Genomic DNA, 60,745 nt, shown 5'->3' on the forward strand with positions numbered 1-60,745 from the left:
CTTTTCTTTCATGCACAGCATTCTCTGATAACTAATCTCACCCAAAAGTAATAAGTAATTAACAAAATTAAACAAATGGGAGGCAAGCTGCGTCCTTATTTGGACTTCTTTAAAAGAGGACAGCTGTCAGCATCCAGTACCCTGTCCAGTGTATCAGGAAAACAGAGCCAAGGAACATTGTGTGTGCATCTCTGAGACACAAGCAGTTTCTTACAAACAGCATGAAAACACGTTAACCAATGAAACTTGCGAAATCTCCAATGCCGCAATATATCATCAGCTCTCCCTTACATCTACATAAACTGGAAATACTTGGTGAGTGCAAATCCATAGGAGCCAAGAGCAACGACTCATATGTAGCTCTTATGCTTTTCTCGGCTGGGGGGTGTGGGTTGGGGGTCGGGGTGGTGGTTGTCTGTATAAACGTGTGCAGCTGAATATCAGCCGCTGGAGATGAAGCTTTTTATAGCCAGAGACGAACCTTCAACCTTCAGCTGCTGTGCTTTTAATGTGCTGTGCAAAGCTTTTATAATGTTGCTATGGTTACCTCTTGATTACGTTACCTTTCGCATATATTAAAACTGTCATTCACCCCGATGACTCAAATTAGATGTATAGATATATGATATTAAAGACTCTGTGTTTCTAAGCACAGGCTAGGAAAAGGGTCGTTATGTGGTACAAATCAAATCACAACATCCATTTTTTGATTATAATGCCATGTTTCTCCGCTCCACTGGCCGACTGATTAGTTCACCGCTGGGGAAGGTGCTCAAGGTTCACGCTTGGCTTTCAAGAGAAAAAAAAACTAAACAAAAGAAAGCAAATATACTCTTTAAACATGTCCTTAACTTTGGCCCTGACCTGCGTTTCTCACTGCGGCTCAAACCTGAACCTTTTGTGAACCACTGCTACTACTACTACTGCTTTAACTGTTAACTGTTAAACCTTGAGCTCATTTACAGACCTTTCCATATGCATGTCAAAAAACGAATAAAATTAAAATGACCTTAGAATAATTGTAGACATCTTTATACACATTTAAAGTGCTATGAAATGTACTGAAAGGCTGCCGAGGCCAAGACAGCTGCTATAGTGATGCATTTTCCAAGGCTTCTTTGGACCCTTGTGTAATAAAATCTATAGCAACTATTTGCCACGTGCTACAACAGAAAAAGAGGATGCATTATGAATTTTCTCATTTTCTGTGATATATGTATTTTAAATTAAACATTTTTCTAGTACATACTTCGGATGTACAAATGAGCTCTGAGAACCAAAATCTCAGGTTTCAGGCAGTCTTTTTACACCAACTCAAAGCAAAGTTTTTGTGCCGCACGGCTGCATAAAGAAGCACAAAGATGCAAATTCAGGCCAGACCAATACAACTTGGGAGGAGTTTAAAATTTCAGTTTTGGTGAATAACTGACTTCACACTGGGTTATGAAAGCCTTAGACTGTGGATTCTCCTGTTACCACCAACAGTCAGACGTGGAGGACTAAGTTGTCATCACATTTCAGGGTAGCTGTGTGATTTAACTGTAGGTTTCATATAGACTGAAGGGGAAAGGAGGAGAGGCCTTTCATAAAAATCCAATCCATCCTCTCTGACATGTCACTGACCTGGTTAACACACTTGTCACGTGCTGAGGAGTCAGAGAGAAGCTGAAATACTGCAAATTAATCTGGGATTAATTTTGCAGTAATCATTTTAACAGTAATATGCTGCTTATTTTAAAAAGTAACTGATTACTTGAATGGCAAAACTTAGGTGTTCATATTACTAGTGTCACTGAAAAGTAATCTGAATACTCTGCCAAACACTAATACAATCATTTCTGTCAAGAACACAGAAGCTCCGCCCACCTGCTGTTTAGTTTATTTGGATTTAATGATAATTAAATGATACATACAAAAATAAAACTGTGCAGGGGAGGTTAGATTGGCTGCTTACCTCAGCAGCACAGGAAATATGCTGTCAAACAATAAGAGTGATACTTAAAAATATTTTTTATTAATTAGACAGTATTAAAGATTTTTAAATGTTTTTTAAACAGTGATAATGCAAATATTGTTTGTAGTGATGTAGGAAAGTCCAATAAAATGGAAGATGGAAGTTCTTACAATGTCTCGTATAATATGAATGAATCTCATCATGTCTTGTTGCTTCACATGAAAATCCCATGAAAATGTACTATTGCAGGCCTTTGGTAAATCAGTGATGTAAATCAAACCTTCTGTTTGCAAAGTGGATAAAGCTGGCTTAAAGGGAGACTGTGGACTGCGTTTCAGACATAAGCTGAGAGGCTGCACCAAGGCCAGGTATAAGAAAAACAAATGGTGCCAGGCACAAAAAGCCCCGCCCCGGCAGAGATTTTAGCTGATTTGAATGTTGTCCATCTCACAAATATGCCACTCTGCAAACATTGAATCATCGAGATAACACAGAGGTCCCTCTGTGTGCCCATAATTTTCCACGGTTTAAAAAGTTGAACTAAAGTAACATTTTGAGTGTAAATGGAGTTTCTCATGTTACATTTAAGTAGCCTGCAATTCCAGAATCTGGATCAGATCAGTTTCATTTTTAAACCAAGTCAAAGCATGAAAGGATGCTTTCAATGACTGAACAAAAAAATTAAATTAAAAAAATGCAGGCGGCTGCATGTGCTCCCCCTCAGCCACCTTTAGGTGGCATGAATCCGCTGGAATTACAAGTTCTAGACCCCATAATTACAGGTTCAGTAGATCTTAATGGGGTGCATATTAGCTTCAGTGACTTTGTTCACCATATCAATTCAAAAGCAAAGAACCAGGAATAAGAAATGCTAAAATAATAATGAATATAAACCACTGAGAATACTGTTTACTTTCTGTGATTGGCATTGTTGCGGTAAGAACTAAGTCGTCTGAGAAGTTTTACAGATGCATCTATGGCATCAATTTGAACACGCCAGGTCACATCATTCTTGAGTTATCATGTACGTAAGATTTACAGAAAGCTTGACCTAGTAGATGCAGCTATGCTGTGAATTTGATCATTCTACCTCACATTATTCTCAAGTTATCACATTCACAAATTTTTCAAAAAAACTTGACCTCTGACCTCTGACATTGACCCAATAATGGCAAAAATCTAGGGCTCACTGGCCATCTTTCGTGCAAGTTCGGTAAGAATCGGACCACTAGTTTTGCTGTAAAATTGTTCACAAACAAACAGGCAACCCCCCCCCCCCCCCCCCCCCCCCCCCACACACACACACACACACACACACACACACACACACACACACACAGCTACAGCTCCAGTTTAACAACTTGTGGCTTAACTGAAAGAAGACACTGGTACCACAAAACTTTTAAGAATACATTTTTAAATGAGCTCAGTTATAATTTAGGACCATATACGGTGGTATTTGTTTGTAGTCTATTTGTGTCTCTTTGTGTGTTTTAATTGTGAATCCTCTAAAATATGAGTGATGAAACTCAAAGCATTTCCTGTTTGCCTTCTTGTCTGCAAGTGACAGTGTAAAAGCACACCATGAACATGAAATTAAAGGGGACTGGATGATATCTGATATTGATATTATGGTCTCATATTTGTGCCTTTAAACTTACTAGAAGCGCTTCGTACAGTACAGGCTTCAGTCTTCATCAGTGAGCTGCTGTTTTTCCTGTAAACAAACTGGAGATGCAGGTGTTCAAGCACCACGGGGCACTGCAGAAACTGCACATGCCTGGTACAAAATTTTAATTGTGTATTAGAATGTCTAATTATAGTAGAAAGGATTAACATCATTCATATATCTATAAAAACAAAACTCTTACTGTCTTCTGGCTGCTGCTTATGACATACAGATTTACAGCTCTTAAAAGCATTTCTTTTCCCTGAGCTTTTCACAGCTAAACCTTTAAGATTATTGATTTATTTACACGTGTAAAACGATTCAACAACAGTTCCCAGTCGGCTGCCTCAGAGTCTAAATGTCGATCGATATGATTGAAGAAGTTTTACTTGATAGGTTAATCTATAACCATATTTAATAGGTTTTTAAATGCTCTTAAATGCAGTAGAGTAAAAACAGTGTTTCCTTTGAACTGCAGTGGAGTAGAAGGATGGCGTATCATGAAAAGTAAAATATAAGTGCATCTTATTGGCCTCTGTGTGAACACCTGGTGATCTGTACTGCTGCTCACCTGTCAGGACAGCAAAGCTCCTCCCTGAAACACTCGAAACCTTTAAAGCTCTGCGGCTGTCGGAGACTCTGACCTTTGTGGTGAATGCTCAGCTCAGCCCAGCAGGTGCGGCAGCATTTGACAGCTAAGATGCTGGCATTTCCACTCCTGCAGCGAGTTAAATATTCTGCAGTGAGATACAAAAAGACCCCCACCACCGCTATCACCTGTGTTTACCTTAAGCTTTTCAATGAGATCATTGGGCTGTTATCGTGTGATGTGAACATATTTAGTCATCTTGATCTCCTACTGAGAGAAGACATTCCCACTGGTGCAGTGGAAAAAAACACTATTTTAGTAGGAGTTGTTTTTCAAAAATATGGTTTTTCAGACTGATCTCGAAGATAAAGGAAATGCAAATGCAATGAAATTTTATTTTATATAAGGAGCTCGATGTTGAACCACTGCACCTTTGCAGTGAAAGAAGCCGGCTGAGGTGGTCGGGCATCTCATTAGGAGCCTTCCTGGCTGCCTTCCGTTGGAGTTTTTCCAGGCATGTCCAACTGGGAGAAGACCCTGTGGTAGACCCAGCGCTCACTGAAGAGATTATATATCTTGTCTGGCCTCAGAATGAAAGGTCCTGAGACAAAGAACATCTGGATACCCTACTCAGCCTGCTGCCATCATGACCCGATGGGCAGGAGAAAATGGATGGCTTTAGTATACCAAGACATTCACTTAGGCTCAAGTTGTGGACAAATGCCTCATAAAAGACTTATTCCCGAATGCTTAACCACCATATGCAAGTAATGCAGCAACATAGGGGTCAGTTACTGGAGTCCAAGCACACAAACAAGAAGATAAGAGAGAACTGAGAGGAGCAGATGGAAAAGAGAAGGCAGAGCTGCCAAAAATGTCGGTTTCTTTAAAAAGAAAGACAGTGACGAGATGGCAGCATCAGTCAGTGGCAGCAGCAGAGAGCAAAGACAGATGTTAGCTCCAGCATCCATCTGGAGATGGCAAACATGATTTATCTGACTAATAATCAACCTGCACTTTCTTGGTTAGGAGACCTTTGCACAGACATGGAAAAATGTTCACGCGCGTGTGTGCTGTTACTGATATTGGCAGCTTTGAATTCTCTTTTCCATCTGTTATTTTGCACTGTTATTAATTATACTGTCATCTGTTGTGATGCTCTGACATCAGAGTTTGTGAACTACAGCCACACAGCAATGCCTCCTGTATTACACATCAGTTCAGTTAGTCGTCTTGTGTGCTGTGCATTTTAATGTGCCTGGTTGTTTTAAAGCTGCGTGCTCTCTTCTGAAATGATGTTTGATTGGGACTTGGAAATTAAGAAGCTTCTGGTGAGGACTGCACAGGACCACTGCTGGCTAACCTGACTTTAATCAGCACCTATCATCTGATTCATGCTAAGGCTGGCAGGTGTACTGGCAGGTGGACCGGAGTAAACCCAGTGCTGCGTTTAATGTTATTTGGGTAAGAAGTTCTTACATTGTGGCTCAAAGTTGTTTCCACTACAGTGACTGCTACCTGCTCCACTCTGTGTGTAGGGGAAAGTGTATGCACACACACTCGTGTGTTTGTTTTGCTGTTTTTGTGAGAACATTTGGCATAAATAAATTCCCATGTTTAACCTTCACAGTTAAAGTTCCAAACCCATCACCTAACCGAAAACCAGTTCTTACTTTAGTCCTAAAACGGGCGTTTAAAGGGTGTGAACAAATAACAGCCAAACAAAAAGTTCTTGCTTTGACAAAATTTCATCTCTTTGATGGTCTGAAAGTCAGACTGGTGTTCACAAAGACAAACAGACAGTCACTCATGTTGTTTAGATGAGCTGTTCTCAAAAAGACTGCAACCCATAATTTGCTCGTTCTGCACAGCCAATCACACTCTCAGTGAGCGCATCCTCATGTTTGTCCTCTTTTCAAAATAGTAACTCTATGATTGCCTGCATGTGATGCCTTTAGGACAGGCCTATCAATGGACACGTGCTGCAAACTAGCTTGGGTTAATGCTGTGTTGTGTTGCTTGGTTCATGGTACATCCTTGTGCCTATAAAAATAATACCAGTTATTTAATGCACAGAGTGCTGCAGAGTCATTAGAACAGGACTAAATTAAATCAAGAAAACACAGTAAGAACCATTCCTGTGTGTGAAATCAGTAAGTGAATGAAGAGTGACACCTTTTTATTTAATTATTTTACACATCCGTTTACATTCTGCCCACCTGCTTTCTAGTATATTGTAATTATGTACTTTGGTTATTTTTCTGTCTGGTTTAAGGGTAAGGTTATATTAGAATAGTGGCATGCTCTTAGATCTTAGCTTGTGTTGTGTTTTTTTTGTTGTTATTATTATTATTCTTTAGAAATTTAAAGCTGCAGATTCAAACTGTAAAGACTCTTTGTTATAATAGATAAATAATATTTTAACAGTAGTATATACATGTCATGATAAGATGAGGCAAAAACCTAAAAGGGCACCTTTATTATCTGAATACAGTCCAAAACAGAGAGTGCAGAAGTTAAGACAGGGAGTCAGGGAGCAGATAGAAACAGGAAACAGTACAATACAGGAACTGCCACAGACTTCCTGACAGAAGAGACGGGGCTGGATTTACACTGAGGACTAATTGGGGACTGACAAACAGAGGAACCAGAGGTGAAAGTAATTACACACAAGTAGGAACAATCAGGGCACTGCAGACAAACATGAAGGAGCAAATAAATTAATATGAGACGTGAAAAAAGCAACCTTCAAAGTAAAGCAGGAAATAAACATGAATATAGAAGGTACACGCAAGCAGGGAACAGGAGACACAAGAAGAGGAAAAAAACAAAATAGAAATGGATGTTCAGTTGAAAGAAAACTTAAACACTGACAGAAAAGTAATCCAAAGAGGACCCAAAACTCCACAAACAGGAACCAGAACTCCAGTAACGACACAAACCCTACAACCGCCACAATAAGAGAGCAGATAAGTTCATGTCAGTTGCATAAAGGAAATTAAAGCTGATGATCCCACATATACATGAAGGTGGCTGAAGGGCAGACTTTAAGCTTCTAGGTTTGTATATTTTTATGTGGAAAACAGGTGCACACAGAATTTTAATGATGTTTCCATATTCAGTACCAAAAGCATGAAGCAGAGTGATGCTGTGGGTGTGCAAAGACTTCTTGTTCTTGCCATCTGTATTTATTATTGTTTCTTACTGTACAAAGTTGAGGATATAACCTGCTATATGATGAGAAATTTTGCTGAGAAATTGAAATTCTGAATAATCACGCTGGCATCACTAATTAACTTAATGTTTATTAGTTCCTTTTCTGGATTGTGAGAAAGTATTTCGCAGACTTTACAGGCATTTAAAAAAGCTCACAGGGTTTGTTTAAACAGTGAACCACTTTATTGTCTGGACAAAAGCACAACTCACAATGAGAAAAGTACTTCCCAGTCACAGTAATTGTAAGCTGTGTGCCGCTCACTTTCAGGAAACCACAAATAACAGTCACACCTTCATGTTTGAGATAAGGCAGCTTTCACCTCCAGCAGCTCTGCAGGTTTGTTCAGCCACACAAAGGCACTTCTGCAACTAAAGCCACTTACTTTATTTATACAAAGATTGTTTGAATAAACATCTAGAGGGGCGATTTTAGGACTGTGATATGTTAACAGGGTCTGTTACAGTTACATGTAAAATTTAACTCTAAAATGGCTTGTTTCAGGCAGAGGAATAACCATAGATAGTATAATAAAACACTGATGTAGCTTCCCAGAAATGGCTTCAATGTGCCATATTTAGAGGTAAGGGAGGGATTATGGATTCTCACTTGTTTCAAGTCCTACTGACTACAGCATGATGGTGATTTTGTGGAATCAAGAAGGAGAACAGAGCAGAGTAAACACGCATCCAAACGTATCCGTGTTGTTTGTGGCATATGACGCATACTGTGAGATCCATCGGACCTGTTTGTCATCGTTTGGGATCTTTATCGTGTCTGTTGCTAAAGTTATTTCCTGTTTTACTTTCTGATCCTTGGTTCTCGTGTATCTCTGTCGGCCAGTCTCCCCATATACACGACAAATCGTTCGCTTTCCATTGCTGGATCGTCTTTGCAGTCTTAGTAGCTTTCCATCCATCTTCCATGTTTGTGTTCTTTGTATTTTCATTCCTTCCACTTGGCATTCCTTCCATTTTATTTTTCCTTTTGTATTTTGTTAGTTATTAGTTGGCCTCTTAGTGTATGACTTTGGACTGGGTTTTGGACTTTCTCCTTGGCTGCTTTGTTTGCCTTGCTGACTGATCTCCTGCTTCAGTGTGTCTATTCTGAAATACACCTGAAATACTGAACTAGTGAGGAGATAATTTCTGTGCTGTGCACCACACGAATGCACTGAACTTCACAGCCTGAGAGGCTACATATAAACTCATATTTCTCTGTGCTTATTTCTCCTGCTGCATTTGGAAACATAAGATAAAGATGCGTATTTTCACAAAGCTCGAGAGAGAAATCTTACTTACTGTTGAACACAAAGTTTTAGTTTTGGCAGATTTCATTAGTGATGGTCTAAAAGTGTTTTTCACAAAGATTGTTGGAATGATCTTTAATTATTTTTGATTTTGGTTTTCTGTGAGAAATGCCTTCAGTCATTCAAGTAGTTGAGACGAGCGGTTCTCGAGAAAGTTTCAGCCCACGATCTGCCCATTCTGCGCAGACGCACTCATTCAGTCAGTGTTTGCTAAAAGCTGTCCTCTCTTCAGCACAGCAACTTCATGACTGGCTGTCTGCGACACATTCAGGAGAACTCTGTAAATTGTTGCTGATAAAAATACCCTGGGTTAGACAGGCACAGACGCTGCATCAGTTAAATAAAATTGTAAATCTGTCCAGAATGAATCAATGAGCCAACAAAGAGGAAAAGATGTGTCACCAGTGACAGCGAGCACAAGAGACGAGTCCCCGATACATCTCTGATCATCCAGTCAAAGGCTGCTGACATCAAACAGCTTAAATATGGATCATATGTGATGTTAACCAGGGTGTGCTATTTTTTCCAGATATTCTGCTTTTACTGTCTGGGAATTGCAGAATTGTAGTGACAGCAGAAATCTGTTACTGCCACATCATCTAAAGACAGCAAAGACTGTTGGGGTCACAGGTTTGGAAACGCTCCTGTGTGGACGTGGTAAGAGTTCGAAAGACCTGTGTGAAGATTAATGAGGCTCAATGAAATATTACAAGTACAATGCAGTTATCAGGCAGATGTCAGAGTGTTCGAGATGAGAGTTGTAGATGGAGAACTTAATAAATTCATTTCTTTGACCCTCGTAAGAAGTGTGAACAGATGCTACAGCTGGACGGTGGAGTTTATTTTAAGATGACGCTGCTAATCGTATAATATTGAAAACAAATGTGGTCGGTTTTACCTTCACATATGACAAAGAGAAGACCTAAATTTGTTGTGAAATATGAGTGATGGTTTACACACAATGCTTTGCATGTTATTGAAGTGGGAAGCATATTTAGCTGTTTAACAATTCTTCAATCATCAGCTCACACGATCACACAAAGCTGCTCACTGAAGCTGAGACTAACAAATTTAGGCTTTTATCACCTATTTAAATGACTCCTCCACGTTGTTGCATAAAAAATCTAAAAGGTGTCACTAAAAATCACCTTTCCATCCAAATTTTAAACAAAGTTTCAGAAAAAAAAATTGTGCATTGATCCATTAATGTTAGGTAAATATTTACTTGTTCTAGGAGTGAAGATGTAGGTAAGTGCAGTTGTTCTTTTTTTGGCTTACTGTATGCATAACACAAATGTGTGCAGCATTGTTGTGTTGCACGTGTGTACAGTAGCCAAAGAAGAATTTGAAGTCACCAAACTTTTTGAGTGTTTTTTATATTAATCAGATTATGCTGGTGGTGCTTTTCCTGGTGACCACTGAAACTGGAGTTAGGCTCTCTTATTATTCATTTAAAATAACTGCTTGGAGATGTTATAAAGGTGTTCGTTTAATGGCAAAACACGTTTGATTAAATCACAATAGGAGAATAAAATGTCAAATAACAGAAACCTGCATAGAGACCACAACGGAAAAATGGACTTCAGGTTCGTTAGTGTGTAAAGTCGAGTGAGACAGTAATGAAGCTTTTCCTCCGTGATTTCAGTGATGTTTCACGTCTGTTTACATTATAATGAATGAAAATTAGAGCTTGTTGTGAAAAACAACTTTTTAATTGAAATAAAAATTAAAATTAGAAAAAGGAAGGTACAAAGTACCATCCATCCATCCATCGCCAGGTTGCAGGGGCAGCCTAAGCAGAGAAGCCTACGCTTCCTTTCTCCCCAGCCACCTCCTCCAGTTCATCCAGGGGAACAATGAGACATTCCCAGGCCAGCTGAGAGATGTAATCTCTCCAACATGTCTGCTTCTACCCTGGGGCCTCCTCCTAGTAGAACATGCTGTGTTCTGGTTCTGGGTCCCAGTGTTGTTGAGTTTTTGTTGAGGTTTTGTTGCCTTATTTTTCTGTCATCCCTGGTTTTGTTTTCATTTGAACATGTTTGACCATCTTATCAGTTTCTGTTGCTTAGTTTAGTGTCTCCTGTGCTGGTGCATGGGTCTTGGTTCTTCGTGTTTATGTTCACTCTTATGCTCGCCTTAAGTCTGCATTCTTGTCTGCGTGTTCAGTTATTTCCTTTTTTCGGGTTGGATAACTCTATCCCAGGTGGGGTTAGCTGTGCCCTTGGTGTGTCTGCCATAAAGGTAGCTGAAATTAGGCTTTGTCTGGCTTCTCACCGAGGACCAATTTGCCTTGGGAGACTGTACCAGGGGCCAAAATCCCCCAAACAACAGAGCTCCTGGGATCACTGGGACACACAAATCCCTCCACGATAAAGTGGCGATTCACAGAGGAGAGACAAAGTACCTGAAACTATATTGTGTACCAACAAAACCAGATAAACTGTAGATACACAGTAAATATATTTTCAAATTAGTTAAAGCATAAACTAACAGTGAAGCTAATAAAAACTGTTATTTGCCTTTGAAGGAAACCCAGATCTTTTCCTAAACATAACCCAGCAGTCTCCTTCTGCTTCAGCCTGAAAATATCAGCTGCCAACTGATTTTAATTAAAAATAAAAAGTTTTGGTTCCAGTGGGACACCAAACTCTTTTCATCCACCACGACCTCGTCTGTATGTGGACATTTCTTTGCTCTACACTTGAGTGATGGTCCTGGATCAGTATTAATATGATGCTGTCTGAGTATGTGGGCCAGATTAAGAGAAAAACAAACTAAATAATGAATCAAAACCATGCAGCGCTGCATTTAAAAAGTATAACGGGGATGTTGATGACTGATTTGAGTTGATTATAACCTCAAAATGATTTTGACAGTCTGATGCAGACTGAGCTTTTTATTTTTTTATTCTTATTAGTGAATTATTGAATTGACTGAAACAATTCAACCAGGGATCACATTACCATTAAATCCTCTCTGTGCTCGCCCTACATGATCAGCACATTGATTCGGGCTGCATCCTAACCCTCCTGCTCAGGTGCTTTGAACAAACCAGTTAAAATTCTTCTTTTTGAATTCTTCTTGGATCCATTCACCCATTTCTGTGACACAGAAAGTAAATGAATTTTACAGTATATTTGATATATATTCTTCAAGATTACGGGCTCATGCAGAATGATCTACAGTCAGGCCCCTGACACCCCATACACCCAGATAAAAAAACAAAACAAAACAACAACAACTTAAAAACAATTAAAATCACTTTATGAGCTTCATTTTTTTGTGTTTTCTCATGTATGAGCGGTCTATCCCTGGAGCCCCTTTCTAGATAATTTAAAGACACTAAATCATTGCAATCACAGAGCAGAAGAGGTCAGCATGAGGCAGAGGTCAAAGTCCAAAATCAAGGCAAGCAGCAGAAGCAAAAACATCCAGACAGCCAGTTTCTGTCCAGTTGTCTTCATCTCGGCTAATTTGGCTTTCTGATTTGGACTTGTACCCTGTGTTTGTTGTGTTGCTTCTGTTTGGAGCATTTTAATGCCGTTATCTGACAACTATCTGCTCTGTGGTCAGTTTGTGCTCAAGATTTGCTCTTAGCTCTAATTATCAGGGTGTGCGGAAGAATAAAGACAGTCATGCCAACTATTGACTGTATTCCCATGTGTGCTTCAATAAATTGCTGCACCGATTTCCCATTTTCCTGCCAAAGTATAAAGAAATGAGTGGTGGCTCAAGACTGTGGTGCAGTACTGTACACATCAATGAAATGTTCAATTAAACAAGTGATTGTACAAGTAACAAACAAAATGGATGAACGCATGAATGGATCTTTGAAATGTATAAGTGACACATTCCTGATTAAAGACACAGAACCGGCCTGACGCTCAGTCATACTGGTCAACTTGTTTCTCTGACTAAAAATCAGCCAAACAAAAATGAGAGCAGAAGACTAAATTATGTATAAGTATGAACCCAGCAGAGCGATTAATTAATCAGAAACTCTGGGAATGATCATCTGTAAGTGATACAGAAGGTTTACCCACTCATGAACTGTCATCTCATTGCTAAAAGTCTTTATTTATGTTTTCCTTTACAAAAAGAAAAAAGAGACTTTCACACCATACACTCATGCAGAAGAAAATGCACCAGAATGCTGGAAATGATTTTATTATAAAAAAAATTTTATCTTTATTCCCAGGAAATCAAATACAGAGCCGGTATTCACAAAGCTTCCACAAAGTGTTCCCAGTGACGAGTGCTCAAGTGTTCGCTTCATTATGATGGTTTCTGAGAATTTAGGACAGATCCTGGCAAAGAATGATGTTCGCAAAGCATCTGAGCTCTTTAAAAGAGCTCTTAACTGTTAGAAGTGGAGAGAAGCTAACGAGTTTCTTAATGACAGGATGAAATGGAGGAAAGGGACCAGGGTTATTATAGTTAACGAAAACGAACGAAATAACGAAAACTGAAATTGAAAAAACATTGTCGTTAACTGAAATAAATAAAAACTATAATTAAAAGGAAAAAACGATAACTAATTAAAACTGAATTGTGAGTTTACAAAACTAACTAAAACTAACTGAAATAATCGATAAACTTACTTTCATTTACTTGTTTTTTGGGGGGGTTTTTTAAGCCTTGTGGATTGATATGAAATCATTGTTTCCGCTCTCGGAGTTTAAGCTGGGAGCGCCACAGGACAACTGTGTGAGTGCGCATGTGCGTGCGCTCACCGCGCTGGTCCGCAAAGTAATGGCTGCGGTCTGCCGAGTCCCGTATGGAGGTTCTTTGAGTACAAACACCTGCACACGACCACAAGGTAATTAACACACACAATCCAGCTACACAAGCATAAATGCGGACATGAGGTCGGCAACTTCTGTAGGTTGTGTACAGAGGCCGCAAAGACCCTGCAGGTTTAATTAGCGAGCATCTAACCAAGCTAGCTCCAAAACAGAAGCAGCTTCAGGTGGTGAGAACATCAGGATGCAGCTGGATTTGAGCTTTGACTCCTTCAAAGAGTTTGTTTTTGTTTAACACCACATGTAGGCGTTATTAATCTGCTGCACTGATGCTGAAGTTTATTGTGGAGTTTATTGTAGAATTTATTGAGTTTGGGAGTTCATGTTTTTCTTTGTTTCTCCCTGGTTATGCTCATGTGTGTCCTTAATATTACACAAATTTAGCATGTCTTGTGAACAGTTGGTTGTTGACTATATTTCTTTAAACTGTATCTTTTGTCAAGTTTTCATTACACAATAGTCACTTTTGCGCCTTGAATCTTGCACCTGATTAGGTATGAAAATACTAAAACTAATACTGAAACTAACTGAAACTAAGCATGGAACCAAAAATAAAAACTAATAAAAACGAGCAAAACCACTCTGAAAACTAATTAAAACTAACTGAATTAGAGAAAAAAAAGTAAAAACTAACTAAAACTAAACTATAATGTAAAATCCAAAACTATTATAACCCTGAAAGGGACATTTAGTGCTAAGAAAAGACACATAATTGCCACTGCAGCAACATGCGAGAAAAGTTTCCACTTTGTGCAGGTTTTACAGTACTGCGTTTGTGTGCTTTCCATAGTATTTGGTTACACGGACTAGGGGATTGTGGATATGCAACCTGTGCAGATGTGTGCAGATGTGAGTCCTCCAGGGACGAAACACAGGCATGAAGCAACAGCAGCACAAACAAGAGTAGCGCACAGACACTGCGTCCTGGTGACAGTAAATGGCTACAACATGTAGATGACAACGCGAAACTGTACGTAGGTTCCGCGCAGGACCAGTGCACAGCAATGCCAGGGCCTTCACACATTCACAGTACTAAAGTGAAGTTTCTTTCCTGCAGTCTGTAGAGTGGTTGATGTTGACCTTATGAGCTACTCATGCCCTGTAACATTTGATGGCGTGCTTATGGTTGACTAATGTGTGCAAATTTGTCAACATAAAACCAGAGAGCGCAAAAGAAAAACACCTACCCCTAACTGTAGAAGTGAACCACAATTATGCATCGATGTGCGTGTCATCAGTTTGGTGAAGTATTTAAACACAGTACACCTCAAAGATGAAGGAGAAATGTGCTCCAAATGCTGAATAACAGCACGCTTATTAAACGCTGCAGGTTAGGTTTTGTTGAGATGTTTGTTGTTGCGCTTAATTGGATCTGTCAACTAACACAATATAACTAACAGCAAGGATGAAAGGGATCGTGAAAATCTGGGAAAATGTCACAGTGATGACTTGGATGTGCCTAACCACAGCAGAGTGATCACACAAACAATCACAGCTCTTTCACAGAGTCCTGCTGCGATGCAGTTTATTTGATTTCTCACATCGAACAGACTCGTGAAAAGCAGCGAGCTTCCCGGTGTTGTTGGTGTGATTTAAAAAGCTGACTGATTCCCCTGTTAATGATTAATGGATTAAGCTTTTATTAATTATTAACTCTCATCGTGGGAATGGACGATTATATTTCCAGTGTTTTGCAGGCTAAGGTAATGACTTCCATTTCATTTAGCGATATTCATTAGATTTGCTAATATTTATAACTATACCATATATAAACAGACTAAATTCAGTGATTAAATCCAAACATTTTACTGTGTACTCACATGGTTATCACTAAGGATGCTTTCTTTTCTATTCTTTCAGAGTGTTTGTGATTATGGATTCTGTTATTGAGAAAAGCTTCTGGTGACTCAGAAATCAGGTATCCTTTAGCATTTGTCCCATGATACGTGGCTCTCAACAGTGAGTCTACAAGCTGCCCCCTCATCTAATCACAGATGTCATTATATATAGTTCACTGTTATGTGTTGCCAGTTGCTATTTCCTTGTTATTTCTCATTAGTGAAGCTTTCCAGCTGTTTTCTGTTTCCTCCTTCCTTCGTATTCTTCATGCATACTTTGTGCATGACCTTTTCCTGTATTTTTGCCCTTTGTCAGCTCACTACCCTCCTGTGTATGACCTCAGCCTCATCATTAATGGCTTGGATTTTTTTCTTTCTTTTTTTTTAACTCTGCCTCCTTTTGTGCTGCGGTTGAGTCCTCCTCTCCTTCGGTGAATGAATAAAACATTGAAATAGAGCTCTAACTGCCAAATCCAGGTTCACATTTACACCAATTCTACCACAGCCGTTTACTCATGCGCTCCTTAAAAATTCAGTATCAGTTTATAATAAGCACCCACATTCACCTGTGAAAGGCACAATTTATATTAATCATGATTCTTAGTGCTCTCTCTGTATTAGGCTATAAAGTGGGAAATAAACTCAGAGGTGAAGCTCTTTCTGCAGAGCTCTGCTGTTCCTTCACTGACTCAGAATTAGGCTCGCAGCAGATTCAGAGTGGCATTAACCCCCATACCTGCTGCTGCTTGAGGGTGGCAGTGTGACTTTACAGAGACTGTCCACATAATGTTCATAAATGGTTTAGTTAGTTAGTAATTAGTTAGTAAACCATTTCATTGTGTAGTACTACAAAACTTTAGAGTTCAAATAACTATACGTGGTGGCAAAAATAATGGAATCACTACACTTGGAGGATGTTCAGTCATCTTTTGTACTAAATGAGGTATAAAGCTGAAAATCCCACCAAAAATTAAAGTTAAGAGGGTTCAAGTATTACCTTGATTTTTTTTTTTTTTTAGTAGTGTTGTCCTGTGAAAAATGCACTTGATTAAATGATCATCATCAAGTGTGAGCACCTTTATAAAAGCTGAAGTTTGGATAGTTTGCTGCTCTGTAGCATTCAGGTCTGTGTTTACACAATGCCACAATCTTCCCAGGAGTGGACATCACAGAACATTCACCTCAAGGTCAGACTGTGCAATGTTCAGAAAAACTGCAAACAAACAGAGAGCTACATCACAGCCTCTCTGAGCCTCAGTTAGCTTGTTAAATAATAGCGTGATTAGAAGAAACTGAACAAGTTTGTGTTGTTTGGAAGGGTTGCCAGGAGCAGCACCGCTTAGGTTTGCAACATTTCATCTGAACAAACCACAAGACTTCTGCAATAATGTCCTCTGGGCAGACAAGGCCAAAGTGGAGATGTGGAGTCATCCTGCAGAGCACCATGTTTAGTGAAAACCAAACACAACATATCGGCACAAACACCTCAAACCAGCTGTCAGCACAGTGGTGGAGGGCTGATGATTTGAGCTTATTTTGCAGCCACAGGACCTGGGCACCTTCAGTCACTGTCGACCACGAACTCCTCTGTATACCAAAGTATTCTAGAGTCAAATGTGAGGCCATCTGTCTGACAGCTAAAGCTTTCAGCGGGAAAATTATCCCAAGCACAGCAGCAAATGCACAACAGAAAGGCTGAAAAAGACAAGAATCAAGGTGCTGCAATGTTCCAGTCAAAGTCCAGACTTCAACCTGACTGAAATGCTGTGATGGGACCTTCACAGAGCTGTGCATAAACGAATGCATGAAAGTATCAATGAACTGAAGCAACGCTGATAAAGGCCTACAGAAAACCATTACTTTAAATTACTGCTGCTAAACGTGGTTCTAAAAGCAACTGAATCGTGGAGTGTATTTAGTTTCTCACATGACTGCACAGAGTCCTGTGAACACTCTTTTTAACAACTGTATTTTTGTTTCATAGCTGGACATATTACCTCTAACAAATTTAATTAAATAATTTTAACTAAAACCTTTCAATAGACTGGCGGCTCATCCAAGTTATACTCCACCTCTGGCCCACGACAGCTGGGATCAAGTAGAGGAAACTCCCTGGGTTTCTGTGAGGGCCTGAATTGTTTGAGGCATGGACGTCACTGATGAAGTCTATAGCAGTGGACAGGTCAGCTTTGCAGGATGGAAGGTGCTGGTGTTCTGTATGTAAATCCCATTTCATTCAGGCTGTTTCTTACAGTTTTGTCACTGACACTGACTCCTGCATTTACCCATTTGCTTTTTGCTTTGAGCTTTTTGACAGTGTCTGTCTACCTGTATGGTTTCCTGTCATAAACTTCCCATTTTCTTTGCACTAGCTCCTAATTTTTATTTGACACAGCTGACCGAACACCCGACATCTGTTGCCACACTGTGCTGGATCTCCTTTCTGAAGGAGCTGTATAATTCTCCCCATTGTTTCAACTGAAAGATCTCTCACTGGGGAAATGCTTCCTTTCAGTCGGCTCATGAAGCAAACACCCTCTGCAGATTATTGCTGAATATTTAGGTTTGTGCATGTATTTGTTTTAGAAATGCAAACATCACACAGTGATTACATTTTTTCTTCAACAATGAGTGACATCATTGTATTTTTTCCATTTTTTTGGAAACGGGTGAACTTCACTGAGATTTTCTGTCAACACATTATGGATATTCTGGCAAATCCAAACCAGTTTAGCCATATTAAAAGTGTTTATCTTTCTGGATGGATCATGATAATCTGATAACTGCATCTGATTTGGTAAACATCCTGACTGCTAGCGAGACAACAGGGACACATTTTGGAAAAAATGGTGTAACTAGAGGACATAACTGTATTTGAACCTGTTCTTTTCACAGTTGCTCTGATATTTAATGAAAGAACAGAATATCGGTTCAGTGTAGTATAAATCCATTTTATGCATAGTCTTTTAGCAGCATCATGCACCAGGCCCGACGTGCTGGTGTTTGTAATGTGTCCTTGTTTATCACCAAAGAGCAGAAAAACTCCTTCTTCTCCTCTTTGAAACACTTTACCTCGAGAACAGAAAAAAAGCCTCATTCTTCTTTTATTTGGTTCGGTTTGATTTACGACCCTGATCTCTGGGCTCTTTCTTTCCCCTGTTTCCATGGTGCCGAAATTTGGGAAATGTAATGTGAAACGTCCGTAATCGCGAGGAATTGGAGATATTGAAAAATGATTAATGTGACAAAATCAAGAAACTACTCAGGCCTCATAAAGAGATAAACAGTTGATTGGCTGTTTTTCTTTTCTTGTTTTGCACTTTGCATTTTTCCTCGCCCGACTTAAATTCAACTGAACAGACTAAAATCCCTTTTTATTGAGTCTGCAGCTGCTGCCCTGGCGTGACAATAAGCTTTCATTTGGTCTGTTTGATGAACTCTTGGATGAGCTCGGGGCGCGTCTGTGCTGTTCTCACTGTTGATGCTTTGTAAGCAAAAAAAGAACAAAACAATACTTGAGATGGTTTTCTGTAAAATGACTGCTTTCATTGTGACACAATATGACACTGAATAGTCTGTACTGCTGTGTAGTTACTGAAGAGTGAACTCAAAGCCTTTGTAGGTGGGCTACATCACCTCCATTAGTCTACAAACACAGTGTTGTGATATGTTTCAAGTATATTTCCTGACATATGTTTTAATAATTTAAAAATATGTCATGTTGTATGTTTTTGGACAACAGTTATTTAATTTAACAAGAAACAGCTAGCTAGCCCAGGAAAACGTTCTGAATAGTGATGTGTCTAATTTACAGACTGTGGATACAAGAAAACCAAATTCCAGTCTGACCTCCTGCACACTTTCCACCACATTTGGTGTGACTCCACTAGCCCTAAGTGGTAGTGGGTTATTAAGCCATCCAAAAGAGACCACACATTTAGAAAAATTAGATAAGTAGTTATTTCAGGACTGCCTCAGTAATAATTAGAATGAAATTGCTTTCGTAGAAGCGTGTTTTCGAAAAGTGCTCGATGGTATATTGTTTTATTTTTGTTGTCAGAAATGTTAATAATTAAAAACAATAATGAAGAAAAGAGTTAAAACAAGTTAAGAATTTTGGAAATGTTGGAAATGCCTGAACTGAAGCAGAATAAGTGCATTTTCCAAAAACATAAACACGACCTCGGTACATCTGTGTGACAGTGGTATATATCAGCAACAAGCTGATTACAGGATCCTGTAGGCAAGGGCCGGAGGTACCACAAAAATACAGGCTGTGACTTTTGTGATTTATTATGTGGTGCAATACCCTGAGAATTCTGCTTGGTAAAAAATGTTCTTGTAAGTTCTTCAATATAATTAATGAATAGCAAAAAAAGATGCCTCCTTTTTGTTATTTTGAGCCAGAATGGAGAGTTGTGGGGTCATGAAGATTCCCATTATGTTTGACTACTACATGCAATGCAGGGGAGACCTGACGTATGGTTGATGTGAAGTACAGCAGAACAAAGCACCAGTGTAGAAGACTCCATTCCTGTGTCCTACAAACATCTGGGCTAACAGGTTTTCCAGAAGCCTGTCAGCTTGTTTTTCATAGGTTGGTCTGCATATTTTATTCCCACAAAAAGGGTTTTCAGCCTAATTTTGGCCCTTCTGTTTGCCAGTTTTGTGCAATTTAAAACATCATCTCATATCTATCTCTGTTCCATCTGCTTTCCATTATTTGATTTACAGCTTTTCCTTTTTGCTGCTGCTCATCCTCTGAGAGATGTCTCTGCTAACTTCCGGTAATGCTTAACCTTACAAAGATTGGGAATTTTGCTGGTTCACTATTTTGCACTATTTTGCAAGACTACAATGAGATTTCTTCTATCAGATTTTTTCCCATCACGCTCCTGGTGGAGATCTACAAGTAAAGGAAAAGATGAACAGAAGGAGCTTTTGGCGACAGCTGCCTTTGTGTGTGCAGTGGTTTCTTCAAAAACAGAAAAAAAAAAACCTAGAAGACAAAGAGACGGCGTCACAGACTGTGGACATGTCACCACACGTCACATTCACATCATAGAAATTCAACATTTGCAAGTTGAGATATAACACTATAATATTAAGGCAAGCTTAAAACAGCTGCACTGGAGCTCCTCTGTAGCTCTCCTGGTAGTGCAAGCAGTCCATGTGCATCAAGTAATTGAAATGACAATTTTATTGTGTCTGTGACCCTGAAATCTCTTGGAAAGTAATTTGGTATTTTTTCTCTTTCTTTCTTTCTTGCTGTGAGTGATATCGGTAAATGTTGGCCTAACAGTGGCCGGTGGAAAACATTAGCATATCGCTTGACCATATTTCTCATTAGATTTGCCCGACAATTATTTTATTAATTCAGCTATTTTCAGTATCTGTTGATCAGAGTTTCTGCAGGTTTTTAAAAAACCTGGAAGTTTAAAAATTCATTAATCTGAAGCTTAGGAATAAAAAATCTTTAATGGGATTTTCGAAGGTGTCCTATTTTTTGATTGGATCATTAAATTAATACTAACATAATTTGTATTAACTTCAGACTCACTCTTAAATGTGTTTGTGTGGAAAATTTGCATTAATTATGGTGTAACAAAACTATAATGAAACAACGGATTTCGAGCAAGTAACGATCCTGTTGAGCATGGTCAGTATTACACAAAAAAATATGGAGAATGTCATTCCTTTTCAAGCCAATGTTATTATTATTCAGCTTCTGGTGACAATATCTGTATCATAAACTGTATATAAAAATGTACGTAACTGAAAAGTGAAGCCAATGCAGAAGAAACTTAAACCATTGCATTTATTGGCCAGCAGGGGGCGACGCTTATATTGACACAAACATTTCTTACTGTACTGCAGTCTTTAGGAAAACAGCCCTCAACTTTCTCACTCAATGAGCTCAGTAAACACTTCCTGATGACTTTATGGGATCAGTCGCAAGTTTCAGGTCATACAAGCAACACAATGATTCGAAAACATAGAAAAAAAAATGGTCTGATCCGTCGGTTTGCAGTCTGCAATTTGTACACATTTTTATGACAATCTGTAAATTCACTCTTGATAGAAATGACCAATAAACAGACCAACATGACCTTCTTCCCATGAATGAGTATCAGCCATGCTAGAGCTTCTTTATTATGGCTGATACTCATGTTTTGTTTCTTTTTCATTTATAAATGAAAGAGACTGTGTGGGTGAGCGTAGCAGCTGTTATTTCCCTTCAGTATTTGGTCAGCATGACCTCCACAACACCTTCCAGTCGACTCTCCCTCCCTGCGTGTTCCCAGTTCATGTTATACAGAGTGCTGCTAATGAAATTTCAATTATCAGCTTTATTCGTGTGTGACAACACCCTCTGTTTAATTTTCCTGCTCTATCAAAAGAACCAAATATAGCTGGTGTGGTGAAATCAACCTGCAAATAACCTATTTCATCTGTTTTCTGTGTGACTCATCATCTCATATCTATCTCTGTCCCATCTGTTTTCCATTATTTTACCTACAGTTTTTCCTTTTTGCTGCTGCTGCTGCCGCTCACCCTCTGAGAGACGTCACTGTTAACTTCCTGTAAAAATGCTTAACCTTAAAAAGACTGGGAATTTTGCTGGGTCACGATTTTGCAAGACTACAATGAGACTTATTCTATTAGATTATTTTTTCTATTATCTCCCATCACACTCCTGGTGGAGATCTACAAGGAAAAAAAATAGATGAACAGAAGGAGCTTTTGGCCACAGCTGCCTTTGTGTGTGCAGTGATTTATTCTAAAAAAGAAAAAAAAGAAGAAGAGACGGCGTCACAGACTGTCACCACATGTCACACTCACATTATAGAAATTCACCATTTTTAAGTCATGACATAACATGATAATATTCAGGCAAGAAAAAGATGGGATTTAAGTCAAGGATTTTAAAGTTTTTCTAAACGCATTTCTTGAAACCTCCAAACCTTAAACATAAATCTAAAATTTCAAACTAAATTCAAAATCAAACTATCACTTCAAAATCAGTTAACCTGACAATGTGCTAGGATCATACAAACAGCAAGTAGAAATATATACACCACAGAACATTTGTTTGACACTACATTAAATAATTTAGGACACAGCATCCAGGGCATGTAGGGAACAGGAAATGTTTATTGCACTGCTTGCTCATCTAGCTGTTCACGCGCAGCCATAATATCCTGTTGACCACCCAGAAACGTAAGGAGATGTTCAGTGTTATATGGCCCAAGGTTTGCATGACGGTCGATAGAGACAGACTGTTGATTCCATCACATAGTGTTCAGTCACATTCTGCTGGATTTCATGGAGTTGGATGGCATTGTTTTGAAGGACCATGCTAACAATGAGTGTTTCGTGTTGGCAGAAAAGAGCAGTCCTTCCACCCTCATTTGGCCGTCTTTCAATTCTAAAAAAAGGGGGAAATGCACTTACAAACCTATACAGCGAGTAAAAATAGTATTGTAATGGACGTTACAGTACAGCATACTGTGTGGCAAATGTTGTACATCAAGAAACAATTACCTGTTCTCTTCTCTGAATGTCCTGATGATGTTGGCCACAGAGGCTCTGCTCCAACTGGGTTGGACTCTTTGCCCTCCTTCCCTCATTGTCATGCCATGAATAAGGACAAGGTGTACAATAGTTACCCATATTTCATCAGTAATGATTGTTCTTGGTCATCCTCATCTCCTTCTTCCTCATTCATCACTTGTCACATGAACTCTTCCTCCTCTGTCTCTCTGCATGTGTCCGTCCGTTGTAGATGCACATGTGCCGCTTGTGCACTGAACTGACTTTTCTCCTGCCCAGCTGGTCTGCTCACATCATTAGAAACGTGTGTTCAATCGTGAGTTGCTGTGTGCAAAAGGTGACAGCTGCGTTGGAGTTGTGTTCACATTTTGCTGCCAGTGTTTACAGTTTTTGCAACACAAGTGTGAAATGTGTTCAGTGCCTGAGAATGTGTTTGCAGTTTAGCAAAAAAAAAAAAAGAGTGGTTGAGTTGTGCTGAATGTGTCCAAGTGCCTGAACAGTGTATGTGCTTTGGCTAATAGAGCGCTTGATTCATGAAATAAGTTTAAGCCACTGAGGATTTGTTTTAGGGAATGGAGTTTAGTGTTTTAGCAATTCAGAAAAACTGTATTCCCTGGATTGATTTTATTGCATCTATGACACTGAAATCTCTTGAAAAGGCATTTGATATGACCAACTTTAGATGATCAAGTCTCCAAGTGGCCAAAATTATATTTATTGCCTTAAACAGCAACAAACTATTTGGTGACAGAACAGAGAAGGCAGATTTATTAGAATTACAGTAGTATAAAATAATGCCAGCGTGTGGTTAACACGTGCTTTACATGCAAAAGATTCCCAGTTTGAGACCAAGAGGACACATAAACCATCAGAAGGGCATCCAGTGTAAAACAAACCAACAAAAAAAAAGCCAAATCAAATATGTGAATCCAACCACTATGGTGACCCCTTTGGAAAATAAGGGAGCAGCTGAAAGTAAAACTATAGCAGTATTAAAAAATATTACTCCTAAAACCCAATTTATATTTAAATTAAAACATCATATTCAGCAAACACAAATAATAAATAGCTTTGAATGTCATTTTTTTCTGTGCTGTCTCTTTACCTGCATCAGTTTCAATCAAATAGTGAATTCCTCAGTGTCACAGTTATCTAATAATACACATACTATGTTGTGTCTCATCTCATTTAATCTAGAAATGTTTAGATTTTGGGTCATTTTGACACAAAAAATTAAGACTTGCATTTTGTGTTACATTTTTGCAAATTGATAGAGACATCTGTGTTGATAAAATTTCTTAAAATGATCCCCTAATTGCATACAAATTGCATAAATACCCCACTTAAGCAAATTGCATTGACTTTGACAACTTTAACCATCATAGTAAATACAAATTCAGGCTAATATTTTATTCCTGGAAAGGATCATTTGATCAAAAACATCTAAAACACCTGTGAAATGATTTTCCTTTAAAGACAAAAAAAGGAGCATACTTCTTAAAGTCAAAAGAACTTAAACACTACAGTAAAACCAATGTTACCCTTTCTCATTTGATGTCTCTATTTTACATTTCTTTTCTTCTTTTTTTTTTTTTTGCTCTCTGAATGAAATAAACTTGAAAATGTCAACTATAAAGTTCAATGACTATTTTATTTTTTGCTTTCCTTCAGCAGAGCAGATGGGTGGGAGCTGAGATCACAGAAGGACAAAAAAACATGGGTGACGCGTCGCTTTCCGGCCTGGAGATGACAGCTGAGATGTGGGAGAACGGCAGCCTTGCAAGCCCCTCGCCAGGTCTCCCTCTGTTTCTGCTCATGTTCAATGACAGCGATCTGAATGAGACACTGTTCAACTCCACCAACTCCACTGCCCCTGATGCCCCCTCAGGTCCCAGCGTGGCAGGGGTCCTCATCCCACTCATTTACATAATCGTTTGTATCATCGGCCTGGGTGGCAACACTTTGGTGATTCACATTGTCCTGCACTACTCGAAGATCGAGTCAGTGACAAACATCTATATTCTCAACCTGGCAATCGCTGATGAGCTCTTCATGCTCGGCCTGCCTTTCCTGGCGGTACAGAACACTCTCCAGTCATGGCCCTTTGGCTCCTTCATGTGCCGGCTGGTCATGACTGTGGACTCCATCAACCAGTTCACCAGCATCTTCTGCCTGACTGTAATGAGCATCGATCGCTACCTTGCTGTGGTCCACCCTATTCGGTCTTCAAAGTGGCGGCGCCCCCAGGTGGCCAAAATGGTGAATGGCACCATATGGGCGCTGTCGTTCCTTGTCGTTCTGCCAGTGGTAATCTTCGCTAACATCCAGAAAGCAGGAGGCACCTGTAACATTGCTTGGCCCCAGCCGGCTAACATCTGGAGAGCTGCTTTCATCATTTATACCTCCACCGTTGGATTCTTCTGCCCACTTCTCATCATTTGCCTCTGCTACCTGCTCATCGTCTTCAAGATCCGCAGCTCGGGGAAAAAAGTCCATGCCACCTCAACCAAGCGGAGGAAGTCAGAGCGGAAAGTGACACGCATGGTTGTGATTGTTGTTGCAGTGTTTGTCTTCTGCTGGTTGCCCTTCTATGCCCTCAACATCATCAACCTGCTGGTAGCCCTGCCACCAGAATACCAGGGCCTTTACTATTTTGTCGTAGTGCTCGGTTATGCTAATAGTTGTGCCAACCCCATCGTCTATGGCTTCCTGTCAGACAACTTCAAGAGGGGTTTCCGAAAAGCCCTCTGCCGCTCCACGAGGAAGGTTGAGAACCATGAGCCCATGGAGCACCAGCAGCAGCAGGATGAGGGCAGGAGGGCGCTCATGCCCAGAGAGAGCCTAAGACGAGCGATCAGGGACGAAGAAGATGATGACGAAGAGGCGGTTTCAGAAATGACGGAGATCTACAGAATTGCCCAGAATGGAAACAGCAGCTACCAGCTGCAGAACTTGCAGCCGTTATTCTTAGAGAAAGGAGCGACACCTGGAGCCACGGAGCTGCCGTCCCCAAACACGAGGGACAACGCTGGGGACGTGAAAGGGAAAGATGCCGCCAACGGCACCGCACTGACTGTCCCGCTGCTTCTCAATGGATCCAAGAATGGGAGCGTTAAAACACTACCAGAGGAAAACGTGGAACCGAGCGCCTCATTGGAGATAAGTTATCTATAGTGTAAAATATGGATATGGATGTAAAATATAGTTTATGGGACTGATGTTAAGTGAATATTACAACACAGAGTGGCCTGCCTCTAAGCCAAATAACAGCCCATTAATGAAGACTTCAGAAAAACTTAGATGGGCCTTAACAGCTTTTGATCAGTGTACACATACTAAAAAGCATGTTTATAATGTAAATTTTGTTTATATGCATGTCTATATGTACAAATTTGTGCCTTTAATTAGTTAAGTCACTTCTTTTTCTGCTCTTTTGAGCCTTTATATTCCACATAATGTGAAATTCATTTGCTCAGGCTTGGCTGTAAGCTTTAGTCACCATCTACATTGGTGACACCGGTGTTGGTACTACAACTATTATGAAATCAAATGCCTGCAGCTCCATCTCCTAGAAATCCTAGTTTAGGCTGCCAGTTTTGCTTTTCTACCAGGATCACGTTCTTTGATTTTACAGAGACCCAAACAGGTAGAGAGGTGGTTGGGGTGGATGGTGGGTGAACAGAATTACAGTTGCATCCCAGACTTTGCTCTGATTGGGTTAGGACAACAAAAGCACAAGTTTTAGTCCTTGTTTAAAATGCAAAAATTCAACACATATATTTTTTCACTATGATCCTTTGCCTCAAGGGTACCACCTGCTATCAGCTCTTAAACATAGTATCTCATTGACAGTATCATAACCTTATCTTAAAACACGTATTAAACCCCTCTGTTTTCTTTCTGAAAATATTAAATTGTTAGACCAGTTGTTTCACCTTCCATCTCATTTTCTGAGGCTCTCCAGTAGAGTAGCTTAAAAGTAATATGTTACACACGTTACTTAATTGATTACCGGAGAAAGTAATTTGTTACACTACTCGTTACATTACTTACATAACATGACCTGAAATGGACTGTAACATAAGCACCAGTTATAAACCTTAGGCTATCGTCCCACACACTGACACAAATCTCTATCCTAATGAGAACATACATATTATCTTTCTTTGAGTGTTTACATATGAACACAAAACCTTTCAAAGAGACTTGAAAACCATCACCTCAGTGATTCTACTGTAGAAACGTGCAGGTAGAAATGAAGGCTGCAAAGCCACAGGCTTGACTGCTCATCACTGCTTCTGTTACCTGTTGAAGCTCACACTCTGGCTGCAGGGCTTGGCTCGGCATACGCTCGGCTTTAACGTCACTCTGGGTTCTTCGCTAGCTTTGTGTTACTACAGAGCATGTTGACATAGTGCTCTGCAGACACTTGCAAAGAGCCAAGGTTGTGTTGTTTTTGGCTTGGATGCAGTTTGTACTTCACCATCGCACTCTTGCTCTTTCTTGCAATAAAATAAAAGTAATGTTCATATCTCTACTCCTCAAAATCTTCAGACCACACTACAATTTTCCTCCTCCCTGCATATGAACTGAAATCAGCTGATTGTAGCTCAAGTGTGCAGGAACAATAAAGTTTGTTTGATGTTTTTTCTTTCTGCCTGTCGTGCAAATAACTGAAGAACCTGTGTAATGCAATTAATGCCATAATTGTAACTATAATGTGGTTACTGAATTTAGTACAGTAACGCGTATACTGCATACTACATTGCTGAAAAATGTGGCATAGTTAAGGTTATAAACTTTTGTATCCTTTGTATCTTAACATTGGAAATTTACCAGAAATCAAATCAGTAACAGAAGGCAACATTAAAATATCCCCATTTTATAAAAAAAGGATACAACACAACCTGGCCCATCAAACAAGCTGTCACCCACCGCCTTACCAAAGCTAATTCCTCTAACCAGCAACATCTTAAGGGGTGGTGGAGAGTTAAAGTAGACGATTAGCAGGTATAGTAATATGGCATGGCCAAACTGGTTACAGCAAATCTGTTCTTGCAAATAGGTTCAGCAGAAAATCTGGTAACCTTAGAACAGCAAGTAAAAAGCAAAGTGTTGCTACCTAACTGAACACCAGTTCTCATGACAAGTATCCAACATGACATGGTGATGACCAACAACCAAAACTGGAGTTAAAGTATGAGCATCAACCACAGCAGCATACCAAAAGGTGCGTCCAAACAAAAACCATCCACGTTAACCAAAACGTCCAAGATGCCAACAAAGAGGGAACCAAGCTACAACAAAGCTCACACCAAGTCGAGGCACAGTTAATGGGGTCTACACCAAAGCCACCAGACCTAACTACCAAGTTAAAATACTTCACAACAGGATTGACCATACTAAAAACTTCCTCAAAGATCAGCTTCATCCAGTGGTCCAGGAGCATTGGATGTGGTGACAATTTGTGCGTTTTCCAGGACGATGGAGCACCATGTCAGAAGGCAAAGTGATAACTAAGTGACTCTAAAATTAAATCAGGATTTTTAATCTGGCCAGGAAAGTCCTCCTTAAGCCTAAGATCTAAGCCAATTTCAGGATAATAAACATCTCCTTTTTATGAAATTTCATTACGAACATAACCAAGACTCGTGCTGTAAAACTGAGATTTTACAGAGCGCTTCCAGTCCTGCTTTCAGAAATCAAACAATTTAACAGTTTTAGATCCAACGTAATTACAGAGTCTTATTATCGCCAGTGTGTCATCAGAGCAGCAGTTGTGCATGTAAAATAATGTGAAAGAGCCACTTTATAAAAGCAAAGTGCTTTATAATAGAGGCTGGATGGATGTGACAGTCAAAGAGATATTAGAGAATCCACTGATCTGTCAGTGCTGGGCAGATACCTGCGTGGAAGCCCCGAGGCTGCTGTCAGAGTGAGAGTTCTTCTAATAACTGCTGACATGTAGAAGTCACTGTGCTAAAACATGCCAACAAAAAAGAAAAGCTAACAGGAAAACCATTTTGCATTTAAATTGTCTTAGTTTATTCAATAGTAATTCAATAGTTTATTATAATAGTAATTTAATAGTTTATTTAATAGTACCCCAATATAATCTGAACTAATGAAGATCAAGGTGTTGTAAGTGCTCGCCAATCCCATTAGCTTCATTCAGGTTTCCCTCACTTGCATCATTTTTCCGTGTCGTACTTCCTCCACCTGAAGACGTGAGGAGTGATGCAGGATTGAGTTCTTTCATCCAGACAGTCTGGCGAAGCAGCACGCAATTCTGATGACGACACACCTAATCTCATGCGTCGAACCGCAGAGCTGCAACACACTGGAAGCCATTTCTGTGAGCCATTTCTGCTGGCAGCACTGTGAATTTTTCATGTAGTGTTCATCTGTATATTTCTATGATACAGATCATGATTAGGCTCAAAATGATTTATTGGTCCTAAAAGATGTAAATATGTATATATCAGAAATAGTTTCTACCTAACACACAGGGATGTTTATTGCAGAAAACAAGCCTTGTCTTTGTGGCATATAATCATACTGATGATGATACAGTGTCAGAGGAGTACAGTAAAGAGCTGCGTCAGTCTGGGTCTGATTTCAGCAAACAATGAAAGCTCAGATCAGGAAATGTCAAACAGTGAACGTCACAAGTTCTCTTAAATTTCTTGTACCTGCTGCTCAGGAAGTAGGCCAAATGTTTACTCATTATTTTGATAAGATTTAAAGCCGCTGACAAAATGATCCAACCTTAAAGCTGTTTCATTTTAAGCCTCAGACATAAAATTTCAAGATTCTGAAAATCACTCATTTCTTTTCTCCTTATGCTGTAAGAAAGCTTGAATATTGTACCAGCGACCTTCACCTCTGTGTGGAGTTTGCATGTTCTCCCCGTGCTTGTGTGGGTTTCCTCCGGGTACTCCGGTTTCCTCCCACATTCCAAAGACATGCACTTACTGGGGTTAGGTTAATTGGCTAATCTAAATTGCCCATAGGTGTGAATGAGAGCATGAATGTGAGTGTGAAAGGTCGTCTGTCCCTCTGTGTTGGCCCTGCAACAGGCTGGCGACTTGTTCAGGGTGTACCCTGCCTCTCGCCCTATGACAGCTGGGATAGGCTCCAGCCCCCCCGCGACCCTTAACAGGATGTGCGGAAGCGAATGGATGGATGGATGGATGGATGGACCTTCAAATGAGTTTAAAATACTTCATAAATTTTGTGCTTGGTAATACTAGTCTTTGATTATTTTTTCTAATCATATCATTCGCGACCTGTACAGGATGTACCCCGCCTCTCATCCTATGACACCTGGGATAGGCTCCAGCCCCTCTGCGACCCTGCACAGAAGAGAATGGATGGATGGCATATCATTCAATCCATCTTATGATTCAATCAGTTGTCTGTAAATAATATATTGAGATTCTACATAATATGGCTTTTTGCAGCATAAGAGGTTTTACGATAATGCCAGATGTGGGTGGCCAAACTCAGCAGTTCCCTTCAGAGAAACTCACTGCGTCACTGCTTCTTTATTCACACCTTCACTTTCTCCATGCATGGGCAACATTTTACAATAAAGCACACAAAAACAATTAATTAATAAAGAAGGAATTAGAAACAGTCTATTAGGGAATATGCTATATTTGTGAATTAGGCAATAAGTTCTTTAAATTAATATAACTGAGTGGCACAAAATAGTATCTGTTCATTCAATACTGTTGCCTGAAATAGTGAAGCATGTTGGGAAGATCCTGGTGTGCCTATTTATCTATTTGGATAGTCATTTTACAAAAAAGTCCAAAAGTTTGTGACTATTTTTGGTCTTAAAATATTGATATAATACTTGTTCCTTGTATTAATGCACTAGTGGCTCACTGCTTGCCCTACTACTAAAATTATCTGCCATTCATCTATAGCGGTTGCTCTCAAGAAAGCTAAAATAAGTTTTTTGCACCTGCATATAGACAAAGAAACCCACATTTGGTTTTTGTTTTATAAATTTAGTACTGATTAGATATCAAAAATCAACTAAAATGACACTTGTGTTTTTCACATAGGTGTCAGTTTACTGGTCCAGTAAAGCAGAGTTTAGAAGAGCAGTTAAACCAGGCTGCTTGTTACATGTTGCTATTAAACAAACTGCAATTTTGTCCAAGCCAGAAGTCTAAACCATCACCAGTTTTACAGCAGTGTGACCGATAACAAGCAGCGCCAGCAGGTTTGATTTATGGCAGAGATGTAACGTTGAAATTGTACCAATTTTGCTTCAGACATTCAGGTCTGTCCATTTGTGTGTGTGTGGGTGTGCGTGCGTGCATGTGTGTGTGCGTGCGTGCGTGTGTGTGTGCGTGCGTGTGTGTGTGCGTGCGTGCGTGCGTGTGTAGGGCTTGATTTTAAGATCAAACTGTGTTTTATGCAGCCCATGAGCCAAAATGAGTCTGACACACCCGGTTTAGAGGTCCTTTGGTAACTAACATGCAACACTGAAGACTAATGCAGATGTCAAACTGTGTGGAACTCTTTAAAAAATGAAATCAATGACAGTGAAGACTACAGGAAACAGTGAAAGGTAAGGCCAGCATGTCCCAATCATTTAGAGCAGGTGCAAGAAGATGAGCTTTGAAGAACACGTGAATAGTTTTTTAATGAGTTGCCCATCCCTACGTCCAACTGCTGCTCTGTATTATATGATATTGATATAAAAGAAATCGGGCTGCATTCAGTTTCCATGAAAACTTGTTTGCTGTAGCACAAATAGTTCATAAGGACAATTTCTAAGAGACAGAGCTGCATGGCTTCCTTTGTTACAGTATTCTCACTGATTATATACAAATACTGTAGATGATTATTTGATTACATGGGTGCACTTTGAAATTAATCTATGTTGCTGCTCAAATTGTGACCTTAGTGAAGGAGGTCATTTGTCTGTGCTGTTTCCTGAAAGTTGAACACTGAATGATTATGCCGAGCCGCTCTCATTAATTATACACATGCTACCTGAGGTGTGCTGTCAGGATGGGTCCAGAAATATTTGTTCACTGGCAACAATGTTGTTTTCATGGTTCACTTCATTTTGAATCATTACAGCAGTGATTAAACGTGTAATTCTGAAAGGTCTGCAGCTTAATTCTGCGTTATGTTCTCTGTAGGTACAACACTGGAAAAAATTTTTAAAAGTTAATTTCCTATTTTCTTATCTGAAATGACGTCTGTGTGGTGTAATGAGGTGCTTCAGGAATGTGAGTTATCATGTAAAACAAACTTGGTCTGTAAATTACGCACTGCCCATATCACACTAGCTCTGTGCTGGTGTGCATATTTGGTAATGCTGTGTGATTTAGTTGTCACTTAGTAAAGCTAACATATGTGGCAGACAGGCGTTCTTTCTTTATCAGACTTCAAGGACTCCACGCTGACTGCACACAGGTGCACACAGGTGTGACTGCACAGATTCATGTGAAAACCTTTTTTGCAGGCGATCACTTTTTTGGCTCAACACCTGCAGCGCTTAGCAAATAACTACGGAATTGGTCAAGTGATGAGTGCTGTGAGTGGTTCAACTTCTATGTGCCACTGTTCAGGTCTGCCTGTTAGCATTTTAAATATTTTTACATCAAATGAAAGTTTATGAAATTCTCAGCCTGTGCATACCAATTTTAATAAGTATTACAAAATCTTAATGTTCATAAATCCACTTAGAAAATTGCCAGATTTGGTTTATTACGTACCCAGCTGATTGTTTCTGTCAAGTGACCCGTAGTGCTGCATTTCAGCAGATTTGCAGAGTCGGGATTGAAGCTAAAAAAAAAAAACCACTGTTACCCTATTTCCCAGCATTCTGTCTATGTCAGATTCATGAATTAAAAGATTTTTTTTCTACCCAAAATTCCAGTCATCCATCATTTCAGCCCTTTCAAATGAAATTTTCAAACCCTTCCCGCTGGAATGTTTTCAATATAATAAAAGTTTTGAATTAAAAAAAATTTTTTTTTTAAATCAAACTGGTCCCAAAACTCCGCCACTGAAACTCAGCCCAGCTAGGATCCATCCTGGTGGCTTTGTTTGGCCCCATTTTGTGAACATTGCATGTACAAGTTGCAACCGGTCACATGACCGTGATGTGGCCTTCTGGTTGGTTGTTGGATTAAGGATTTTCTTTAGGAAACTGAAATCTAATTCATGTCATTTTCATTTTCAGGTGATTCCAGTCCATGTGGGCTATGTTACCTCAGAGGTGAAATTTAATTAACTTTACATGAATTATGATCATTTCATGACTTCATGAAAAACAGTTTTCGGCCATTTTTTTTTCAATGGTCAAAAAGTGTCTTGGAAGCATTTTTGGACTTTTATATCTTTAACTTTGGACTTACTGTAGTCCTGGAAAAGACTACATATTAGTTTAGATATATATGCTTTTCTTGCCTCTTCAGAGTCCTTACTTGTAATACGGGGGTCACAAAAATGCCACCTGGACCTTTTGACAGTGCCAAAAATTGAGAAAAGAAAGAAGATTTTTAAACTTCTGTAAATGAACACTTTGAATTGCCATGAATTTGAGCTTGTAAATATGTGATCTATTGGGTAGAAATTATGAGAACATGCGAATAAATCTGTTGTATCTTTATTTTCTGTGACTTCAAAAATGCTGCTAATTGCAGTTTAGCATAAACTGACAACAAAATGAAACAAAATATTATATAATTAAAAAAAACAATATAAATAATTATACATTAGCTGAAAACTATAACCCAGCATGGTGTGCAGAGTGTCCTTAAAAAAATCTGAGGAACGTAGAAAGTGGTGGACAAAAGAAGCAGTATCTGAAAGTCGTGTGACAGAGAACAGAATAAAAGGCAGAAACATCCAAAGAAGAGCTTTGAAAGTCCTTCAAGAAGCCTGGAGAACTGTTCCTGAATCCTACTTAAAGATAAGAAAGCTGCCTCAGAGAGTTCAGGCTGTGCTGAAGAATAAAGGTGGTCATAGCAAATTTAGTCTTTCAAGCTCTTTAGAAATGTACAAACTCTGTCTGTGATTCATTTACTCTGTTTCCGTGAATGTGTGCACATTTCAATAAATGGCTGCAAAATATAAAGACGATTGGTAACTCAAGACTGTTGCACAGTACTGTCGCTGAAGTGGGTCTCCTGTGGTTTTTCTGTGCCACTGACTGAAATACAGCAGTGGGTGTTGCTTGTGGATAACAAGCACCCAAACCCTGCCATTTCTTCATAGCTTTTTTTTTATTATTATTATTCTTTTGAGAGGTAATTTAAATAATTGTGGCTTGGAATAGATGAAAAATTTACTGGTCTTTTTAATGTCCAGTGATGGTCAGTATGATGAAACCATTAATTGTATAAAACTATTAATCTAGTGTTTGGATCTGAGAAGTGAAACAATGCAGAGGCACCTTAAACCTGCATTCTTTTTAATGGCCAGCAGGGGGCAAAGCCTGTGGCTCCAAAAAAAGACAAATTTCTGCAGACATCCATGAAAATGCATGCGGTCCTCTGCTCCTTTGCTCTGCAATTTACTTATGACTTTTGGGGCTTGATCATGAGTCGGGCCATACTCAATACAACATGAAGGTCATTTTCCAAATTCTTGTCATTATAGTCACTCCTTGCTATTCACGTTCAATTTGAAAACACCTTTGACTGCTCTGTCTGTCTCTGATAATGTGTCTGATGTACCTGCTCTGTCTGAAAAGTAAAGCTATAAAGAAATAAGGTTTGTGTATATTGTAATCACCAGCAGGGGGCATCTCGACCCTACCTGATTTCTGATCTTTATTAGTAATCACTTTCCTGATGAGTTTACTGTCTCAGTTGCTAGTTTCACATCTTATTTAATACAGCTTGATGTTAAGTTTGCAAGTTATCCTCCCAATTACTGTAAAAAGAAGGCTAAAGTAGGGCATGCTTTATTGTGTAACTGACAAAATGCTAACCTGTTAGGTGCAATGCCCTCTGGTTTCTGAGTCATCACAATGCCAAGGCGGTGATGGTGAAAACTCTCAGCTCAGGGTTTCCCGTTGGTACCTCACTAACTGACGGATGACATCAGAGATGTAAGAGAGAGACACGGCACTGAAATGATCTCTTAATTATTTAACAGCAAAGATATCGTGGAAAGATGTTTTATTTTAGGGCACAGTTAGCATTTTTAAAGTGTTTTTTAATCAACTTTGCCTGCTGATTATATACATGTAATTTTTTTAATGACCCACTGAAATGGGACTTAAATTGGATAATGCTTCAAAATAACTGCCCAATTAAAGGTCTCGAGGCACCAAGTTGCCTGCTCAGTGACGAGACTTGTTTCTAGAAGCACTTTGGCAACAGCTGTCTATATATGCAGCCCGTAGTTTATCCCCTGCTGTCACCTGACTTAAAACTATGTTTAAACAGCACAGATGTTAGCAGAATCAAAAGGTGGGATGTAGTGACTGCATGTGCACTTTACCAAGACAAAAACTGATTTAGTGTTAATTGCAGTTCATATTTTTCCACCACTTAAAACAAACCTGCAGGTCATACAATCATATCAATTGCCAGTAAATGTGACAACAACTCTATATCTTTGATGAAAAACGCAACTTCCTGTGGTTCATTCATGAATGGAAACACACCTCACAGCACGTTATATTTATCCAGCTGTAAATACAATGAAACAATACTTCTGGTCGGTTTTATCGAGCTGCTGCTGCTGCTGCTCGCTGGTCTGCAGCCCACGCACGCCCTTCTGCAAAGATCCACAGAGGAGCATAAAACCATCATTAAAGGCACATTAAAACTGGGTTTGCCTGGCACATACTTTATTTGCTCAGCCCCTGTGGCTTGCAGCTTGATGAGAGTGGAGATTTGTTGGGGCCGAGCTGTGTTTGCTGTGTTACTACAGTTTGTTGGTCTATAAATATTGTTGGTCTGAGCCGCCTGTGAGATCCTGGGCCCTCCCCTCCAACGGTGCTTACTGTACATGGAGAGGTGATAGTCAGTTGACGGGTCTGTTGGTGGCATCGCTATGACTCACTCTGATTCTCTGCCTACAGGCTCTCACCCACATATGATACGGACCAAGACTCAAGTTAACTCTAATAGGCTATTATTCACTTTTTTGGCAGGAGAAACTATGGAAACCCAGAGCGAACGCTGTCATCAGCTCGAGAGGACGGACACAGCAAGGTCCACACACGATCCTAATGAACACATTACAATTTACAATAGCAGTGCATGTACAATAACGCAATGGTGATGTGTGAAGGCTTTTAAAGCACTGCCAGTGCAAACTGAGGGGGAGTCTTTATTAGTTTGTGTTGTCAGAAATCAGCCTTTAGCTGAAGTGTTGAGATTCCCAGTGAGACACACACACACACACACACACACACACACACACACACACACACACACACACACACACACACACACACACACACTGCTATTTCAGTGTGAAGCAGCAACAGCATGTGGATCATGTTTCATATTCTCTCTCGTCAGACTGTCTGGGATTGACTCGAACCATCAGGGACAAATGAGCCGCACAGTTCTCCCGGATGCTGGTTGGAGCACAGTTTGTATTTTGTTGTCATTTTTTGTTTGTTTGTTTCTTGCAGCACTGCTGCATTGTTCAGATTTGTGACTCATTCACTTATTCAGACTAGGAAGGATCTAAACACATTTTTATGCAAAGCTGCAGATTTCAGGAAGACGTCCAAATATTAAGAACACGGGCGTTTGTCCTCCCAATTAAAAAGCAGAGGAATTATTTAGAAAAACTGCTATAAAACTCACTTCAGTCGCAGTAACAGTCTTTTCTAATTCAGCAATGGGTGTTTTTTTTTAATAATGAGCTTTATCTTGGTCATAATTTATAATTCTGTGACAATGTCAACAGCCAGAAATGAAAATAAATAAATCAATGAGAAGAGATAAATTAAATGGAAAGAACCAATTATTCTGGAGCTTATTTCACCTAACCTTTTTTTTTTTTTTACAGCGCACATTATAAATGGCAATACTTTAAAAATTAGATTTCAGCAAATACCAAAGAAAATAATAAATAAGAGAAGAACCAATGTTTCATAAACATTACATTTACGTAATGAACTGCACAATCTTTCTTATATACATCTCTTTTAAACTTTGTCCTGACTCCCAAGTTTTTAAACACCCCTTAAACACCCAGAGAAAAGAGCATAGTTGAAGTCACCAGCCACTTTATTAGGTACACCTGTTTAACTGCTTAGTAAAGATCTAATCAGCCTAAATGAATCGAGTTGACAGCAACTGTTTCTGAACCACATCTGAACTATTAAAGTCCACGGCATTAAAAGGTGACACATGCACATTTAAGGCGATTTTTGCCTCTACCAGAAGACTCAAAAGCAGCCTGATATCTGACAGAGGTGTCAGCTCATTGCACTCTTCTCAGGAACAAAGCAAACCGAAAGAGGACACAACAGAACAATCTTATGTGTGTGTGTGCGTTGACTCGGAAAACAACACAGGATACGTTTTGTTCCAGCAAAGGTTGAGCTTCAAGCTGGTGCCTGATTTTTGTCTGTTGCTTACATAAATATAGAGAAAAAGGTCTGGGAAACAGTACAAATTGCTTCCTGGGAAGTGCATATATGGATGCATTTAAAATAAATCAATAAAAAAACAAAACAAAAACACAGAATCCAGGAAATGAGTTTCCTGCAGAGTGCTTCAGGCTCTCTGCCGAATGCGTCCCCTAATTTCTAAATTTAACATACTGTAAACCCGAGTCTGTGAGTCTGACATTTAAATTTAAATATGATGGATTTATTGTGCAAATGCAGGTCTGGGAATGATTATAAAGCTTTGGTAAACAGTGCACTCTACTGTGCAGAGATTTTAAAACTGCAATATGCTTTGATATCCCGAGGAAGGATAGCCACGAGAAAGAGGAAGACCATGTGACATCTATTCTATTCTGTTCTATTCTATTGGAATCTTCTGCCTTGATCCTGTTTGAGAACCACGCACAACATGTTTGACAGCCAAATGTTTGCTACTGTTAACATTTACTGTAACTTTGATGGGAGGAAAATCACAGCAATGTGTGAATTATCTGAGAACTTCTTGTTCACAGGTAGCCAATCACACAGCCCCTGATTCCAGTCCTGACCAACAGGTTTGTGGTGCCACAGTGGGGGGAAAAAAGGTACAAAATGACTGAAGACATCCAAACTAACCATGAAAAGACTCAAAGTGATCAGAGCAATCTGACCACAAAGAAACTCAAACAGCTGCAGAATGCTGCAAAAAGGCTGCAAAGACAAAATCTCATCAAGAAGAGGCAGAAGTGCCAGAACAGAATGTAAAATTACTGCAGAGGGATGCAGAAACAACCATGAAGAGGATAAAATGATCAAAAAGATACACGAAACACTGAAAGAGATTCAAAGTAACGACTGAAAACTAACATATGAATGAAAATGTGATGCAAAACAACCAATACACACATGTTGGTTTTACGTAGCAGGTTTGTGGGCGCGCTCATGCATTTTATGGTAGATGGAAGTCTAACACAGCAGCCAGCTTCTGCAGCAGATTAGCATAAAGAATGTAAACAGCAAACTTGTCTCCGTCTAATAAAATCATCCCCAGCACCACGTGCTCCTCTTTCAGTGAATCCATGTGATCGCTTTAAGTCTCCTTGTAGCTTTATGGTCGTCTGGTCTTTGTGGTTGCTTTCGTGGTCATCTGGCATCTCTTTTTTGGACATTCAGTAAATCTTTGTGATAATTTTGTGTCACTTTGTAGCTGTTTGTTCTGCTGCATCTCTTTGTAGCCTTTTGATTATCCTCAGATTTCCCAGCTCGGGCCCTGGGCTCGTGCCCAGCGTGCTCAGTAATCTTCCCATGCAGCTGCCGCTCTGCTTCTGAACACAAGTGAAACACGCCTCAAAGGCAATATTAACGCCTGCTATAAAGTGGAAATTGAACAAGGGTATTAATGTGGAGGGATGCTTGTTGGGTTTTTTTTCTGCAGAGTTGGACTTTTTTAAAAATGAAATATAAAGATAAAAACTTTTTTTATGCTCTAACCTGTTTGACCTAAATGGTTAAATTATCCTTGTAAGTTCATCCAGAATGCACTTCGAGCTTTTTTCCAGTGAATTATGAGAAAGCAGATAAAACGTCGAGTGCTCGATTCTCTTCCTCTACAGACACAAGTGCGCCGTGGAAACGGTGATGTATCCCATGGCGCCGATGCTCAGCGTCTGTTACAGAAACAAGATATTGGCTTTAAATTCGTGACACTCAGAGTGTAAAATAGATCTGGTTGCAGTTTTTATACAGAACGTTTTTCAGCCCTGAAAAGTCCCAAAATCTTTCACAGTGTGAAGGTAAAATTTTGCATGTTTCATTAAATATGCTGAAGTTATTGTACAAAATACAGGCTTTTTTATTGTTATTAAATTCCCTGTTTGCTTTCCTTCTTTCCTTTATTATGTTTATTAAGTTCTGAAGCTTTTTTCTGTCTTCAAACGTTTGTCTGATGTTTGTTGAAATGTTAAAAATGTTAAACGATGAAGTTTCACAGTGACAAATATTTTTAGCATTTCTGTGTTGGCTTCATTTTCCAGCTGCTTGGTCCAACCTGTGAATGTCTGGGACCAATTCCATTTACATTATACATGCTTCCCTTAGGCAGTATTATTAGGAAGCATTGCATACATTTTCATTGCTATGCAGATGATACCCAGCTTTATGTATCCATGAAGCCAGATGACACACATCAATTAGTTAAACTGCAGGAATGTCTTGGATGACCTCTAATTTCCTGCTTCTAAATTCAGATAAAACTGAGGTTATTGTGCTCGGCCCCACAAATCTTAGAAACATGGTGTCAAACCAGATACTTACTCTGGATGGCACTGGGGGGAGGGGGGGGGGGGGCATGTTGTGTGACAGATGTTGCTGCTACTGTACAGCAGCAATGCAGAGAAACATGAAGTCTCCCAAAAATAAACCTCTACGCCACACGGCAGCCGTGCTGTTTCTTTCCACCCTCTGTGTGAGGCTGTAACAGATATTCTTTCTGGTTAACAGAAATAGTTACATTCATATCCCCATCGAGATACATAATAAAATCACTTAGCACACACTGCACTGACCATCTGTTGTCAGCGCTGGTCCAGAAATCCCAGAAGGACATCTGTGGGCATGTTTGATGTGACTCACTGCCAAGCTGCCCGGAGACAATCAACACAGAAAACAAGGAAAATGTCAAAGTGCACCGAGGTGCTGCGTCTGTTTCGTTAGGGCTTGACTAGACGATGGGAATGCAGATGTGCAAAAAGACTTGCTGATATGCAAAGATGGAAGCATCTCTCATCACCTGCCTGATCCCTGAGCAGCACAAAGAGCCGACGCTGCTGCAGGAGAAGCCTTTTTTTTTTTATCTTTATTTAACCAGGAAAAACAAACACACAGAGATTAAAATCTCTTTTTCAAGAGTGTCCTGGCCAAGACAGCAGCAGCACAATTAAGAGGACTTTAAGCAGAAAGCAGCGATACATAGCAACAGGATAAGATTGAACAGGTATAAAAAGAATGTCATTAAATCATCTACTACTCAATGTAGTCACTCGCAGATTGATTAAAAGTGCCTTAAACTCATTTATTTATTTCTGTCTGCCAAATTCACAACAGTCGCACACACACACAGACTCCTTTTTGTGTTTTAATCAGATTTCCTGACCTTTGCGCTACATGAGTAACATCTTAATTGGATCAGGGATTAGTTCAGAAACCACTCTCGAGGCCTCCGAGGTGATGTGCACCTGATTTACATTTGTCAAGCTCTTTTGACAGAATGTGTGTGAGATTAAGCTCTAATTGCGTGCATAACGAGCATTAAAAAGGCAAAATAAAATACAACATTCTGACAATAAAGGGGAGTGCATGACTCTCGTATCTGCTGTGCAAAACAAGGAGAGAAGCAATAAGAGAGGGTGAAGGACACGAGCTCAGAAGCAAACTCGTTTTCTTCTAAGGTGAACTTTGCTCCATATCGTTGAGAGCTGTGCTCTACAGCATCACAACCTGCTCAGAGATGAAAAAAGAAAGAGAGACAACACAAGAAAAGCAAAGAAAGACACCACTCATACAAGGCAACATTTGGTAACAGCAGCTTTTTTGGAATACAAAAAAAAAAGCTTGGAAGAGGGACTTTTTCTGTAGAATGAGGAAACCCAATACTGTGTGCAGCTGTTAATCATACAGCTTAATAAAACCTCCAGTCAGTGCCTGCAACACACTGCACAAACATCAACACAGACACCTGCAGTTCTCAGGTGGCAAACAGTGTTGTTTATGCTGTAGGTTCACCTGCACCTCCCCAGAAATGTGACTGCACTGTGTGGTGGTGCATACTGCCATAGGGCGATATGGAAACATGACACTGAGCTGCAAAAAGATTCTGAATTCTCCTCTGAAACAAAATGTAGTAAAAAATAATGCCAGTGTCCAGTGAGCACCGTGCCTCTCGCCCTCTGAGAGCTGAGATAGGCCCCCTCACAACCCTGCATGAGGATGGATGGATGGATGGATGGATGGATCTGCCACTGACTGAACAAAAATTACCACATATATCCAAATGACTCAAGTGGATTTTGGAAGATTGGTCCCCTAAACTGGATACAGCTCTTCAGTCTCTTTTCATGTTAGTAATATAGAATGGATGTCATCACATCTGTTGCACTTATTAGAATATATTATTAATATTATTATTATTATTAGAATAAATTATATGGAATAAATAGAAATGCAGAAATTCGCAAGTACTTTCCTGTTTAAATTGATTTAAAACTTTATTAAAATATATGTTATAAAATATTTATAATTGGAAAGGCTTTTTATAAAGCGTAAAAGGTGTTGTAGTTTGTGTACAGTTGACATAATTTGTGATTTCAAGTGGATTTGTCACCAATACAAAAAAGAAGCATTAAATTCATTCTGATTTTTTAAAACTTTTATTTAGTTGTTTTATTTTGAAGGTTGTCCCCGGAAGTGCAAACATGGTAGCCCTCCAGTGGTCAAAGCGAGAAATTACTGCATTGTGTTTAAATTTACTCGTTCTCTTTCACAAACAACGTTTAACGTTGTTAAAATCTCTTAAATACTTATGGAAATCCACAGGTACGATCTGTTGTTGCTGAGATGATTAAACAAAAAATTATTGTTGACAAACTGCAGGATTTTGGGCTGTTTTAGAAACATTTTCTTGACTTTGGTGGCGTTGACCGTTAACAGGCGCTCACAAGCAATTCCTTGTAGTTGCTGCCCTCTAGCGGTGATAGTGGGGAACTTCAGCACCCAATGAGTGCCAAGTTAGACGCGATAGCATAGCGCAAGGTCCGGTGAGTACTTTCAAAATAAAATCCCACCGCCAAAGTGAAGATTTGCAAACCTTAAAAGAAAGCAAAATAATACAAAAAGATCGTAATAGGCAAAAATACAGAACTTACAAAGGTCTACAGTCTCTTTTCATGTTAAAAACATTGAATGAATGTCATGACAGCCGTGGCATTTATTATTATTATTGTTATTATTGTTATTATTATTATTATTATTAGAATACATTAAATAGAGCAAATAGAAATGCAGAAATTTGCAAATACTTTCCTTTTTAAATTGACTGACATTAAAAATATATGTTATAAAATATTTATAATTGGGAAGGCTTTTTATAAAACACAAGAGGTGTTTTAGTCTGTGTACAGTTGATATAATTTTTGGTTTCAAATGGATTTGTCACCAAAAAAAAAAAAGAAAGCATTAAATTTATTCTGTGTGATTTTTGTTTGTTTGTTTAGTTGTTTTATTTTGAAGGTTGTCCTCGGAAGTGCAAACATGGTATTAACGTTCAGAATAAAAACACTGAGCCCTCCAGTGGTCAAAGTGAGAAATTGCTGCACTATGTTTATATTTACGCTTTCAGTTTTCACAAAGTTGTTAAAATCTCTTAGATACTTTTTAAAATCCACAGGTACGATCTGTTGTTGCTGTGATGATTAAAAATCAAATTATTGTTGACAAACTGCAATATTTTGTGATTTTTAGAAACATTTTCTTGACTTTGGTGGCGTTGACTGTCAACAGGCGCTCACGTGCATTTCTTGTAGTTGCTGCCCTCTTGCGCTGATAGTGAGGAACTGCGGCACCCAACGAGTGCCAAGTTAGACGCGATAGCATAGCATAAGGTCCGGTGAGTACTTTCAAAATAAAATGCCACGGCCATGGCGAAAACTCGAAAACGTTAAAAGAAAGAAAAATACTACAAAAAGATCGTAATGGGCAAAAATACACAACATACAAAGGTCTACAGTATTATTGTATGAATAGGCGCTGCATCACTCTGTAACAGTACAGAAAATTAAACTTTATAATTCGAGATTTTGCAAATACCATTTTAAAGGGCTGGTGAATGTTTTCACTTTTGACCATTTTGTGTTTAATTCGCTCTTTGGTTTCACTGCCTGTTTAATTCATTACTTGAATTAAACACTTAATTCATTACTTAATTCATTACTTGAATTAAACACCTTAATGTGTTTTTGTCATTTTCGTGTGTAATTTAAAAGTAGCAGTTATTTTATTTTGTAGAATACACACGCCCGCTGATGCCATAACTCAGCAGGAAATCCGGCGTTTTACGACACTTGGCGCTTCCTTTTCATACCGGCATTGTGGGGACAGAACAGCGACTGAACAGTGGCCGGACTAAAAGACTCCACAGACTGACGCATCATTCACGGTGAGACTGGAGAAAACACGCAGAGACACGCGAAAAGCGGCAGTTTTCAGCAGCGTTTCGAGTTAAATCTCAGAGATTTGTTTTTATGTGCGTGACGCTCTCCACACGGTTAGCTTAGCATTGCTAGCGCGACCACCTGGCAGTGAGGCGTTAGCATTAGCTGCGAAGAGCTAACAGGCCCGGCAAATCCAGTGCAGCGGTTAAACTCTGCTTCAGAAACTAGTAATGTAGTCATGTAATTTTCAGTCTCGCTAATGGTTGAAATCTTATGACCGCGTAATCACATGCAGGCCAGCGCCGATCAGTACTTTATGGTACGGGCTTTGAAGCAGCATCGTTAGGGTTGTGAAGCGATCCTCGTCAGCTCTGCTGTGCACTTAGTCTGCTTTGGAGACTAAGTGCACAGCAGACTAAGTGCACTTAGTCTGCTTTGGAGATGGTGTTTTGGGGTCGTCTGTTGTTGGGAGTGTACCAGATGTTATCATCAAGGGCGTTTTCCCCACACAGAACTGGTTCTTTTCGGGGTTTTTTACTCTGGTTTTTAGCTGGTTTCTCCTAAACCTCAGACAACAGTTCATATTTAGCACAGCTGTGGCCATTTGCAGTTTTCTTTGGGCCACATTTGGATTTGACTCAGGGTGAGTCTACAGGGACGCCTCATCCGAAATGGACTAGGTGTCGCACATTTGTTTGGGGGGGGATTTGTGGTGTAGTAACTGAGCCATAAGTGCCAAAAGTAGGCAAGACTCCTTCGTGTTATGCTGCCTCACCCTAAAATCTGTTCAAGCGCATCAACCCTCATTTCACTTTTTTGTGCAGCCTTTAATGTTTAAACTCAGCACAGCAGCTATGAGACCTCACTGCCCCCTGGTGGTTTAATTGTGGAGTAACACAAACGTACTGGGCTCACATCAACTAGACCACAGGGTCCTACGTGGTGTACCGAGGATGTTATAACACAACTGTAATGACCAGTTGTTTAATGAGCTATATCAGTGCTTTGTGGGCACTTATTTAACAACAGAGCCAAATTCTTTTCTCTGTTTCTTCAAAGGGATCCAAAGTCTGTGGTGAGAGATATTTCTTTAATGCCTGACAAGTTTAAAGTACTGAGAAATAACAAATGGGGGCAGCACGGGGCTCTGGTTTGCTTCCACAGTCCAAAGACAAGCAGTTAGTGGGGTTAGGTTAACCAGTGAGTCTATAGGTGTCCCATAGGTGTGAATAGTTTTGTGTCTCTGTGTGTTAGCACTGTGACAGACTGGCCACCTGCCCAGGGTGTACCCCTGCCTCTTCCCCTATGGCAGCTGGGATAGGCTCCACACATGTAGCTGACTGGAAGGCAAAAAAAAAAAAAAAAAAAAGAAGTGTCTTCATCTGATAATAGCAGCTGTTCATATATATATATATATATATATATATATATATATATATATATATATATATATATATATATATATATATATATATATATGTGTATGTATATATATATATATGTGTATGTATATATATATATATATATATATCTATATATATATATATATCTATATCTCTATCTATGTGTCTGTCTCTCTCTCTCTCTCTGTGTCTGTCTCTCTCTCTCTCTCTCTGTGTCTGTCTGTCTGTGTCTCTGTGTCTCTGTGTCTGTCTGTCTGTCTCTGTGTCTGTCTCTGTGTCTGTCTGTGTGTGTGTGTGTCTGTCTGTGTGTCTCTGTCTCTCTGTGTATCTGTCTCTCTCTCTGTCTCTGTATATATATGTATATGTGAGCCTGGATCCACCTCTCACTGTCTAGTGAGGAGCCCAATGGTGTGCAAATCTTGTGGTTATTTGCAAAATTGTATTTCTCTTATTCAGCCTTAAATCATGGAGTTGATTTTCAGGGGTCAGTGATGACTAGCCCACTGCGCAAGCTGATCAGTGCCTGTTTCTTTTAGTGCACTGCTGAAGAAACCAGTGCTGTTCATTGCCTGAGACCCTGGATGTGCTTTCCACTATCAATCACCTGGACCTTGATGGTTTTTAATGTTTGGTCTCTGACGTCTGATATCTTTTCCCCTTGTATTCAGGTCATGGCAAAGTTCCACGCCCCTGTGATCCAGGACAACCCGTCCGGCTGGGGTCCATGCGCAGTCCCAGAAAAGTTTAAAGACATGCCCTACCAGCCGTTCAGCAAAGGAGACCGACTGGGAAAGGTTTGTTATCAGTTCTCCTCTGAAAGAAGGGAAAGAAAGTTTTCCTGAATTTTCCTTAAAGCTGAACAGGTCACCTAATAATCAGAAGGTTGGTGGTTCGATCCCTCGCAGCTCCAGTCTGTCTGCCAAAGTATCCTTGGGCAAGATACTGAGCCCCAAATTGTTCTCCGATTCGTTCATCTCAGTGTGAATTTTAGATAGAAAGGTGTAGAAAAAAGTGCAGGTTTGAATGGGTGTAAATGGATGAATGAGGCATGTTGTTTAAAGTGCTTTGAATGCTCAAGTAGAGGAAAAGTGCGACGTAAGAACCAGTCCATTTACTTACTTTGTGTGTCTGACAGGTTGCTGACTGGACTGGAGCTACTTACCAAGACAAGAGATACACAAGTAAGTGAGACAGCTGCACAAAATCGGCCTCATATGGACATTTTTATTTGGCTTATTTTCTTTCATGCAGATTGCCTTTGATCTAAAATAGTATTCAGATGAAAATACAGACTTTAATACAGCTGATTTTCAAGCAGATTTGTTAAGCAAATGATGTGGAAAAGGGCAAGGTGTTCCTGTGTTTAATGAAACCATGGGATGGATTAGACCAAAAAATTGTTTAATTTACAAGTGATTACATTTTTCTCATTTCTACTGTGCTTTACTCTTGTTTGCTTTGTGGTTTATCATTGGTGTCTTAAGTATTCACATGTTTATTTTGTTTTCAGATAAGTATTCCTCTCAGTTTGGAGGTGGCAGTCAGTACGCCTACTTTCACGAGGAGGATGAGACAAGCTTCCAGTTGGTGGACACCGCCAAGACTCAGAAGACGGCCTACCAGAGGAACCGCATGAGGTTTGCTCAGGTACGACAGATCATCGCTGAGTGGGGGGATTGTGAGTCACACGTTTTAGGACTTCAGTAACAGGATGGTGTTTGTTTTCACAGAGGAACTTGCGCAGGGACAAAGACCGCAGGAACATGACGCAGTTCAACATGCAGACACTTCCCAAGAGCGCTAAGCAGAAGGAGAGGTGAGATCCGCTGGAGAGGAGGTCACATCTGAACAGTTTTTTTTTCCCCCCGAGAGGTCAAATCAGGATTTGAAGTTTGATCTCATGTTTTTGTCTTTTCAGGGAGCGAATGCGGCTGCAGAAGAAGTTCCAAAAGCAGTTTGGGGTCCGTCAGAAATGGGACCAAAAATCCCAGGTATTTGTTTACTGTTTGTCAGTCACATAGCAGAACATTCATTTTAACTTCGTTTTCATATTATGAAAATTAAATATATATATATATTGTGGCAGTTTGATGATTTTCTTGGTGATATGATGGGAAGGATGTCTGTTGGCTTTAGGTTTGACTTTTGTTTAATTTTATTAAGGAAACCATCAAGAAAATAACTGGAAGCTAAACTGATAATAGAATATTTGACCCCGACATGAGCTTAAGTTTCACAAATACTGCAGCTCGAGCTGTAAAGACGAGGCTCAGGTCAGTCCTAGTGAACCGGACCTTGTATCATCTATTACAGCCTAGTTTTGTAATGCAGCACAGGTAAAGAATTATCAACAGGTGCTGCTTTAAATCTCAGTCCTCAATAATAAGATTTACATTTTTTTTCTTTTTCCTCTGACTTGATCAGTTTTATGACTCAGATCATTTTTAAACTCGTGTAAAGAAAGTGAGGATAATGCGATCCTAAGATTTTAAAATAGACTGAAAGGTGTTTGTACCCTGGTGTGTAGTTGATTCCGCTGTTGAGGGTTTTAGTTACATCTGTCTGTGATCATGAAGGCCCAGCTGAAGCCCAGAGACTCTTCTGTGGAGGTGAGGAGTGACTGGGAGGTGAAGGAGGAGATGGACTTCCCTAGACTGATGAAGATGAGATACATGGAGGTGTCTGATCCTGCTGACATGTAGGTGAAGCTCAGCTGCTTTTTGTAATTATTGATTAGGGGAAAATACAGATATTGATGAGCTTCATGTTTCCTGCAGTGAGTGCTGTGGTGCTTTGGAGTACTACGATAAGGCCTTTGATCGAATCACCACCCGCAACGAGAAGCCCCTGAAAAGCATCAAAAGGATCTTCCACACTGTTACCACCACCGACGACCCTGTCATCCGCAAGGTAAAAAAATCATTTCCATAAAGATATTCCTGTCTGAAATCCGTCTCTGTGGGAGCTTTCTTACATGTTTTTCCCTCCCTTCAGCTGGCTAAGACTCAGGGTAACGTGTTTGCCACTGATGCCATCTTGGCCACTTTGATGTGCTGCACGCGCTCAGTCAACTCCTGGGACATCATCGTGCAGAGAGTGGGCAACAAGCTCTTCTTCGACAAGCGAGACAACTCAGACTTCGGTGAGAGATCTGCTGACACCAGCAGCTGGGTTCACTCAGCTGTTTTAGACTTAATTTGCTCTTAGATACAAGTTTGACTCTTTATTTTATTTTATTATTATTTTAATCAACATGATTGAAATCTAGCTTGAGTAAACTGGCTTGTGACCAGGCTTTTTCCTACATAAAGGAAAATCACAAGGATTGTAATGAAAACATTTTTAACCATTTTTAGTTGGGGTCACATTTACTCAAGTATAGCATACATCTTTGTCGAGGAACTGGCTTAAGTATTATAATGCAGACCCGCTGCCTTAGCTGTGTGTGGCTCCATAATGCTTATGTGGATTGTCACCACCCAGTGGAACATTCTGAGTGAAAACTCTGACAACATCTTAAAGGAAAACAAAACAACTCCCAGAACATCAGCGTAGCAGGAGACTGCAGTGAGTCTGCTGAAAGCAGCCCTGAAAAAAGTCGTTCAGGGACTCAGACTTCAGTTCCCATGGTGGGGAGAAATGGCCTGCATTCAGCAGTGAACCTGACTAACTTGTATCAGACATCCTGCTACAGTGTCTCAGTTCTCCTGTTGATGCTGGAGCTTAACTGATTATCTTCCTGATGTGGTGCTTCAGCACTGAATGCTCTGATTTCTAACTGTTTCTCTCAGATTTGCTAACTGTGAGCGAGACTGCCAATGAGCCTCCTCAGGATGAGGGCAACTCCTTCAACTCTCCTCGCAACCTGGCGATGGAGGCCACCTACATCAACCACAACTTCAGCCAGCAGTGTTTACGCGTGGTACGGAGTCAAAGCCCCACCCTTTTTCTGTGCTAAGCTAAGTTAGCCTTATTCTAGACTGGATTGTGAGAGTGAGTTTTGGCTTTTTTTTCCACCGCAGGGTGGAGAACGTTACAAGTTTCCTAACACCAACCCATTTGTGGAGGAGGATATGGACAAGAGTGAGGTGGCATCTGTAGCCTACAGGTAAGCATTCGAGTCCATCTTTTACTTGATGTTCAGTAATTTTTAAATAAATTTCACAGCCATTTCTAATCTTACCAGCTGAACAGGGTGGTGTTTTAACTACTGTAGTGAGCATTATTGGATATAATTCCTGCTTCCACTCCAGCTGATGGTTTGACTGTGTCGCAGGTACCGTCACTGGAAGCTCGGGGATGACATCGACCTGATTGTCCGCTGTGAGCATGACGGCGTCATGACTGGAGCCAGTGGAGAAGTGTCCTTCATCAACATCAAGACCCTAAACGAGTGGGACTCCAGGGTGAGACAGGAAATGCGTTTAGTGGACTTACTTTAAGTAGAACTAAATCAGTCAGGCTCATCTGTTCACTTCTTTGACCACAAGATGGCTGTAAAAGGAGGTAGGACTCCTTCATAACTTCTGGAAACTATAGTTGAAGGTCAGCCCATTGTTTGTGGTCGGGTGCACGAGTGTTGAGTCAGTTCTTGGTGACCAAGATCTCCTAGAGACAGGTCCTTCCAGATTTCTCACCTGATACAGAACAGAATCTGTGCTGTCTCAAATTATGGTTGTTGCTCTTGGCTGCATCAGTCTGCTGTATATTTTCAGCGAGTAAAGAAAAGTGGCAGCAGATGTTCAGATTCAGACACAGTGACATAAATTTTGTGAACCCAGGATGTACAGATGCTGAAATAAACTCCCAAAAAAGTATATGTCAGTGGAGCTGCTCTTCACTGATAGCTTAGCTCCACCTATATCTGAGTATTTGTTTTGTCTTGTAGTATTGTAATGGGGTGGACTGGCGCCAGAAGCTGGACTCGCAGAGAGGAGCCGTCCTGGCCACCGAGCTAAAGAATAACAGCTACAAACTGGCCCGCTGGACCTGCTGCGCCATGCTGGCCGGATCCGAGTACCTCAAACTGGGGTGAGAAAAGTTTGTTTTACTCCCATGTGTGAATAAAATGTGTGCCGTTCAGTGACTGAGAGGAGGGATCCAGTTGCTTCTTACAGTGATCGTAAGTGAAGGCAGCAGCTTATTAAACTGATGAAATCTGGACTGACTGCATCACTCTGGTCTCTCCAGGTATGTATCTCGGTACCACGTCAAAGACTCCGCTCGCCACGTCGTCCTGGGCACCCAGCAGTTCAAACCTAACGAGTTCGCCAGCCAGATCAACCTGAGCATGGAGAACGCCTGGGGAATCCTGCGCTGTGTCATCGACATCTGCCTCAAGCTGGACGAGGGCAAGTACCTGATCCTGAAGGACCCAAACAAGGTGAGCCGGCTCAGAGTGCAGAGGAACTGAAAGGAAGCTGGGAGGTGTCGGAGATCACAAACTGATATTCTGTGTTTCCCATCTGCAGCAAGTGATCCGTGTATACAGCCTGCCTGATGGGACCTTCAGCTCTGATGAAGAGGAGGAAGAAGAGGAGGATGAAGAGGATGAGGAGGAAGAAGGTATGGTCTTGGGGCTACATTTGCCACCATTTCTCCCTTATAGTGCTCTACAATCTTTGTTTTAATTCATTCTTACATAAGTCTATCTCTGGGGTTGGGAAGGTCATTTTCCTGTCTCCCTGTAGCTTTGACAGGAAACTAGATGATTATGGAAATGACCAGTGGTTCTTTTTTTAGCATTAACTTTTATTTAGCTTTGCTGTGATTCTTCACATTATCCAATTGTAAAATCTGCAGCCTATACTCAAAGTTAAAAGCATCCTCTGAATTTGGCCTCAGCCCCTCAGCATGGATGTTAATGCAGGACCATCATTCTTTGTGTTGCTGTTTTCTTGTTTGTTTGTTTTTTGTTTTTGAATGTTCATATCAGATTTTTCTTTGGACCTTTTATTAATCCTTTTACTCTAAAACTGTTTTCATTTCAGATGATGATAATTGAAGTGTGGCGTCAACTACAGTGACCAAAACAGCCTTCATAGAGAAACAGTTTAAATCCTTTTGACATTAAATAAAGGCAACAGATTATACAACTGCTTTTAATGTTTTGTGTTTTATTTCATGTGCTGAAGTTCAAAATGTGTATCAGAGCATTTTCTAGCTGAACACAGTGGACACAACATCGAGCTTGATGTGATGAGCGAGGCTGAAAGTGGATGAATTTCATGTTCTATTCAAATATGATCCAAAACAAGACCATAAACTAAATGGAGACTGTGTTCAAGACACAAAATACATTTAGATTTGCTTAAAATTTTAATACCATGACTTCTTAAAATCCTGGGGAACCCTGAAGAGCTGCTGTGGCTGCTCTGCTTATTCCCAGATGAACTTCAGAGACAAATCACCAAGTTTCTCCTGAAGGACTTGATCGACTCTTTCACTCTGTGCAACAGTCAGTGTGTTCTTCCAGTCTCCAATCTGACCTGTAATGAAGACAAAAACTCCAGATCTGATATCTGTTCATATTTTTCTGCACAGCAGCTGCAGGTCTGTTGTGTTACCTTTGCGCAGGAATTTTCCACTGAACGTCTTTTGTGTCATGTGCTCATAGTTTGCTTTCGGGTCATTCTTCATGGTAGCAAACTTGGATTTTTCCACGACTTGATCGATGGTGGCTTCAGTCAGATTTTTCCCCAAGAAACTGCTGAGCTTCTTCACCACTCCCTTCAGGTCCTGAAAGAGAAGCAGGAACACAGCAGAGAAAAGATCTCAAACTCTGATTTTTGTTTCTAATGAACAGCAAAAATGTGGAGAAACATCTTACCATAATCATGTCCTCATAGGTCAGAAAGAGGATGTTGTACTGGTCTCTGCTTGAATGCCACTCCCTGATGTGGTCAAAGAAGGATGATGGCGCTACTGTATGGTGGCAAAATGCAGGCAGTCATTTGGCATTTTCATTTAAAATCAAGTGTCTCTTGATTATATTTACCCCACTATCACTCATGTACAAACAGCATAGTATCAGGAGTGGGAAAAAAGTTTTTGCTGGAGAAATTTCACTTTTTGCATACATTTTACCAATAGATGGATAACTGCACGGTCCTCTTTGCAAATGATTAGGATGTTAGAAAATATCTCAGAATAAGTGACTTATGGCTGTTGGATTTTTAACTTTTCTCCAAAAGAATTGCAGAACAAAATCAGCATTTTAGGAAGTAAATATTTCACTTTGGCTTCAGTTGGATTCAGGTGTGTTTGACTCGTATATATTCTGATATTTTGAAATCTATAGAAGGTAACAGAATAGCAGTAATTTAAGAGATAAATGGGAATATGAGGTCAGCAGGGTATATGGTCTGATTGTGAGCTGATTGTGTGACTAATCTCTGCTTAGGAAAAACACATGCACTGCGTACTCTTCACATGAGTATATAGAAGGTCCTGGAGCATGTTTATGTCCAGGGCCCACTATGATAATAACCTGTCAATGGATTTTGATTCTTAGATTTATGTAAGATGTGATGTTATTTAAGAGAAGAAATGTGTGTACTAAGAGCTCAATCTGGAGAAAGTGTTTTATAATACCAGGAGCCAAATAAATATGGTACCTCTGTTTTATTTTTGCAGTACTGTATTGCATTTGATAGACATTTTTTTAAACAAATATACATTATCCGTCATGTCAAAAGTATTTTTGTGAAATAACGCGGGAAAGCATATAACAGCATAAAATATAGTATATGGGTGGGCTATTATTTATTAGTTTATGCCCTGAGTAAGTGTGTCAAACAATCCAGTTTGAAATAATCTTTTTCACTTCTTCCTGATCACATAAATATAAGTTATCATTGATCAGACCAAAACTATTCTTGGTCGTTATCACTATGCACATAGTGGATGTGAGGAACCTTACCATTTCCTGTCAGGTACCACTCAAAAAACTGATCGAAGCTCTCGGGTGTATCCAGGTCTGCAAAGGCTTTGCTGAAGTGATAATAAGACACAATGTTGTCCTTTGGATTCCTCATCAAATACACGATCTGACAAAAAAATAAATAAATAAAAACAGAGTCCAATCTTATGACACTTTCAAAATAATTAAGTCTGCAACAATAACTTGAATTTAAGTAGTTTATTAATTTCTACTAGTTTTAAGAGCTGTTTCATATAAATGCATATGCAACTTGTTTTCATCGGCTGTACATAAAAGCTGGATGTTGTGACCATGAGGTTCACTCACTGATTTGTGGAACACATTTTGAAGCTCATTCTGGCTGCCACTATGTTTTGCAGTCAGGAGTGTCTACGTTTCAGAAACGGAGCTGCTTACTCTGTTATCAGCTAACCTTGGTTATCAAGTTGCAGCCATAGATAGGATGAATTAATTTAGTTCTAATTATGAGGAATCGGGTAATCAATATACTTAGAAAAAAGCAGAATCTCACTGAAACTTGTCAGAAGTCCCAAACATTTGATGGTTCCTGCCTCCTTTTTTCCCTTTCTTGACAATAAAGCTTCAATAAAACTGCTTTTCTTGAAAAAATGTATCTTTTATTTCATATAATTAAGCTGAAAAATGATCAGCAGATATTTTTTAATGTATCATTTGTTACTTTGTCACACTGTATGTTTAGGCCTCCTCTTTCTTCAGGCAGGATTGAGCTTTTGTAAAGCACTGACCTTTGCCTTCTTGTCCTTCAGTCCTGGAGGCATGAGGTGCACAGGGAGATGTGAGGTGAAGAGCCTTGGAGAGGGACGAAGAGCATATTCACATATCTTGTACTCCAGCCATGGCATCTTCTGCCAGTTGAAAGAATCTTTATTGACATGTCCGTCCAGCTCATAGATAGAAATGATGATCTGCTGAGCCCATATAGTGCCTGTGGAGGAAAATCCATAAGATATTACATCTAATCAGTGGATCAGCCTGGCAAGAACAAAACTGCAAAATAATATGATGCTACTGACCTGATTTTGGATAAGTCACAAGGAAGACATCGCTGTCCCTTATTTCAAAACTCTGAAGGGAGTCGATGTATTCGGCAGTTGCATGACCGACCACAAAGTTGTAGTTCTTATACCTGCACAGACGGTCCCTGATCTGCTCCATGTTAGTTCTGAATCACAGAGACAAATAAGAAAGAAGCATAAAACATGAAGAATGTGTGGAAAAACCTCACAGGTAAAGGTGCAGCAGCTGGACTTCAGATTGATTTGTGATTTGTTATTTTTCAGCTAAGCAGTTAAGCAGTTAAGCAGTTAGGTTATAGTTTAACCGAATATTCCCAGGGGAAACACTACCTATGCTGTTTTTGTGTTTACATTTGACTTATGCTATGTCACTTATGCTACTGCTACTGCAGTAGCATGTTACTGCTGCCATCTTGTTTCAATAGATTCACACAGCTAACAAGGCAGTAAGATGCAGGGTACACCCCATACAGGTCACCAGCTTGTTGCAGGGCTTACACAGACAGAGAGAGGGAGACAACCATTCACACCTAATCTCAGTAACTGCATGTCTTCGGATTGTGGGAGGAAACCCATGCAGACACGGGGAGAACATGCAAACTCCACACAGCCAGAGGCCAGGCCAAGGCGGAATCGAACCCAGATTATTTACTGAGCAGTACCACCGTGCAGCTCAGTAACAAAAATATTTCTTACAATGTTGAACTGTCTGTTTAAATTTGGTAAATAAACAAACATGATAAAATTCAGCCCTGCTGAACACTGGTACATTAACATTTACAAATAACATTTGTCCATGGAACAATAAAAAAAAAATAAATAAAACTGTACAAGCAGAAAACCAGAAGGTGAACAAAAAAACAAAAACACCAAATATCTACTCTTTCAAACTCCGCATAGCAAGAGGCTTGGGCCAAGGTGGGAATGAACCCAGACCTTCTAGATGTCATTCCAGCTGTGGGGCAGCAGGGCTAACCATACACCACTGTGCTGCTGCAGATTAAGCCAGTCTGTTAAAACTGGTATCAACTAGATTTTTTAGTAGGTGCAAAACCTGGTGATATTAAGTTGTTTGAACTCAAACACATAATTACAATAAGATATACGCTCAAAAAGTACAGTCTACTCAGCATTAAAAAGTAATGTTTACATTCTAGGTAATTTTAAGTAATATGAACTCAATATTTTTAAGTCTAATCAAAATCTGGGTTTACAGTGTATTCACTATAGTAGGCTATTAATTCACAGTTTCTCAATACTCTGCACACAGACTTTATCAAGTAACATTATCAACAACATTGACCAAAATCAATGAGCTGCCCTGGGCTAAACACGGGAGAAAATTGCTGACACACACCAAACATTCATGGTTACATTTGAGGCTACGTTTCATACCTTTATTTGTCTTGTCACAAGGAGGTCCAAAAAGAAAAAAAATCCACACAAATATATTACAACTTCCACAGAAACACAATGCCTACATATAAAAACGGTCAGCAGAAAATTTCACTCCCATAACTCACCTCACACCACTACTCCAGCCGCTATCCGGTGGACACGTGAGTGCAGTTATAAATACCAAAAAAAAAAAAAAAAAAAAAAAAAAAAAGAGTAACACCCTCAACCCAAGTGCCAATGCGGTGCTGGCACACACAGCAAGCCCATACTAGGTTTCTATGACAGCTGGGATAGGCGCCAGCCCATAGACATATGTATATATGCTCCAGCCCCCCTGCGACCCTGTAAAGCAGTTGTTCCACAAGTGTGGGCCACAGAAAGAACAGCCATGCGATTTGAAATTACCAGGGTTATAATAGTTTTGGATTTTACATTATAGTTTAGTTTTAGTTAGTTTTTACTTTTTTTTCTCTAATTCAGTTAGTTTTAATTAGTTTTCAGAGTGGTTTTGCTCGTTTTTATTAGTTTTTATTTTTGGTTTTATGCTTAGTTTTAGTTAGTTTCAGTATTAGTTTTAGTATTTTCATACTTAATCAGGTACGCTTTAAAGATACCCTTTAAAGAAATATATTCAGCAACCAACTGTTCACAGACAGCAGAACTACATGCTAAATGTGTGTAATATTAAGGACACACATGAACATCAACAGGGAGAAACAAAGAACAATATGAACTCCAAAACTCGATAAATTCTACAATAAACTCCCAATAAAGTTCAGCCTCAGGGCAGCAGATTAATAACAGCTACATGTGGTGTTTGACAAAAACAAACTCCTTGAAGGAGTCAAAGCTCAAATCCAGCTGCATCCTGATGTTCTCTCCACCTGATGCTGCTTCTGTTTTGGAGCTAGCTTGGTTAGATGCTCGCTGATTAGACTTGCAGGGTCTTTGCGGCCTATGTAGCCTACGGAAGTGTCCGAACTCATGTCCGCATTTATGCATGTATAGCTGGATTGCGTGTGTTAATTACCTTGTGGTTGTGTGCTGGGGGTTTTTTGGTCCTCGCTCTTTGTGCTCAGTTTTTAGGGTGCAAACATATTTGTCCCTGTTTTTTCACTTTCTTCATTCCTTCACGTCCATTCCCATAGTTTCAGCAGCTCCCTCCAGGAATTTGCTGACATTTGTGAGTCCTTATATTGATGCTTTGATTATTAGTCCTGATTGTTATTATCTGACTGATAAAGTAGCCGGAAACGCACAAGGACTAAACACAACGTTGTGGCTGCGTTGACCCGACGAGTAGTCACGTTTCTCTGGAGGTGCAGGCCAGGTTGCCTTGTAGGATGAGAGCGGTTTCCGTAGCTGCCTTGTGTGCGCTTCTCAGGTCTACTTTGATGTTGGTGTTTTTTTTCCTGACTAAGAAGTGTTCCGTACATCATCCACAACATCATCCACAACAAGACACTCGCTGCTATCTGTGCTATCATAGTAAAAAAAAAACAAAAAAAAACACTCCACATGGGACTCTCTGAGGAGCAGCGCGGTGTGCGCACGCACGCACATGCGCACCCATTTGCCCGACGGCGTTCCGAGCTTAAACTCGGAGAGAGGAAAAAAATGATTTCATATCAATCCACAAGACTTTTGAAAAAATAACAATATCTATAATTTCAGTTAGTTTTAGTTAGTTTTGTAAACTCACAATTCAGTTTTAGTTAGTTGTCGTTTCTTCCTTTTAATTTTAGTTTTTATTTATTTCAGTTAACGACAATGTTTTTTCAATTTCAGTTTTCGTTATTTCGTTCGTTTTCGTTAACTATAATAACCCTGGAAATTACTTACAAGTATGCATAGTTACATATTGTATAAATGTATTTATATAAAGAGTGAATAAAAATGTTAATAGGAGGTGGTTACTTTGTGATATTATTCATCACTCTGACCGAAGTTTGCATTCCAGTGGCAGGTGGTTCACAGACTGGCATTAGCACTTTGCAGAGGACTGGGTAGTATTAGCTATTTATAGCAGCCTGTGTTGTTTAGGATCTGTAATCAAATTTTCAAGGAAATGCATCACTTTCTCTTGTATTTTGATGAGAGTGAAGACGGGCTTCTAGCACCAGGTGAGTTTTTTTTTTTTTTTTGGAGGGGGGGTCTTGTTTTAAAGGGGGCTGCAGCACTATAGACTTTTGGAACCACTGCTGAAAATTATAAGCGGAAGAGAATAGCTGGCTGGATATTCATATTTTCATGGCACACTTTTTACTGTGTTGCTCACATTACTACTGAGTCCTCTTCTGGTTTCCCCCTATAGTTTTTCTTTCAAAAAAGAGCATGAACTTTACAGTATTTCTGAACTGCTAACTCACATTTCCCGAGTCCACCACCCATTTCCCCAAACCTCAAATACAAATCTAAAAACTCGAGCTAATTCCCCAAAATCCAATATTTTCCTGTCAAAATCAAACAATCACTGCAAAAAACAGTGATCTGTGTGCAAAATCAAACGCTGTGGCCAAGTCACACACACAGCAAGGAATAACCTAGACCATCTGTTTCACACTACATCAAAAAATTTAAGACACAGCAGCCGGGGCATGTAGTCAACAGAAAATGTTTATTTCAAGTGTGAACACAAAACACTGCCATAGTCAGAGTGACATGACAGTGCTGAATGTATACAAAAAAAATGGCAGGCCGTTTTAACATAAAATCTGTTTGTGTGACTATCCGTAATTACATTTCAGATATCTAAAACTGCATTTTGACAAGACATAACTGCATTTTGACTATCCAGAATCGTAATTTAAGATATCTGCATTTACATTTTGACTAGTAAGAATAATAATTCAAGATATCATCAATTACATTTTTGATGAGTCAAAATTCCTTCCAAGATATCTCAAATGACGTCACCGGATTCGTCATTTGAAGGGTCACACATCCGTAATTACAATTTAAGATATCACAAACGTAATTATGACTATTCAAAATGACATTATATCTGAATCAAGCGATTCCCTGTAAGCCCCCTTGTGCTGTACTGAGCTGTCCAAACAATTACCTGTGTAGAATCTCAGGTGGCTAAAAAGCACAAAATTCTGGACAAAATTGTAAGAATATAGAAAGAGCTCTTCAGTATGGGATATGTGGAGAATGCGAATATTGTGTACTGGAAGACGGCTTAAGAAACCGGCAAAGAATCTCTGATTTTATGGCAGGCCGTTTTAACAAACTGCCTTATAAACTTTCTGCCAAAATGCTCCGTAAATCTGTGATGCTTTGACTCGACAGAATACTAATTCAAGATATCAGTAATGTCATTCTGACTAGTCAGAATGTTCATTTAAGATATCTTAAATATAAAAATTCTAATTCAAGATATCTCTAATTCATTGGAGATATCTTAAAGTGAATTTTGACTAGTCTAAATTACAGTTCTAATTATCTCTAATTTAGTTTTGCCTATAGTCATTATTTGCTTTCAAGATATCTAGAATTTAATTTGTACTAGTCAAAACTATTTATCTCTTATCTAAAAATACATTCAAGATATCTTAAATTAGAATTATGACTAGTCAGAACAAAAAGCGAGATATCTCAAATTAACTTCGTGACTAGTCATAATTTAATTGTAGATATCTCAAATATGTGTTTCAGATAGTCAGTAATTCATTGTGATACCTTGAACTGAAGCCTCCATTCAACTCAGTGGTAAATCTGATGTCATTTTTACTAGTCATAATGTAATTTGAGATTTCTCAAATAGGTATTTTGTCTAGTCAAAATATAATTATATGTTAACTGATGTAGGAAGAATACACCTTCCACCTCCACGCAAAGAAAACCCCTCTATTGGATTGAGGAACGGGCTGTACGGTGGATGGAACACAGTGATGTAGCGCTAGTGAAAAGTTCACATTGTCCCAAACTATGACGTATACAGGAGGCACTGCTTGCTGATTCAGCTGTTGCATTAGATCCTGTAGACCAACCAGGAATGTGAGGAGATGTCCAGTGTTGCATGACTCCAGGTTAGCATGATGGTGGAGGACCCCCCCAGTTACCAATGGCTGCACAGAGGGTGACATTCCCACCCCGCTGGCAAGGGACTCCCGCGTGTTGCGTGAAAAGGGTGCTCCTGCCACCCGCATGTGGTCGTTTGTTCAATTCTGGGAAAGGGGAAGTGCACTTGAACATTGTACTGTAGTGAACGTCACAGTTCTTGCAGTGTGGCATACTGTATGCCAAAATTTTGTACAGCATGGAACACTGAATGTCCTGATGATGCTGCCACAGATAATCTGCTCAGATTGGTTTGGACCCTTTGGATCCTTCTTACCTCGTTGCCATCTCCTGTACGAGGACATGGTTTGTTTCCTCAGAGGTCTTCAGTGGTATTTTGTTCCTGCTCTCGGTGGAGACGGATGCATTTTTCTCTTCTCCCCAGCCTTCCCTATCTACCCCTGATTTTTGCTGCTTTGCTGCTTAGAGCATCCCTTTACACATCCCCAAACTGGAATTTAAATTATGGATCTGGTCAGCTAGTCTCTCAACACTATTTAAAAAGGAGAGGGTTGCGTTGTCTCCTAATGTTTCTGGTTTAGAGCGGCAAGATATGGGGGGTGCGTTCAAGTTAAAGAACGGCGGATGCAGATTCCAGTTTGAATTGTTTATTGAGGTTCACAGTTCCTTTCCATCCAGTTCGAATACATATGCATTGTTATAAACTGTCAATTGTGAATTTGGATTGTGGATTGTGGTCTTCTGGCATTTACACACGATAAAACTAAGGAATACAAGTGAACCCATTCTCCACGTTACTGCACCGAGGGAGAAGAGCAACGGCAGAAATGTCTGCTCCGCATCGCACCTGTGGTGCATTCAAAGGACTCATGTAAAGCTACAATGAGTTCAATAACATAGGAAATTCCAAACTCACGATAAACCAAACACAATGCTACATATCAACCAAACTAACAGTGTGGGCTTTCTAACACTATTGATGATCAAATTCACATCACGAGTAGACTGGGAGAAGGGGAACCCTCTTTCCTCTGGCCCGGCTACATACCCGGCTGGTTATGTTATGGATTCCCGTGGGGATGGAAAATAACATTCCTGGCTGCACTGTGTGGACATGGCATTTATATTGATACCAGGATTTTTCCCGAATTGGACCTGCGGATCCCTGGTTTCTGGGCAGCTGTTCAGGCCCTAGTAAGGCTGCC

General features: G+C 39.7%; 3 protein-coding genes across 5 annotated transcripts; 2 read left to right on the top strand and 1 right to left on the bottom strand.

The window, feature by feature from the left end:
* Positions 1 to 13,542: 13,542 nt before the first annotated feature.
* On the top strand, positions 13,543 to 26,103 carry LOC115784748 (somatostatin receptor 3). Its single transcript, XM_030736083.1, has 3 exons — positions 13,543 to 13,554; positions 15,398 to 15,455; positions 24,601 to 26,103. The coding sequence occupies exon 3, from the start codon at positions 24,646 to 24,648 to the stop codon at positions 26,101 to 26,103; it is 1,458 nt and encodes a 485-aa protein (XP_030591943.1). The 5' UTR covers positions 13,543 to 13,554; positions 15,398 to 15,455; positions 24,601 to 24,645.
* Positions 26,104 to 43,603: 17,500 nt separating this feature from the next.
* On the top strand, positions 43,604 to 51,237 carry eif3d (eukaryotic translation initiation factor 3, subunit D). The gene is made up of 16 exons (XM_030735833.1): positions 43,604 to 43,739; positions 45,806 to 45,931; positions 46,273 to 46,318; positions 46,648 to 46,784; positions 46,868 to 46,953; positions 47,056 to 47,128; positions 47,714 to 47,835; positions 47,915 to 48,047; positions 48,132 to 48,279; positions 48,929 to 49,059; positions 49,160 to 49,245; positions 49,414 to 49,543; positions 50,026 to 50,168; positions 50,328 to 50,520; positions 50,609 to 50,702; positions 51,128 to 51,237. The coding sequence occupies exons 2-16, from the start codon at positions 45,809 to 45,811 to the stop codon at positions 51,139 to 51,141; spliced, it is 1,659 nt and encodes a 552-aa protein (XP_030591693.1). The 5' UTR covers positions 43,604 to 43,739; positions 45,806 to 45,808; the 3' UTR covers positions 51,142 to 51,237.
* Positions 51,238 to 51,442: 205 nt separating this feature from the next.
* sult3st1 (sulfotransferase family 3, cytosolic sulfotransferase 1) lies at positions 51,443 to 55,714 on the bottom strand. 3 transcript variants are annotated; one of them, XM_030735836.1, is made up of 8 exons: positions 55,640 to 55,667; positions 55,512 to 55,521; positions 54,114 to 54,262; positions 53,826 to 54,025; positions 53,059 to 53,185; positions 51,967 to 52,061; positions 51,704 to 51,875; positions 51,443 to 51,625 (listed from the first exon to the last, which is right to left on the bottom strand). In XM_030735836.1, exons 3-8 carry the CDS (start codon positions 54,253 to 54,255, stop codon positions 51,516 to 51,518), a joined length of 846 nt encoding a protein of 281 aa, XP_030591696.1. In that variant the 5' UTR covers positions 54,256 to 54,262; positions 55,512 to 55,521; positions 55,640 to 55,667; the 3' UTR covers positions 51,443 to 51,515. The 3 variants fall into 3 exon arrangements, with proteins under 3 accessions (XP_030591696.1, XP_030591695.1, XP_030591694.1); XM_030735835.1 differs by lacking the exon at positions 55,512 to 55,521 and having other exon boundaries at positions 55,640 to 55,714; XM_030735834.1 differs by having other exon boundaries at positions 55,512 to 55,651.
* Between the last annotated feature and the right edge of the window lie 5,031 nt (positions 55,715 to 60,745).

The sequence above is a fragment of the Archocentrus centrarchus genome, chromosome 8 (genome assembly GCF_007364275.1).
Source record: "Archocentrus centrarchus isolate MPI-CPG fArcCen1 chromosome 8, fArcCen1, whole genome shotgun sequence".
Taxonomy (NCBI): Eukaryota; Metazoa; Chordata; class Actinopteri; order Cichliformes; family Cichlidae; genus Archocentrus; species Archocentrus centrarchus.

Excerpts from the sequence above, each read along its gene's own strand:
- sult3st1 (XM_030735835.1), bottom strand. The coding sequence starts at position 54,255 with ATGGAGCAGATCAGGGACCGTCTGTGCAGGTATAAGAACTACAACTTT. Across the intron at positions 54,026-54,113 it reads TGTGACTTATCCAAAATCAG|GCACTATATGGGCTCAGCAG; the intron begins GTCAGTAGCATC and ends TTTCCTCCACAG. Across the intron at positions 53,186-53,825 it reads TGAAGGACAAGAAGGCAAAG|ATCGTGTATTTGATGAGGAA; the intron begins GTCAGTGCTTTA and ends TTTTTTTGTCAG.
- eif3d (XM_030735833.1), top strand. The coding sequence starts at position 45,809 with ATGGCAAAGTTCCACGCCCCTGTGATCCAGGACAACCCGTCCGGCTGG. Across the intron at positions 46,319-46,647 it reads CCAAGACAAGAGATACACAA|ATAAGTATTCCTCTCAGTTT; the intron begins GTAAGTGAGACA and ends TTTTGTTTTCAG. Across the intron at positions 50,521-50,608 it reads TCCTGAAGGACCCAAACAAG|CAAGTGATCCGTGTATACAG; the intron begins GTGAGCCGGCTC and ends TCCCATCTGCAG.
- LOC115784748 (XM_030736083.1), top strand. The coding sequence starts at position 24,646 with ATGGGTGACGCGTCGCTTTCCGGCCTGGAGATGACAGCTGAGATGTGG.